The sequence below is a fragment of the Hyaena hyaena genome, unplaced genomic scaffold (genome assembly GCF_003009895.1).
Source record: "Hyaena hyaena isolate Hyena2069 unplaced genomic scaffold, ASM300989v1 scaffold_431, whole genome shotgun sequence".
NCBI classification, from domain to species: domain Eukaryota; kingdom Metazoa; phylum Chordata; class Mammalia; order Carnivora; family Hyaenidae; genus Hyaena; species Hyaena hyaena.
Window position 1 is genome coordinate 699,619 of NW_024081055.1, and position 69,015 is coordinate 768,633.

Here is a 69,015-nt window from a genome sequence, read left to right on the forward strand (position 1 = left end):
TTATCCTGCCAAAGGGTACAGAAGCTCAAAGGACAGAGTAGGCAGAAGGAAGCGGTGGCAGGAAAACTTTTACCCCCATACCATCAGGAAGAACCCATTTACCTCAGAGAGAGAAGCCATTTTTCTCCCCATCCCAAGGCTCCTCCTCAAAGAACCTTCCCTCACCTCCTTCTCAGAAATCTGGCTCCCATGTTGGCCCGCTCTGAAGTAAATGCATTAGACGCAGGGTGGAGACCTGATTTCCACTGATGAATCTCTTCCCTTTCCTGCAAATATGGAGGATTTGACATAGAGAGAATCTAAATCTTCACTGGATGAATGCATTGGAAGGGATGTACAACTTGGACTGGTGAGGTGGCAATGTTCTCCCATGTGCTGGAAGAAGAAGAAGAAAAAGCAATCCCGGAAGAGAGACAAGGAAGCACGTGCCTGCAGAGAAGCAGCAATAAGCAATTACATAAACAAGGACAGAAAAAGCTTGGTTGGTAACTTTCCATTTCCTGGTTCCAGTCCAGCTCAAGAACCCCCGTTGTATTTCCTGTACTTCGAGATCATACACTGCCCCTGCTTCTTTCTACTAAATTGCCTCTTTTCCTTCCCCGAAGCTCATTTCAGTAGGCTTCTGTGCCTTGCCTGAAGCTCCTCCTGGGGCAAAAGTATTTGGTGCCCGGCATCTTCCTGAGCCTATTGAAAACAAACATTGGCAACTCTATGGTAACGACTCTGTTGTTTAAAATCTGAACGTTAAGCAATTGCAGATAGAGGTAGTTTGCTGATTAAGGACCCTGACACAGAAACATTACATTCCAGTAATGGGAACAGCCTGAGTATCATAAAAAAAAAAAAAAAAAAAAAAAAAAGAAAAGCAGACTTTGGACAACATATTACAGAAGAGACATTTAGACTAGAACTGAAGAGAAGCTATTCTGTCAGCAATTCTCAAAGGCATTTTTGTTTATTTTTAACTTTTTTTTAAATGTTCATTTACTTCTAAGAGAGAGAAACAGAGCATGAGCAGAGGAGGGGCAGAGAGAGAGGGAGACACAGAATGGGAAGCAGGCTCTGGGCTCTGAGCCATCAGCACAGAGCCCAACGAGGGACTCAAACTCATCAACCATGAGATCATGACTTGAGCCAAAGTCAGACGCTTAACCAACTGAGCCACCCAGGCTCCCCTATTTAATTTATTTTCTTAAAGTTTTATTTATTCATTTTGAGAGAGACAGATGCAGTGCAAGTGGGGAAGGGGCAGAGAGAGAGAGAGTATCCCAAGCAGGCTGGGCCCTGTCAGTGCAGAGTCTGATGCAGGGCTCAAACCCATGAAACCATGGGATCATGACCTGAGCTGAAGCCAAGAGTCAGACACTTAACTGACTGAGCCACCCAGGCACCCCACCAAAGGCATTTTTAAAATACTTCTTTATTGATAAAGGAATTAGAAATTAATATCAGAAGCATTGTGTAGTATTGTGTATTGTACATAATTATGGTTAAATTAGTTCTTATTCCACAGTGTGGATTTGGTAGTTTCTCACAAACCCTACTGGTATTTTAATGAAACCTTGAGTTAGAGAATCTTCCCACCCTTTTAACCCCCTCCCCCCAGAGAACTATGGAATATGGACATAGTCACGAGGCCTACTGCCTAATATGGTCAAGACTCAGGAGCCCAGAGTGGGCAATCAGGTGAACAGCCCCTCTCGCTGAATACTCCTTTTATTTTTTTCCAGTTTATTCGTTGAGAGAGAGAGACAGAAACAGAGACAGAGACAGAGAGACACAGAATGCACAAGCAGGGGGCAGGCAGAGAGAGAGGTAGAGAAGAATCCCAAGCAGATTCCACACCGTCAGCAGAGCCCCAACTCTGGGCTCAATCTCATGAACCTTAAAATCATGACCTGAGCTGAAAACAAGTCGGAGGCTGAACCGACTGAGCCACCCAGGCGCCCCCTTGCTGAAAAGCTCTTAACAAGACTTATTTCTCTCTGGGAGTGTGACACACTCTTGAAACCACCCTAAATGTAGCAAAGGTTTCCTCCTATGCCCCTTTCCTTGTGTTCCCTCCTAACCTCGTTAAGAAGAGAAGACAGATGATGAAGCCATGCCTGAAGGGCCCAAAGGAAGAGGTTAAACTACAGTTCAGAAGAAAACAGTACAGAGATTACTCTGGGCATCTCTGCCGATGGGCTGGATGTGGCTTTGGGAAGAAGGCGAGAAGGATGCTGGGGGAAAGAAGGATCCTCAGATACAGATAAATGGGTGCACGGCCTGGCCGGCAGGGGGAAGAGGGAGGCTCTCTTCTCTTACCCCCACCACCATCACGGGGCGGGGGCGGGGGGGCTTTGTCTTTAGGAAAGGAGAGGGGTGAGAATGGGGTTCAGATGAAAGGTGTGTGAATAGCTGGGCTGAGGCAGAATCTGATGGAAGGGAAGTAAAGGGAAACACACACTAAACACACATAAAGCTATGATTCACTCATAGAGGGAGGTGGTGGGTGTGTGTACAAGTCAGTAAAAGCCAGGTGTGTGTGTGTGTGCGCACACGTGCACGCTTACACTAAGGAAGAGATTTTTAGTGTAATGGTTTCACTGGAAACAGAGCACATCCATTTCACCTTCTTGTTTGCTTTTTAAGAAAACATTTCAAAAAAATTAAATTAAAAAAAAGAAAGCATGTTAACATTTTAAAAAGATGTAACAGCTGTGTAAGATCTGGTGTTAGACGCGGTTTCAAAAAGGGGCTTTGCCACTGATGAGCTGTGTGACCTCAGTTCACTTGGTTAATTTACTTAACCTCTCGAAACCTCCCTTTATTAATAGTAAATCACAGTAATACCTTGATGCAGTTACAGCTACCATTACTTACCGTGTTGACGCCAAGATTTATATTTCATCCCTGTATTCTGCTTCCTTATGATTTTTAATCGTCTTCAGAGTTCACATGAATACCATGGATGTATTCTGTATGAATCAAGCACATAAAATCCATAGTCCAAATTGAAACTAGTTACATTTCCTGTTTGAAGAACAACTTTGTTATGTTACATAAATATAAAGGTTTGAGTTGATGTGTATGCCACATAGGAACTAACATAGATGAGTTGTATAATGTAATTATTTAAAAAAAATTTTTGTTAACATTTATTTATTTTTGAGAAACAGAGACAGAGCATGAGCAAGGGGCAGAGAAAGGGGGGAGACACAGAATCTGAAACAGGCTCCAGGCTCCGAGGCTGTCAGCACAGAGCCCCAGACGAGGCTCAAACCCACTAGCGGTGAGATCATGATCTGAGCCGAAGTCAGACGCTCAAGCTCAACCAACGGAGCCTCCCAGGTGCCCCTAATGTAGTTATTTTTTACGTTCACCGCAAATGTAGCTACCACCTGTCAGCATACCATACTGTTACAATACCCTTGACTGCATTCCCTATGCTATATACAATGTCATCGTATTAAAAGAAATTTGTCAGGGGCACCTGCGTGGCTCAGTCGGTTAAGCTCCCAACTCTTGATTTTGGCTCCAGTCATGATCTCACAGTTTCATGAGTTCAAGCCCCGCTTCCAGCTCTGCGCTGACAGTGCGGAGTCGGCCTGGGATTCTGTCTCCCTTTCTCTCTGCCTTTCTCCTGCTCACTCTCTATCTCGCTCTCTCTCTCTAAATAAATAAATAAATAAACATTAAAAAAGAAAAAAGAACATTTCCAAAGCCTGCAAGAAAATAAGTTTCATGATTTTATAATCTCCTTTCATCTTCTCCTTCTTCCAAAAAAAAAAAAAAACCCAATACCTCACTAAATTATTCACATTCCATTCCAGTGATATTTGGTTAATTCTTAAGATCGTCTCCTTCCTTACATCTAAAAGTTTTCCCTGCCAGTATAGTCAAAAGGAAATGTTATGGGCAATAACAGAGGTATAAATGGGGAGCCCAAAAGAATCTTTTATACCCTGGAGTGCTGGCTGTTTTGGCCACAATGTAGAGGGTGGAGGGGACCACATTTAGCTCTGGCACAGGAGTTAAATCTGGTGAGGCCGCTTCAAGATCGTATGTATTATTTGGTTTGCCTTCCATACCCAAACTTAATGCTCCAGCCCACCTTCCCCAAAGACTTACAGTTCTCTATGATCCTCATAGTTCTTTGTCCTTCTGTGGCAGAACCTCACGTTTTGGCGGAAATTCCTCAGAAAGAGTTCCTGCTTTGGTTCCTATAACCCAGCTCATCTACCTACTGTCATATTTATCCTTGCATTTCGACCTTGGAAACTGGTTCCTTTGTAGAAATAAGTATAAAGTATCATTATGGGTGGGCTCAGGGGGCACAGTATCGCACGGTACTACCATAGAGACCAGAGTACATTGTCTAGACCAGAACTATATAAAAATAATATATGGTCTTATATTCTTGTGTAGTAAGAAAGCTCATGTGAGATTACTATCTGGACCCTAGCCTTTTCTCTAGCATCTTTACCTTTGACACATTATCTTGCTACTATTTTTTTTCTCCCTTGCCCTATTTCTGAAGTAAATTTTCAAACAAAATATATGCATATGTATGGTAGAGCCTAATTCAGAAACTGCATCCTACTCTATTTTAAGAGTCACTTGAGTGCTTGGCTGGCTCAGTTGGTAGTGCGTGCGACTCTCGATCTTGGGGTTGTGAGTTTGAGTCCCAGGTTGGGTGTAGAGATTATTTATCAAATAAAATCTTTAGGAGCACCTGGGTGGTTCGGTCGGTTAAGCATTCAACTTCCGGCTCAGGTCATGATCTCGCTGCTCGTGGGTTGGAGCCCCCATCAGGCTCTGTGCTGACAGCTCAGAGCCTGGAGCCTGCTTCAGATTCTGTGTCTCCCTCTCTCTGCCTCTCCTGCTTGCTCTCTCTCTCTCTCTCTCTCAAATAAATAAATAAATAAATAAATAAATAAACATCAAAAAATAAAATCTTAAAAAATCAAAATAAAAGCCATTTAAAAATTTATTATGGGTTAGCATTAGCAAGGCTCCATAGATTCACCCACTCTCAGTGAGGAACAAGGATTGAGGTAATTTTCATGGCAGATAATATAACTTCAAAATAAAAGTTTACCCTATCTTCCATCTGAGTTAAGTAAAAATATAAAATATGCAACATGAATCAATGTTATGCATAACAGTTGTTAAATTACTGGTTGATATTTTTCTTCTTCTTACTTAGTCAACTGTCAGGTAAGAAATTTATATATCGGACAGAGAGCCATTGCTTGCCATCTGGGCATAACCAAAAAGCAGAATTGTTTTGTTTTGTTTTGTTTCGTTTCGTTTTATCTCTGCAGAAAGGTCAGTGCGCAATTTGTTTAATCATATTTACTTTCTGAAGGTGATTATCTTACATACGTCACATAACCCTTCTCTGCCTTTTCAGGATGGGGATCAGACTCTACATCACACAAGTCACAGAAATTGAATAGCTATCATCAGTAGAAAGCTAAAAGTAACCAAAGTCTGAGTCATGAGTTATCAGAGTTCTTTTTAAGTCACGCGAGTCATATTTTAAAGTGAAATGAATCTGGGCAATTAGCACATGACTTCCCAGTACATGTTATCACACGGTCTAATGAGTAGTATTCTCAGACGGGTGGCCTGTTATCATTTTGTCAGGACCTTTGGAGACAAGTCCAAGAGCTCATATATAATCAGCATGAACATGAAAATGCCCAATAACATGTTATTTTATTCATTTGTGTGGTTTGTCTTTTTTTTTTAAAGAAGGCTTCACACCTAGCCCAACATGGGGCCCGAGCTCACAACGCTGGGATCAAGACCTGAGCTGAGATTAAGAGTCAGATGCTTAACCAGCTGAGCCACCTGGCTGCTCCTCGTTCATTTGTTTTTAATCACAAGCTATCGCCAACCCAAATGATTGCTAAAGTATATTTCATACATGTTTCCTAAAAATTCCAACTGAAGAAATGACAAAAGGTCAGATTCAGGCGTGTGAGGCCAATCGCCCACAGAACACAGTGGCGAGATGACTTATCTCTGGGGCAAATCTCTGGGGTAACAAAGTTGAGAGTCGCATTCAAATCTTGAAATATTTTCCTCAAAGCACCATATGAAACTCTAAACCTTTCTAGTGATTGATGAAACCTGAAGTCTCTGAAAATCAAACCCAGAGATTAATTCTTGTGTTGCCTTATTATAATGTTAGTGGAAACTAGAAAAGCGATTATCAGGATGCATTTAAGACTTGGAGAACCCAGGACCCCAAAAAGTTTCTGAAATATTGACCCCTGCTTGCCTTTGCTGGGGAAGTTCACCTTGGTTGCAGGAGAAAGTTAACAATCCTGCTGGAAGTGGCTTGACTGGTGACCAGAAAGCAAATTCAAATACAGTGAAATATAGAACCAGAGTAGGGAAAACAAGGATGATGTTACAAAGAATTGCAGAAGTTGCTAACTCACATCATCAAAAGTTTGGAGAATATTAATGGAAATGGCTTTTGAAGGTGCTTAGTTGAGGAGGTTATGTCTTCCAATAGCTTATATATATATATTTTTAATTTTTAATGTTTATTTATTTTTCAGAAACACAGAGGGTGAGTGGGGGTGGGGCAGAGAGAGAGGGAGACACAATCGGAAGCAGGCTCCAGGCTCTGAGCTGTCAGCACAGAGCCCGATGCAGGGCTCGAACTCAAGAACCCTGAGATCATGACCTAAGTGGAAGTCGGACACTTAACTGACTGAGCCGCCCAGGCACCTCCCCCTCCCCCATAGCTTATATTTCAACGTAGGTGTTACCCTTCTTCTCACTGGCTCAGGAAGTCAACTGTGACTGTGAAATTGTGCGGGCTGGACCCACACCTACCAGCCTGCCACGAGTGAACGTGTTAAACTCCATCAAAGGCCACACATTCCTTTATATGTGACTGTGGAAATGAATTCAAAGATTTCAGAGGACATCCATGTTGGATTCGGTATGACAGCTTCCCTCCACAGTACCCTCTGACCACCGCAGGCTTGAAGACTTTCACCTCTGCTATGATGGATCGGTCACGGAGGAGCATCAACACCATCAAAGTGTGTTTTAGTGGCTGTCCTTAGCTGGGTAGGCTGGTAGGAAACGCTGAATGAAAATGGGCTCCTTAAGCTCTGTGAGGTCAGGAGGACCCCTGAAGACAGTGCCCTACCGACTATGGTTCTGCTCATTGTAACAGCCACCACACAGCCCAGTCGGTTGAGCTTCCAACTCTTGATTTTGGCTCAGGTCATAATCTCACAGTTTGTGGGTTTGAGGCCCACATCCAGCTCCGGGCTGAGAGCACAGAGCCCGCTTCAGATTCTCTCTCTCCCTCTCTCTCTCTCTCTCTCTGCCCCTCCTCTGGTTGTGCATGCTCTCTCTCAAAATAAATAAATTGGGGGAAATTGTTAAAAAAATAATACCCACCAGAGTGGATTTGTTGATTCCACCTAGTGTGTAACGTGCACAGACTTCTGGTTGTGGTTAATTCATGGGGTCCAGGGGGGACCTGAGTCTGTTCCCACCCCTAGAATGTTTTGAGTAAGGTGCTGGATATCCTTAAGAAGGTTCCCTTCCGTGATCATATTCCTAGCCTCTCTCGGAGACCTTGGCCATTAACTCTGGAAAAACACACACTTGGAGAAATCGTTTTCATTTTGAGGATTATTAGATGCTAGTGTGCTAATACTAATTCTGGGGACTCCAGACATCACTATGGTTCATCATTCACAGCAGAGGGTTATGGGGCCAAGTAATATAGGATTTTGATTCAAGTCTGCCTCACCTTAAGCCCAGTTGGGTCCAAGATACACTCCACAGTCATTTTCTCAGTTCCTGATTATAGGGTGGGTGAAGCAGTAACAGCTGATAACATTTCCGGGGTGGCTCATGATGCTGAGTAAGGAGTATTGGTAATCAGCAAGAAGCGTCAGATGGAAGATATCAGAGCGCCTTTCCAATATCAAAACACTAAATCAAAGCAATACCGAGGAAAACAGGGAAACCCAGGGTCATTGCTAGAGTTCTGCATAAACACACATGACAACAATAGAATGAGACTATTGCTCAGAGACAGACCAGCATTCTTTTTTCTGTTTAATGTATTTTATATGGCAGTATAATACAGAATAATTTGTAGTTTAGAGGCTCATAGAAGGTGACCTTATCAAAGGATATTCTCACAAGGCTCTTCTCATTTAATACTGTGTTGTCTGCCTCGTTCAACAAGGCTATGGCCAATGCTCTTCTCCAAGTGCCAATGTTAAGCTAAATGACATTGGGGGTTTTTTTGGTTGTTTTTTTTTTTTTTTTTTTTGGTTCTTGCTACCCAATTATACAACACGATATAAAGGACATTGCGTGTTGTAAGCCTTGCCAGTTAAGCACGAGGCAAATGAACAGATTCTCTCAGATTGCTTCCTGCCCAAAACACCCCTCTGGAGCAGTACCTTTGCATTTGTCAATGTCATTTAGGTTTCCAACCATGATATCCCTATGAATAAAAAAGATGCCCAGATCTGATGAAGGATAACCCAGTGAATACAGTTGTTTGAAAATGTCATGCTCTAGAATTCTCGCGTTTTCCAGTAGTTTAAACAAGGTTGCCTTAAGTAACCATAAAAAAGGATAGAACTGGGTTCTGAATGGTGGGTGCTGTATATCCAAACACTTACCATTCTTTTTTTTTTAAATATTTTTTTATTTATTTCTAGGAGAGAGAGAGACAGGGTGAGCAGGGGAGGGTCAGAGAGAGAGGGAGACACAGAATCCGAAGCAGGCTCCAGGCTCTGAGCTGGCAGTCAGCACAGAGCCTGATGCGGGGCTCGAACCCACGAACCGTGAGATCATGACCTAAGTGAAAGTCGGACGCTTAACCGACTAAGCCATCCAGGTGCCCCAACACTTACCATTCTTATTCTTAAATTTTTTTTAAAGTTTAATTTATTTCTGAGAGAGAGAGAGAGAGAGTGCAAGAAAGGGAGGGGCAGAGAGCGAGGGAGACACAAAATCCGAAGCAGGCTCCAGGCTCCGAGCTGTCAGAGCCCCATGCGGGACTCCAACCCACAAACCGAACCGTGAGATCATGACCTAAGAGGAAATTGGACGCTTAACCGACTGAGCCACCCAGGTGCCCCCGCCCAAATCCATTAAGACAACTTTCCAGAAGCTTTGTGATCCATTCACTAACCATTTTTTACCCTAATCTCCATTTTGTTATCCTGGTATCTTTACCAAAGTTTAGCTTAAATATTTCAGCTGTGCTGCCACTGCAAATCCCCAATGAAAAAGGAACAATGTTGGCGGGTTTTTTGGGGTTTTTTTGGTGCCCGGGCAGAAATCTTAGAAAGCCAGCAGCACCCCCTAGTGGCCAGTATATAGTGTTGGTGGAGCCGAAAAAATATAAAGGAACACCTGAAACCGAGAGCCTAGTGTGTTCACAGCGCCCCCTAGCCACTTAACAGGTAGGGCCTCTGCCTCCACCCTGCATTTTGGAGAAAGCAAAATTGTTCTCAGGGAAAGTGGTGTGTTTGTTAGAGTCTCCAACTTCATTTTTTAAAAACACAGTAACATTTTTCATGTGAATTTAAAATAATGGGGTGCCTGGGGACTCAGTCGGTTAAGTGTCCAACATCAGCTCAGGTCATGATCTCAGGGTTCGTAAGTTCGAGCCCCACATCAAGCTCTGTGCTGACAGCTCAGAGCCTGGAGCCTGCTTCAAATTCTGTGTCTCCCTCTCTCTGTGCCCCTCCCCAACACACACTCTGTCTCTCTCTCTCTCTCTCTCTCTCTCTCAAAAGTAAACAAAACATAAAAAATTTTTTTAATACTGTACCATAATATTATGCTCAAAAACTCAACTAGTAACTCCCGCATGTGGAGAAATTTCTTTGGAGGGGGGAGACAGTGCCTTCTGAACACTGACAGTGCGATGGAGTGGATCCCTGGCTTCCACACAGCCCCAGCTTCCACTTCCACCGGTGAGAGTCTAGTGGCTTCTGACTGTCTGTTCTTTCCCTTGACACACACATGTGACTTGCATGATTGGCCAATGTCAGGGTTTGTTTCCCTGTGTTTTTGTCCTTTCCTCACTAGCAAGTAGGCAGTCGCTTCCAGCAACTTTCTGAAGGGGTCACATCAATTTTCAACTTCAAATTTAGTGCCCCCTTGGAAAAATGATACGCTGTCCTGACGGTCCTGAATCCTGGCAGATTCGGGGACTCACAAGGATCTGACTATGTGCCCTTTGTGCCCATCTGTGGATACCTCTTCAAATAGATTAAGGAGCAGCGAAGTATAACGAGGCAGTGTGCCCATTTGACTTTTTCTTAAATTGCACAGATATGAGATAAGCCTTTACCAGGGAGCTGTCTGTGGGGGCTGGGCAAAAATGCGGGATAAGTGTCTGACTTCAGCTCAGGTCATGATCTCACGGTTTGTGAGTTTGAGCCCCGCATCGGGCTCTGTCCTGACAGGTCAGAGCCTGGAGCCTGCTTTGGATTCTGTGTCTCCTTCTCTCTCTGCCTCTCGCCCACTTGTTCTCTGTCTCTCTCTGTCTCTCAAAAATAAATAAGTGTAGACAAAAATTAAAAAATAAATGTCTTCTAGGAAATTGATCCTGCCTTTTAGTTGCTGACTTCCAATGTTTGGGGGAAGGGATCATCTCAAAGCAAAATGTCACAGATGTTGCTAAGGTTATAGTCATATAAATTCAAATGTAAATATAAATATGGTTATAATTACACAGGGAAAACATTGAAGAACCTAAAGAGAAACCTGTTCACCTCAACACTCACTGTGGCTCAGAAGAAGAGGAAGAAGATTAAATCTGAATACTCAATGCCAACTGTTTAAAAGATATTTTCGGTCATGCACAGGAAGTGATCGTTGGTGTAAATGACAGCGATTGTGACATGAGCAGAAGTATCACATTCAAAACTGCATTTCCAGGCACAATTTTATTACCAGGAGCTATAGAGCAGCAAGGTAAGGGAATGTTCTCTGTTTTGCAGAGCTGGGTTTTTTTTGTTCGCTGTTTTAGGCTTTGTCCTATTGTTTCAGGTGAGGCTTTTCAATCACTGCCTGAGCCCTAATTGCCAAGTTGAGAAAAATGTCTATCCGTTCCTTGAACTAAGACCTGGACAGGTCTCCAGCATGTCCTGCGTCACCTCACATTTCACCAGTTGATTCTCCCTCAAACCCCAAGACCTCTACCAAGACCACAGTCCTTCTCCCTGCCCCCCCCAAATCTCCTGGGTGCAATTAGAAAGTAACCATTATGTAAAAGCCTCCCTTTATCAAATTTTAGTTTCCTAAGTGTTATTATCTTCAGCAGGGTATTCCTTTCTTTACACTGCACAGTGGGTTCATTGCAGTGGAAAAAGAAACCTTAATTCCTTTCTGGTGCAGTATAGTCAGTCTCCTTGAGGCTGCACCAGAACCTACTGTTGGTGAGCTCAGGAAGTGTCAAATAATTGAATGATAAGTATTTTAAATGCTTAAATCAGGCACTTAATAAATTGTTACAGGAACTGAAGAGCAACGTTCATGATATTTGGGAAAATTGGCTGGGTTTTTTGTATGGGTATAGAATGCATGATCATTTTTCCCATTTAAAATACCAGCCTGTAGGGCACTTGGATGGCTTAATCAGTTAAGCACCCCACTTCGGCTCAGGTCATGATCTCACAGTTTGTGAGTTCGAGTCCTGCATTAGGCTCTGTGAACCCTGGAGCCTGCTTCAGATTCTGTGTCTCCCTCTCTCTTCCCCTCCCCAGCTTGCACTCTGTCTCTATCTCTCTCAAATATAAGTAAACACTAAAAAAACTTAAAAAATAATAAAATAAAGTAACATAAAATGAAATAAAATAAAATAAAATGAAATAAAATAAAATAAAATAAAATAAAATAAAATAAAATAAAATACTAGCATGTAGATGACCTCTGAAAATACTAGAACAGTCTAGCTGTAGCGCCTAAATTGTTACCCACGTGTTTTCGGGAATACCTTAGACTTAGATAGAGGCACTGCAGTGAAAATGCTGACATTTCTGGTACCCACCCCCATGTGTCAGGGGCTGCCCAAACCATCGTGACCTCTGCATGGGCAAATGCTTCGTTCCAGAGCTTCCCTGATCCGCACATGATGCTGACTCCAAGGAGGTCACAGCAGTGTTCCCCTCCCACACCCCCATTCCTGAGCCCTGCAGTGTGAAACTGCTTTGATTCTATATTTATGTTAGTTTTAATCTGAGTACTTAATCTGAACCTCCTATTGTAACATGCAGACATTAAGAGGAGACCCTCTATCAATAATAAGGGCTCATCAGGGGCACCTGGGTGGCTCAGTAAATTAAGCTTCTGCCTCTTGATCTCAGCTCAGGTCTTTTCAAGCTCAGCACTGGGGTCTGTGCTGAGCATGAAGCCTGCTTAAAAAAAGACTCATAAGAAATGTAACTTTAAACAAAATAGTAGTCTTTGTTGTTGTTTTTTAAAAATATTTATTTCTTGATTTTGAGAGAGGGAGAGAGTGTGTCTGTGAACAGGAGAGGGGGAGAAAAAGAGGGAGACAGAGAATCCCAAACCGGCTCTGAGCTCGGGACTTGATCCCACGAATCGTGAGATCATGACCTGAGTTGAAATCAAGAGTCAGAGGCTTAACCAACTGAGCCAACCAGGCACCATCCCCACCCCACCCCCCACCCCCACCAAATAGTAGTCTTTTGAAGGGGAATTACAGAGTTTCTACTTCATTCCAAGCAGTTTTAAGTGTGTTATTTGGATGTTATGTCCTTCAACCCTCTCAGCCACCTTCAAAATAGGTGTTATTACTTCCCTTTTGTAGATGAAGAAACCGGGCATCAGAAAGGTTAAGTAACTTGGCCCACATTACACCACCCATCCGACATTAGGAAGGAATTTAAGACTATGTAGGCTCAAAGACAGTTTGGGTCAAAGTTTCCATTGCTGTGTTCACTACAACCTGAACAGAGCATAGTTTATTTTTTCCTCCTTATATTTTGCAGTCTCGAGGGAGAGTGTGTACCTGATATAGCGATCATATCAATTTGTGTATTTTATAAAGCTTTTTCACATATGCCTTTGCTGATTCTTAGAATAATTCTGAGAAATGAGGGCAAAACTCAAAATCTGGAACAAAATTGAGTGGATACTTTCTAGATTATGAACACTCCAAGGGCAAGAATCTAGTTATATTCATTTTCTGCCTTTATCTAGAAGGGTAGACTGATTGGCAAAAATAAACACAATTCTTCCTCACATACCCACTTCTCACTTTTGCATATTAATGTTTTCTTTTTTGATTGTGCAATATAACATACAGAAAAGTACATAAAACATATACAAGTTTAATAAGGAATTATAAAATGAAAATAGTAAAATAAAATGAAAATACAGGTCAGGGCTGCCTGGGTGGCTCAGGTGAAGCGTCTGACTTTTGATTTTGGCTCAGGTCATGGTCTCAAGGTTGGTGAGATCGAGCCCTGAGTCTCGCTCTGAGCTGATAGGACGGAGTCTGCTTGGGATTCTCTGTCTCCCTCTCTCTCTGCCTCTCCCCTGCTTGCTCTCTCTCCCTCTCTCTCTCTCTCTCTCAAAATAAAGAAATAAACAATAGAAAACAGCATCCCCTACATCAAGGAGAAGAGTATTGCCAGCGCAAAGGAAGCCTCCCACCTTCCCCATATCATGGTGCTTCTCACTTATTACCCCACCCTCCCCCACGATCCTGACTTTTGAAATAATCATTCCCTTGCTTCCTTGGATAGCTTTACCATATATTAGGGAAAACTGTATCCTTTAGTCTTGACTATTGTCAGTCTTTATATTACCTATGATTTTCTTTTACCCTAGTTTATTTTGCGTTATGCTTATAAGATCCCCCCCATATCCCCATAGTGTCTAGATAACTATAATCTGTTCACTTTTATTGTTATGTAATGTCCCACTTTATGAATATACCCCAAAGGATATTTGGAGTATTTCCCGCTTAGGACTATGACTACACTTTGACTTTAAGTATTTTTATATAAGTATCTTAGTATGCTTGTACAGCAATTTCTCTAAAGCAACTCTGGATCTCCAAATCTTACAATTTAAAAATTGAATAAATTATAATTAATTAAAAAGTTTTTTTATTTGAAAATTTTAAATTACTGACATCCAAGACACTTAAAAATTCATATTGAATACTTCATTTAAATATGAAGTACATTTAAATAAGAGGCACCTGGGTGGCTCAGCTGGTTAAGCATTGGACTTGGGCACAGGTCATGATCTCACAGTTTGTGAATTCAAGCCCCACATCAGTGCTGAAAGCACAAAGCCTGGAACCTGCTTCGGATTCTGGGTCTCCCCCTGTCTCAAAAATGAATAAACATGTAAAACAAAAATAAAGTAACAATAACAATAATAATAACAATAATAAACACATTACATGTTCTATTTGTTTCGTGGGGCCACCATGACAAATTGCCACAAATGTGGTGGACTAAGGCAACAGAAATTTGTTCTCTCAGAGTTGTGGAGGCCAGAAGTTCCTTCTGGAGGCTCTGAGGGAGAATGTTCCAGACCTTTCCCCTAGCTGCTGGTGGCTGTGGGCAATCCTTGGCATCCTTACCTTGTAGACATATCACTCCCATCTCTGCTTTTGACTTTGTGTCACATCTTTCCTAAATGTCTGCGTTTGTGTATTTCTGACGTCCCTCTCTTTTCTTTGATAAGGGCACCAATCACTGAATTTAGGGACCACCCTAGATCCAAGGTGATCTCAATTTAAGATCCTTAGTTACTTCTGCAAAAATACCCTATTTCCGAGTAAGGTCTCGTTCACTGGGATGTGAAGACTTAGACATGTGTTTTTTGGGGGGACACAATTCAACCTACTATACGCATCAACATAAATTACATTCTAAGTGTAAAAGAGCTTCCTATTTATAGTATACATTTTATTTATATATATTAAATATATGTACTTATATATACCTATATGTAGTAGAAAATATAAATTTTCCAAATAAGAATTTAGTGATGAGTGACATTGCTATACATTTTTGTAAATCTCTCTAATATCTAGATTCATAAAAGAAGCTGGGTGCTCATCTGCTTTTACATTCAATCCATTATTTGTTGTTTTAGTTGAAATACATGATGAATAAAAGCCTCATGCCCATAATCTAAGACCCCCTGGGAGGGTTTCAGAGGTCCCCAGGGGGTCTTTGGAGCACACTTTGAGAAGAACTGCTCCAAAGTATACACTTTTTTTAAACTTTTTTTTTAGTGTTTATTTATTTTTGAGACAGACAGGGACAGAGCATGATCGGGGAAGGGGCAGAGAAACAGGGAGCCACAGAATCCGAAGCAGGCTTCAGGCTCTGAGTTGTCAGCACAGAGACAGATGTGGGGCTCGAACCTACAAACCACCAGAACATGACCTGAGCAAGTCGGACACTTAACCCAATAAGCCACCCACGCTTTCCTAAAGTATACACTTTAAAGTAGAGGCAAAGTGGAATTTCTAGGTATATGTATGTTTCTTCTGCTTTAATAGGTAATGGCACACTATCTTTTAAAGTGATTTGTATCACTTCACGTATCCGCTAGCAGTGCATGAGGGATCTTGTTACTCTACATACAGCTCACCAACATCTCGCATTGTTACACTTTTGCCTAACCGGTGGTGTGTCCTTGTGCAAACTCACGAGTCAGAAAATAGAACCCTTCTTTGAAATTCATTCTTCCTTCCAATCACAGACACAAATGATGCTTCTGTTTCCGGTCCAGTTCTCAGGAAAGTTCAATCTCCCCCAGATCTTAGCTCCTTAGAGCTCCTTTCCCCAGTGCCGAGGGTTTGGGCCTCCAAAGGCCACTGGCTGGCCTGCATCTCCCCCGTCATCGATACCCTTCACCCCAACGGGACCTCCGCACCCACCTCCCTCACTTCCCCGGCTGGCTCCTCCCACCGGATCTGTATTTACTTTTCATAAAGCACTCTACCACCCTCTGCTGATCATCTTGAAGTGCACGAGCCTCACCATGGCCATTTATTTAAAAATGGGATGATACCTAATTTGGGTTTTTATGCACAAGAAAATGTATAATTTAATAAATCAACACCTATTATTTTTAATAAATATTACGTACTATTTTTTTAAGCACTCCAACACAAACCAGTGTGTGATCATACGTAAATTACTCAACTTTTTAGATCTTCATTTTCCTTATCAGTGAAACAGGTGTCATAATACCTTCCTTTACGAGAGAAGGATCAAAAGACCTGGGTAATAGGCTTAGCACGGTGCCTACTGATAAGGAGCCCTCAACTGATGTTTATTTTTATTTAACAAAAGCTTACTGAGTGTCTACTATATGATGACCTCTCCCCTGGGTACTCTTTCCAAAGATGAAGATCTTGTAATAATCGTCTGGGTTAGGTAGTATTATCCTCATTTTACAGTTGCGAAGACTGAAGTAGAGAGGTTATGCAACTGGTCCAAGGTCACACAGCCAGTAAGTAGCAGAACAGGGATTAAAAGCTCTGTAGTGTAGGGGTCCCAGAATTCAAGCTCCTGGCTAAACTGCTTCCCCCAAATATTTATTATTTATAAGAAAACTCTCAGCAAGTTGCAAAGTGCTCTACTCCCAGTTATTAGTCCCCTAGGGTAAAGTGCGGTCTTCATCACCCCCTCGGAGGTCCCCAGCGATCAGCTCTCAGGAGAGCAAGAAAGCCTGTAGTTCACGCTCACTGAGCTGTACCTACCCGGCCACAAGCCCTATCTAGACACCGCCTGGACACACCCTTTTTTTCTGGCCCCGCCCCGCCACGCTCACTACGCTGGCCCCGCCCCTCGCCTGTGGCGCCGACGGAGACCACGCTGTCGTCTCGCGAGCTTCCACGTACACACTCCAACGCCTCTCCGCACCGCCCGGGCCGAGTACATCCGGGTTGCTGGAGCAGGTGCCTCAAACCCCGCCCCCTTTTACCAGGCGCGAGCCCCACTTCCGGCCATCTCAGGCCTTTTCCGCCAGTGTTCTGCCGGCTTTCTCTCCGCTTTGTAGGTCGTTCCCGGCCCCAGGCCCCGGTCTCGCCGCACCCCTCGCCCGCTCCCGGCGGCTCGCCGCTCATCGCGAATCTCTCCGCGGCTCGGAGCGACGCTGCCGTGCGTCTTCGCGGGCGGCCCGGACTGAGGCCTGCAGCTCGTGGTGAGTCCGCGCAGACCTGACCCCGCGCCTCCCCGCAGCTCCGTTGAGGCCGCCGCCGTCGCCTCGGGATGCCGGGGCCGGGGTCCGCGCAGCGCAGGGCGGCCGCCGCGGGCCGTTGGAGCTGCACGCTGCTCGCGCTGCTGCTGCTGCTGGTGCCGGGGCCCGGCAGCGCCTCCGAGATCACCTTCGAGCTGCCGGACAATGCCAAGCAGTGTTTCTACGAGGACATCACGCAGGGCACCAAGTGCACCCTCGAGTTCCAGGTACTGCAAGCTCTGAAGGTCCAGGGGCCCCAGCCCCAGTTGCGGGGTCGGGGCTGCAGCCTGCTTGGTGACTCGCTCCTGTCTGGGTTTCTCCACTCTTGGGCTGAGTCAAGAATCGCCTCTAGGTAGCTGCCTTTCCTGTTACAAACCTTGGGCCAGAGCCATTTTAGACCAGATACTAGGATACGGGAGTTCCAGAAATGCTTCCTGTGGCTTTTCCTTCTAGGCTGCAAAACGTTCTTCGTTTTAAGGCCTATTGAACTTTCCCCCCTGAAAGACTGTCCTTTTAAAAAGAAGTTCTTTCTTCCTGTTCTGTAGTGCTCCGTGCCCGGCCCCCTGCTCTCTGATTCACGCCTCCACTTCAATCACTTTTGAAGTCCTGCCAATATCTAATTCTGTCGCTTTTCAGTTTTTTCATTGATGTTAGGATTTTTGCTAAATGCTGTCCCCGTCATAGGAAGAGCTCTCCAGATGAGGCTGGATGACCATCTGCCAAAGGTGTTGAGTGAATAGCTCTGATCAGTGAGAGGCTCCTTTTCTTCTTTGGGATTTTATAGAAAAGAAACTTTAACAGAATGTACTTTCTTAAGTTTGTTACAACAGCCTTTCTTTTTCTTTTTTTTTTTTTGAGAGAACAGGTGTCTCAGTCGGTTAAGTGCCTGACTTGATCTCAGCTCCGGTTGTGATCTTCAGGTTCGTGAGTTTGAGCCCCTTATCAGGCTCCTCGCCATCAGCTTTGGATTCTTTCACTCCCTCTTTCTGCTCCTCCCCTGCTCGCTGTCTCAGAATTAAAAAAAAATTTTTTTTAAGGCAGAAAATTGAAGATAAAAGGTTTGATCTTTGGGATCTACAAGGGCTTCCTGTAGGAAGTGATTTTAGGCTGAACTGTAAAGGATTAGTTTTACATACTTTGTTAAGGAAGGGGGAGTGAGGGAATAGCCTTTGCAAAAGTGATGAGTGACTGGGAATTTGAGGTCCAGTATAGTTGGGAATAAGGAGCCAGAGGAAAGGAGGTCAGGGGCCAGACCATGTGCCTTACTGGCCTAGTTAAGGATTTTAGTTTTTCCTGAGAGTATGGGAAAGCCATCAGAGGGTTGTAAGCAATGCAGTGATATGATCCACGTGTTTTTGGCAGCTGTAAGGATATTCACCTGTGCAGATAGAGAATAGGGTGTTGGAGAATGGCTGTAGGAGACTATTTGAGTGATCCAGGCTTCTAGGGTGGTAGCTTGAAGGAGAAAAGTGAAAGGATTGGAGAGAAGTCAGTAGGTGAAATCAACAGGACCTGTTGATGATTTGGCTTCTGCGAGTGAGGGAAGGTAGGCTCAGGATCACCCTTCGGTTTGTTTAACTTCATGGATTAGAACCAGGGGACAGAAAAGATGGCAGCAGGAATTGTAATATAAAAATGTTGGAGTATGTCAGGAGTTAGCCTCAGACCCTGTGCTTGGTGCCAAGAACACTACCATTACTGTTATGGGCTAAAAAGTTAGCATCCGTTAGGTAGCAGACAGCACACCAAGCATTTCAGGCTTGTTACTTAATTCTCAGGACACCTCAATAGGAAATGGAGCGAGTTCTTACTTCCTTACTAAGGAAGCCAAGGCTTTGGTAGCTTTATACCCAAGGTCATAAAACTAGCAAGTGGCATAATCAGTATGCAGTTGGAGGTTAAATTCTTAACTCCTTTCTTATGTACACTGCCTCCCAAAGGTCAGGAAGACTGACCTTGACCTCAGGGAGCTTACATGGATACATGTAGTCATACAGTGGAGGTATACAGTAGGTACAGTGCTGGGCACAGGGAGAGGGCCCATCCCAAGAAGCGTAGCCAAGTGGCTGTTTGAATTGTGTCTAGAAGAAAGAGGAGCCCCTCTACAAGACGGCAGAGGGGAAAGAACGTCCTAGGCAGGTAGATTGTGTTTGTGAGACTCAGCTTGAGCCCACGCTGGAGTGCAGTGAGTAATAGTGTGGCTTTGTAATTGCGGGTCCAAGGGCTTTCGGTGGGGGGTTGTGCCAGTTTGTCAGCACTGTGGATCGGTGACAGTGAGGTCAATGATTTGTACCTGGTCTTGGTGAGACATCCCCCCTGCTTTGCCCCCCAAAAGGCTGTGGTGTTGAGGCTGGTAATAGAGCAGGGGTATGCCTGAGTGACAGGCAACGTGTAGAACAGTCTGCCAGGCCTCTGTTTTGGGCTCACCGGTTCCAAGGTGTTCCCTGCACACTTGGGTGGTTCCTAGTCCGAGAGTCTGCGTTTGACTGCCATTCTCACAGAGGCAGGACAAAGGATCCCACGCCTCAGCTCCCTGACCCCTTTCTGTTGGACACCTTTAGACTGTGATATTTTATATTCCGTTCTGTTCCTGTCATAAGCTATAGATCTGTAAGCATCGTCGTTTTGGGTCCTGTGATTCTTGAGCAAACAGGAAGTGTTTAACTCGCCACTGTTCATGCAGATGGAAAACAAAAGACCTGTTCTGAGGACTTCTGGCAGTCTGCTGTTTTGGGAACACAGAATAAGAAAGGCGATAAAAGAGGTGTGGAGGCCACCTTGAGGAGATGCAGGGGAGTGGATGGCAGCGTTAACAGGTTGGGGTTTTACTGTAGGCCCCAGGAATTATCACCAGGTTTTTGGTTTTTTTAATGTTTTTAAAATTTATTTCTGAGAGAGAGAGACAGCGTGAGCAGGGGAGGGTCAGAGAGAGAGGGAGACACAGAATCTGAAACAGACTCCAGGCTCTGAGCTGGCTGTCAGCACAGAGGCCAATGCGGGGCTCGAACCCACGAACTGTGAGATCATGACCTGAGCCGAAGTCGGATGCTTAACCGACTGAGCCACCCAGGGCCCCAGTTATCACCAGGTTTTAAGCAAATGGGGGATGTGGAGGCTAGGTCTCCCCATCCCCCCCCCCAGAAGACATGTGGGGAGGGGCGGCTCTACTGGCCTCTGGTGAATGGAAACCTGAGAGGCCGCTAAATGTGCCATAGGGCCCAGGGCCACGCAGTCCCCCCCCCCCTGCAAAAAATTATCCAGCCCTAAATTCACTGAGGCCGAGGACCCTGGGTTTCGAGAGAAGGGAGACTGGGTTGTGGGAAGACCTTTTAGGAAGTTGTGGCCTCAATCCTGTCTAGACCTTGGATTAGAAATGGAAGAGATGGGATGAATTTGAGGGAGAGAGATCTCTGTGACTAACTGGACAAGTAGGGAGACTTCGTTTGAAACGATGCCCAGTTTCCACTTTACGGGGCCAGACAGATGGTAAAGGGGCACTTTTTACCTAAAATAAGATGATTTGCTTGGAGGTTTGCTGGAGGAAGCGCGGCATGGCCATCAGTTCTGGTCCTGTTCAGTTTTGTGCATATTGGACCCTTCACAGTACAGCGGCCATGTGTGAAGAATAAGGTACATAAAAACGGAGTCATGACTTCACCTCTAGGAAAGGGTGTTGAGATTTGGAGGAGCGGTGAATGCCCAGTTGATAAGACTTTTTAAGTCGACACATCATGTGTATGTTAATTTTACATATTTGTACAGTTGCCCAAGTACATAATTATATTTCATTTTATTATCAAAATGATCTTGTAACATAGTTCAGTTATTCATCGTATTTCCTAAGTGACAAAAGGTTGCATTAGCAGCTGATCCTTCTTTGAAGTGCGAGGTTTGATCTCTATTCTCCGGATCTGGAATGGCACTATTCTGCTCAGCAGGAGGATTGACGCTTGAAAGTACAGGCTTGTGCCACCCGCTCCCGTGGGGGTTGGGAACCCTCAAGCCCATGTCTCTTCCTCCCTCCTTTCCCAGTTTTTTAGTCTGCACCCTTTGTTTCTTATGTCTCCCTCCCTCTTTCTCCCACTTCTTTGTCCTCTGAGGAGGCCTTTCTCCTCTTTCATCTTTTTCTCCTTTTCTCTCTTATTATGCTTGTCTAGCTACCTCAGGAAGAATCCCCCCCCCCCCGCTTCATTTGTACAACCCAAATGGGCCTTTGGATTCTAACTGATTAAGCATAAGCCCTTGAAAATAACTCCAAAATCCTTTTCAGAATATTTCATTTACCCTCCCTGGCTTTCCTTTCAAATATGCCTGCCCTTAAACACAAGCTTCCAGATGAGCAAAAGATTTGTTTGCTTCTGCTTTCTTTTTGTTTCAATCACAAGTGTATAAAGAGTATAGTTTAATCATTGATATTTCTGTGGGAAACAAATGTGTAAAATGGGGGTACTCTTAGACTAAGTAGCCCACAGGCCTGTTCAGTTCATAATGCTGTTCACAACAAAAGGTGTATCAAATTCCATATAACTGACCTAGAGAAGAACTTAGGAAACAAACCTAAATTTGGTATTAAAATGAATTTAAGTTCTATGATAGAAATAGGCCTGTGGTGTCATGCTAAGGACCAGTCTGCACTGTGCCATCCATAAGTGTGCTTGTATGGTGCTGATAGGAAACGGGAGAAAATTTAGGGAAGGGAGATTCTTCATGGCAGTGAGTATAAGGGTCAGGAGTGTGACTTTGGAGTTCAGATTCTGTCTCTGCCTTTTACTAGATGAGCAGTCTTGGGTAGGTTACTTAACTCAGTTTCTCAGTTTGTCCAGTGGAGGGCACAAACCCTCTTGTAGGTTTGTTCGAAGATTCAAGTGATTTAATAAGAGACCTGCGTTAATTAGAACAGTTGTTTGGCTGGTTAGGTAGTTCCTCGCTCCCATTGTGAGGAAATTTGTTCAGTTCCTGTAAATCTTGCGTTGAACTGAAATCTGTCCCCCAGATTCCATCCACTGCTAGAAATAAAAGAAACGTGAAATTGCCTGTGACAGTAGAAGTCCATTGCTGATAGTATTACCATTTTAACAGGAAATCTGGTTACTCTCTCAGACTCATGAGCTGCAGTGATCTCTTCCTTTTTTCTCTGTCTTCATAGGTGATTACTGGTGGACACTATGATGTAGACTGTCGATTAGAAGACCCTGATGGTAACGTGTTGTACAAAGAGATGAAGAAACAGTATGATAGTTTTACCTTCACAGCCTCCAAAAACGGGACATACAAATTTTGTTTCAGCAATGAATTTTCCACTTTCACACACAAAACTGTCTACTTTGATTTTCAAGTTGGAGAAGACCCGCCTTTGTTTCCTAGTGAGAACCGAGTCAGTGCTCTTACCCAGGTAAATGAAAAGCGATATAATGGTGTGTTTAAAGGGAGGGAAAGCATAATTTCCTATGCATTCACCCACTGATGAACACAGAGCTTTGAGACTTTCACACAGTCTTTAAGATCTGTCTTAATTCTTAAAGTAGATGAGATCTTTCACAGAGAACTTGAGACGTTTTTGGTGGAGACCACTGTTAAAGGATTTGATGAACTTTTAAGTGTAGGGAGGAGGATCCATTCAGTGGGAAAGGAAATTTAGGAAGACTGAACAATGCTCCAGCGTTCTGAAGCGTTTTTTTGTAGTTTGTGAGGAATATGACTGCCATAACCCGGCAGGTTGGTATAACCAGAAACAATGGGATGTCTTAATTAATATATTAATTATATCAGTGGTAAGCCATCTAACAAAAATAGTTAAGGAAGGTAAGTTGGACTTTATGTTGAAGAAGAGCTAAACGAGAGAACGAGAAGGAAAGAAATTGAATGTCCGTGGACAGATGCTGCTCACGTGGCAAGAAGGGCCATTTTAGTTCCAGCTTAAGCATCGTATGAGCTTAGATCTTATCTAAGAGATACTCAGGTGTCTGAAGGAATGACTTCCTATCTATTTAAGCCCTGAAAGTGGTAATTCATTGTTCCCAGGTTCTAGTTAGGTTGTTGGCCAAAGTCATGTGGTTACAGAGGCCATTTTTATATTTTTTATTTGTTATTTAAAAATTTTTTTAATGTTTATTTTTAATATTTGTTTTATTTTTATTTTTTAATATGCTTTATTGTCAAATTGACTAACATACGGTGTGTAAAGTGCGCTCTGGATTTTTGGGGTAGGTTCCCGTGGTTCATCGCTTTCATGCAACACCCAGCACTCATCCCAACAAGTGTCCTCCTCAGTAATAACATGCGGGAGCCTTAATTCATAATCCTACTGGGAGCATTCACAGCATGTATTCAAACACACTTACTTTTGGAAATGTTCTCTTATTTTACCATGCTGTGTGAATGGAGCTTTGCCTTGTGAAAAGGTTTTCCTCTGGGGCCCTTTGTAACTGAAGCTTCGTGAATTTTAATTTGGATAAGAAGGTAGCTTGCTCTACAAACCAAGTAGGTAAATATAACACTTGAGTGGTAATAAAGCAGTTAGTAGCCGTCAATCTCCTTTATTCATATCACATTTTTTATCTTTTCTCAGTCTAATTTTCCTACTTTTGAAAAGCTCATGAGTCCCTCATACCTCCTGTGTACAACACAGTTGTACACATCTTAAAGTAGATAAACGTAGCTGGTGGTAAATGCAGAATAAGTTATAGAGTTTTAGTAAGTCACCATTTTTCACCTGTTAATGAAATGATGGATCTGGAGTGGACAGTGTTACCAGTCACTGCTGGCTAGTCACTGTGAAAAGCTGGGGGAGAGTTGTTCCGTGGCTGGGTCACACTGGTGGTGCCAAATCTAATGGCCATTTCCAGATGGAGAGAGAACTAGGCCTTGTGCGTGTTCTGGTAATACGCATTAATGAAGTGCACAACATTGCCGAGGAGGTGTTCCCACCCAGAACTTGACCTCTGAATTTCTTCAAATCTTGCCCCAACTACTGATTTATAGTAGTATAGTGGAGGAACACCATGGAGATATGGTCACGACGTCCAGGAAGTTGGAAATGAACCAGGACAGAGGACCCAGATTCCTCAGCAAGTGGGAAGGGAAGGCAGGAAGAGAACCAAAAGATTCAAGAACCCTTGAAAGACCCCTCAGCCAGACAGTTGGGGTCGAAGCTGTTTGGATTCTGACTTAGAAACAACTTTTGAGATACTTGGGGAAATTTGAATACTGAATTTATATTGAAAACGCTAAGGAACTTTTTTTCAATTGTGTTACATGTGCTAATGCTACCAGGGTTCTGGTTTTTAGTGTAGTGTTGTTGCCTTTTAGAAATGAATGTAAAGAATAAAAGTATATCTGAAATGATAACAGATAAGGCAGTTGCCTTAAATTAATTGGTGTGGGGAGAAAATAGTGAGGAATGTGTACCGGTGAAGCAAGGTTACCCACGTGTTAATTATTGACCTGGGGATTCACTGTACTATGCTCTTTGGAATATGAACTTTTTGAACGTGAACTTAAATAGAAACATTTCTCTTTAGAAGATGTAGGCAAAAAAGGGAAACATCTCAAAAATGATACGAATTCATGCAGCTAGTCCCTTTATTTCTGTGATGTTCTTTCCTCCAGCACTTCTTAATCCTTACTCCGTGTCGGGCTTTGAGGAATCCTTAAACATGCTGAATTTGTGTCAGATCCTTGCTTTTATGCACACTTCCCAGGGTTAGCCTCCGTCCCACATTGAGAATGCGTGAGAGGTAGATATAGCCTAGAACCATCTCCGTAGCCTCCTACCACAAATTAGAAATCATTCATTTTAGCACACTTTTCCTAATCTGAATCTTAGGGGCCTCAACAAAACAAGAACAGCAAAAACATTTGACTTTATATCTAATAGGTACATGCAATTTGAGGCCCACATAATTTCTCACACTTTTTAGAAGCAACTTTAAATGGAATATTTTTATAAATGATTTCTTTCCTGCTTACTTTGGCAGAAACTTTATTAAATGTGTGAATTCTTTTCTAGTATCTCTATTCCTTCACGGAAAAAAAAAGTCCAGAATATTTTGAGAGATTCTGTGGACTTATTAGTGAAAGGAGGAAAGAAGTTGTAAAAGTCATAACCACTTTGGAAGAGAGGAGTCCAGATAACTTTGTGACACGCAGGTATTGTAGTGACGGAGATGGCTTGACAGTTTTGGGGTCCAAAAGGAGAGAGAGGAGCAGAAACGGAAATTGGAAGGTAGCTAAGATAAGCCTGATTTATTGGAGAATTTTCCAGAATACAGGAAAGTAGTAATGTTCATCACCTTCCTCCCCCTGCTTCCCGTACTCTGTGGCCCTCATCACTGTCCTGTATCATATTTTTCCTTTGTCTGGCGTGCACAGTATAGGTCAGCAGTTCCTCCCTTAGTGAGAAGGGGGAAAACCCCTTAGGTTGTTTTTAGAATTTTTTTTTTTTAACATTTATTTATTTTTGAGAGACAGGAGGGGAGGGAAGAGAGAGAGGGAGACACAGAATCTGAAACAGGCTTCAGGCTCCGAGCTGTCAGCCCAGGGCTCGAACTCAAGAACCGCAAGATCTTGACCTGAGCTGAAGTTGGCCGCTTACCTGACTGAGCCACCTAGGCGCCCCTAAAATTCTTAATACGTGGTTTGTGATGTAGAAGAAGATAATATAATAACCGTGCATGTATTTCATCCCTAGGAGTAAGTTTTTTGTTTTTTTTTTTTAATTTCTTTTACCGTTTATTTATTTTTGAGACCGAGAGAGACAGAGCATGAGCTGGGAGGGGCAGAGAGAGAGGGAGACACAGAATCTGAAACAGGCTCCAGGCCCTGAGCTGTCAGCACAGAGCCCAATGCAGGGCTCGAACGCATGGACCACAAGATCATGACCTGAGCCGAAGTTGGACGCTTCACCAACTGAGCCACCCAGGCGCCCCTAACAATAGAAAAATATTAAACTCTGCTGTACAGACAAAAAAATTAGACTCTTAACCCTTCTCAAAGCAGAAAGTGTGATGAATATATAGAAAGGTAAGGTGTCCTGAGATGCAGGCTCGCAAGCGGATTACACAGTGAAACTGAACTTCCTCCCATTGAGAACATATGTATTGGTTGCCTGGCAGGAGGGAGGAGACATGTGTAGCAAATAGATAAATTAAAGAAAGACACTGATGCTCCGACCTATCACTTTCAGACTCGACTGCTTTTAAAATGGTTAACTTTGTGTCAACACTTGGTTTATTTTTGTGTATCTCTGGATTTTGGTTTGTACTCCTTACTGATCACATTTTCTGACCAGCCATTCTCTTCCCCCTAATTCATCCTCTTGGAGGGGCCTGACCTTGAAGTTCTGTAACCAGCTACCATAACCGATCAGTATTTCTGATCCTGTCAGCGTAGTGTTCCCTCTGTCATGTTACAGGTGCCCCCGCTGACTCCAGTGTGGGGCCCGCCGCTGCCTCGCCGGGTCTGCGGCCTCCCCACTTGTCTTGGCGGGAGTGGATACAAGGGCCGGTCGCATTGCCAGAGCTACTGACGTCCGTGAGCGAGTGCCAGTCTAGTGGCTGCTCATCAAATGAGTTGTTGAGATCTAATTGAAAGGTGAATGTGCTAGATAGTGCCAAAAGTGCCCCTCGGACTAACTGCACCTGTTTCTCTTTAGATGGAGTCTGCCTGTGTGTCAATTCACGAAGCTCTGAAGTCTGTCATCGACTATCAGACTCATTTCCGCTTGAGAGAAGCCCAAGGGCGAAGCCGAGCTGAAGACCTGAACACAAGAGTGGCCTATTGGTCAGTAGGAGAAGCCCTCATTCTCCTGGTGGTTAGCATAGGGCAGGTATTTCTTCTGAAGAGCTTTTTCTCAGATAAAAGAACCACCACAACTCGCGTTGGATCATAACCGTGTTCTGCGAGTCAATGCACCATTTGCCACCATAATATTGCTGTCCTCTGGTTAATTTTAGGTACTGAAGAACTTAATATTGGCAACATTTTTAAACCTTACTCATACACTTGTTGGGGGGGATGTACAGCGCATATCCCCAAACTGTGGAAAGGACACCTTTTTTAATTTGTAAAGGTAGAAAAACTTCGGAACTTATTTTGGGCTCTTCGTGTTAAATATTCAGCACCAATGATCTTTTCTTGGTTGTTTATATCTTCGCACACTAACCTTTGGTATTTTGATTCCTTTTAGTCGTTTAAAAAGTACTTTTCTTATAGGTAGTGGATATTTTAAAAACCTTCCATTTAATGTCTTTGTGTTGTGGAGGAAGAAAATTGCCTTTTAATTGTTTTGTTTTTCAGAAAACCAAATGTGATTAATTGGACCAGGCCCTCATCTGCAATGTTTAATTTGGGCGTGGGGTGAGGGGAGGAGCCACTGTGGAAATGTTAGTTAATACTGATATAATTTTAAATTGATGGATCATGGTATAATTTATTTCCTACTAGCTTGGAAACTGTCAGACTTACATTTTTTGTCTTCATTCTGTGATTTATAAGCCGATACGTTCTTTCTTCTGTGAAGACGTTCTTACCACAGAGAAAAAAGTAGGTTTCAAAGACGTCACAGAGTTTATACAGGCCTTAAGAATCAGACCGTTAAAACAGGTAGCATAATTACGGAATAACCTAAGATTCAACATAGGGAGGCAAATGAAATGAGAAAAGTTTGAGTGAGTCATCTGCACACATTACATTTTCAGTGCTTTTATAAAGAAAAAAGTTGATCTGTTTTGCTTTAACATTTTGATTGGCTGGTTCTTGCCCTAATGTGGCTTCAGCGTCTGAGCCATTCCCGACTTAAATTGACCGTTGTCACATTTGTATTGTAAAAGTGCCATTTATCTTATCCTGAGGGTGTGCTGCACTGAGAAGTTAATTTCTTTGGGTTTTATGCTTTCTTTTTTCTTGTGTATTTTGGGTTTGTTTTTTGTCTTGCACATGTAATTTGTACATTTCTGGTTAGCGACCCTAAGACGATTTAAAACTTCAGAATGCTGTGTGTTTCTTATTTGATAATCTTCATTGATTGATCTGCATTTAATGAACATTAAACAGTGCATATCCTATATGCTATAGGGTTTAGACTGTGTTTGTATTTTATAACTCGTATAGACTGAGCTGATTGAAATAAGATTTTGTTGAGGTGTTCCGGAATAGAATACAAGACACATGCAAAACTGTGTAGGTGTTTCAAGCTTTTCTGCTGTTTAAAAAAAAAACTTTTCACAGCTGCTTTTTGCCACGCCTCCCCCCCCCCAGAGTGAGGAGTGCTGAACAAGACTGTCCCCTAAAACGCTAATTGGATGGCAGTTCTAGTCACTTAACCACTGTGGTCTAGACGTTAACTCTTAATGTGAAGCTGTCTTTAAACGTTTTCAAAAAGTAGACCCTCTTCTGCACCGTAAGAGCAAAACAAATTCAGAGGTGTCATGCTTGCTAATTTCAGATGCTACAGCGCAGTGAGGGATGAACACGTTTCTACCCCTTTCATTCTCAAATCCTTGAAGACCAAATAGCTACTCTTGAAGTTATTCAGCAGTGGACTTAGGAACTGAAGTTGACGATTTTGCGCATGTATCTCTGGGTTCCTGTATTGGGACTGTCCCACGGCTTTCCTACGTGTCCCTGCGTATGAAACACTAGTGATAACGTGATTGATACGCGTGGGCGTGCGTTATATGTCCTTCTCCGCTTGCCTGTCTGCTCCGTCCTGTTCCGATACCGACACCATAATTAATCCCTGTCAGGCATCATCAGTGAGCCCCGTTTGGCTTTAGATAAGGCAGTTATTCAGTCTGCGCCTACCAGAACCGTGTGATACTAGACGATTACTACAAATAGCTTTTGGTGAAACTGTCCAGCTGTCTTGAAATTTTTGAAGTCACTGCTGTTTCCTGTTGTAGAAAATAGCACAGGTGTAGTTGAGTCTGTCTGGAAGCTTTTCAAGTTTGACGGCTGTCTGTACTCCACTGGCTGTGTATGTCAAAATTAGAAAATACCTATCTATCCAGACCCAAACATTTAGGGACTTCTTTTTTCTTCCTCCTGCCATATAATTTGTAGCGGATCTCGTTTCTTTAATCTTTTCATGACTTGTTGGAACAGTTTGAATTTCCCAAATATTTATGTTTAGACATATGACTCAGAGTATATATTTAACATCCCTAGCTGTATATATTTTTAAAGTAAAATAAGTAATAGGAAGGAACTTGATACACAAGTTTATTACTAAAATATCAACTGTGTGAAGATCCAATTTAAGATATTACTTTCCTTATTCATTGAAACATGGTTTTTTCTATTGAAGACAAACGGTTTGTGGTTCACAGCCCTCATCCTGGCTTGATGATAATCAACTTTGAAAATACAGTGACCCGAAGAGCGGTTTTATTCTCTGGAGGATCTCATTTAAATCTCTGTACATCCATTTTTGCTTCAGTTTGTGTAAAATTTGCAGTTCTATAGGACAAAGCAGAGCCTGTGACTATTGTTTTCAGAAGTTAAACAAGTTAATATATAAATAATTCAAAGGGGGTTTTCATTTACTATTGAAAAGAAAAATTTCTCTAAACACGTGTTGGTCCTGCAGGATTGCACCAATCAATTCTTGTAGAATAAAAACTCTTTCAACAAACCGACTTCACTTGTTTCTGTCAGGATTTGTGTTTTTAAAGCTCCTTGAAAACTTGCCGCTTGGAATAATACAGTTTGTAGCGAGAGAATGATTTTTATTGGGTATTTCGTCTAAACATATCAGGGACTAGCCAAGAAAGAATAATAAAGAAGAGGAATACCACCTCTAAAGTACCTCATTTTAAATCTTTGCATTTTCTCACCAAATGTTTCCGGTGAAAGGGAGTCAAGTCCTCAGGTCCCTAAAAAAGCTCGGTTTTTAAGTAAATTAACCTTAGGTTGTATACCAGCTGTGCTCAATTTTTTCTTTCCCCTCATAATGTAATCACAGGGGACATTTGGGTTCCTGGGCAAGATGCTACAAAAGTAGCAGAAACATAGCAGTAAACAGAGGTTGGTATTTACTGAACGCTTCCCCTGGGCCCAGGTGCTGCGCTAAGCATTTTACTTCCATGGACACATTTCATCTTAGCGATAGTCGTGTGCACCAAGGATTTTCTTCCCATTTCACAGACAAAATGGTGAAGGCATTGAAAGGTTAAGAAACTTCCCCGTATCTCAGTATTACTAGCACAGTCTGAGCGTGAAGCAGGGTGCTCTGGCCCCGGGGGGTCTTCTCCTGCACTACCGTGCATTACTGCCCGACATACACCAGCTAAGGAGAGACCTCGGATGGCTTAGCTCTCTTGGTTTTAGTATAGCTCAAAAGCAGTTCGGGGCTTTGGTTCTGGACTCACAGCCAAGTTCAAATTATAGTTGTGTGACCTCACACAAGTGATTTTAACTGTATTTGCATCTTCACCTGTCACTAAGGTAGTAGCTGCTATAAAGAGAATAAAATGAAATGTTTATGAAACAGAATCAGTGCCCACCATATACAAGCACACTTAATAAATGCTGTATTTTCCTCAGTGGTCCAGTTCTAGTCTCTTGATCTTCCTGTAGTTTCTGAAGTTCTTGCTGCAGCCTCTGTTCTTATGGCTCTTAAGTAATAGGTAAGAGGAACGTGAAAGGGTTTATCATTAGCGTAACAGTCTGCTAGAATCCTAGTTTCAAGAATGAGCAAGGTACTGTGACCACCAGGAACGTACCTTAGTTGGGGGAGACAGGGTAGCTCTTTAAGCAGCTCATGTTATGTAAATAGTGAAGTGGAATGGACTCCGAGAATCAAGGCATTTCAAGGTAAAAAGAATATAAATAGAAGAAAAATAATCTATAGATCAAAACATTTACTTCCCACGGAGTTTAACTCTGTCTCCCCACTGGGGAAGCTCACGGTTGTCTAGGTAGGCCAGTGATTATGTGGAATAATCTCCAATTCAGAAATACATGGACTATTGGCCAGTCCCCATTGCTACATACTGAAAAGAAAAACCACGTTTTTTAACTTTGTTAGTAATAGAAGTGATGTTTGGTCTAACTTCTCATGGTTATTTCCGAATTCTGGAATAAAGTACCAGGATGTTATCCTAAACCACCAAATGTGCCGTTTTTCCGTCCACATTTCTCCCCAATATATTATTAGAAATCCTATTACTCGCTTAAGTCAAGATCTACTGGAAGTAACACTGGTCTGTCACAATCTGTTTTTAATTAATAATGATTATTACTCCTTTAAAGAGAAAAGACCGCAAAAGAATTTGAGAAATAATGGCTCAAAGAATAAAATCCACTCCTCCCACCATCCACTTAAGACTATTTCAGTTATTTTAAACATATAAAAATATATATATATATACACACACTTACATGTTTATTTTTGAGCGAGCTCAAGTTGGGAAGGCACAGAGAGGGGGACAGAGGATCCAAAGAAGGATCTGCACTGACAGGAGCAATCCCAACATGGGGCTCAAACTCCCAAACCGCAAGATCATGACCTGAGCCAAAGTTGGACGCTCAACCAACGGAGCCACCCAGGTGTCTCTATATTTTAAGAATTGGTATTCTGTTGTCTGTAACAAAATTTTAAACTTAAAATGGTAAAATCGGACATAATATAGGAGTTATTAGGGGTGCGTGGGTAGCACAGTAGGTTAAGTGACTCTTGATTTTGGCTCAGGCCGTGATCTCATATTCATAGAGTCGAGCCCCTCGTCTGGCTCAGTGCTGACAGTGCAGAGCCTGCTTCGGATTCTCTCTCTCTGCCTCTCTCTCAAAATAAATGACCTTAAAAAAATAGAAAGAAGCCTGCTCTTAAAAAAAAGTTACGGGGCGCTTGGGTGGCTCAGTCGGTTAAGCGTCCGACTTCGGCTCAGCTCATGATCTCATGGTTTATGGGTTCGAGCCCCGCGTCGGGCTCTGTGCTGACAGCTCAGAGCCTGGAGCCTGCTTTGGATTCTGCCTCCCTCTCTCTCTGCCTCTCCCCTGCTCATGCTGTCTCTCTCTCTCTCTCAGAAATAAAGCCTAAAAAAAAAAGTTACTAGATGTATATAAAGAGAAATAATGTACTGCACACAATCATAACACCAATGCTCAGGTTAAATGCCATATTGCCAACACCCTCGAGGCTTTCGGGTATCCTTCCCTGATCACATCCCTAAATTCCCCCACTAGAGATAAGCAAGATTATGGTAATGAAAATAATTTTCAGGGCATGTGGGTGGCTCTGTTGAGTGTCCCGACTCAATTTCGGCTCAGCTCATGATCCCAAGGTCATGGGATCAAGCCCTACATCAGGCTCCATGCTGAGCACGCACTCTCAAAAAACTAAAAATAAAACAGCATACTTTTATTATCTCACTGTATCTGTCCACAGCTTAGCATGGCCCTTAGGTTCACAAGACTGCATCAAGTACTCACCTGGACTGTGTTCTCAGCTGGAGCCTGGGGTCCTCTTCCAAAACTCAGATGGTTGACAAAATTCAGCTCCTAGCAGCCCTCCACCACTAGAGGCTGCCTCTCCAGATCCTGTCTCCACTGTGTGCTTCCTCTAGGCCAGTAAGAGAAACTCTACAACTTTGAGTCTCTTTCAGAAAAGGCGAGACAGGACGCACCTGATTAGGTCACAACCACCCAGAATAAGCTCCCCTTTGACTAACTCAAAGCCAGCAGTATAGAGATATTAACTGTATCTTCAAAATCATTTTACCTTTGCCCTATTCTGTTAGGAAGAAGCAAGTTCTATATTTTGCCCTCAGAAAAGTATGGATCTGGGGGTGGGGAGGGAGTGCACAGGCTGTCCCAGAGTTGTGCGTACCACAAGCTCCATACTCGAGTGCAGATATCTAGTTGACTTACTCATTAATTTCAAAGAATACTCTGATCTCATTAATACTTGTAATTTGACCCACCGATATTATGTGGGGCTTTTAGTTCTTCATGTTCAAACATAGCTTTTTAAGTTATAATTGCATTGGGGCGCCTGGGTGGCTTAGTCGGTTAAGCGTCCGACTTTCGCTTGGGTCATGATCTTGCGGTTCGTGGGTTCGAGCCCCGCGTCGGGCTCTGTGCTGACTGCCAGCTCAGAGCCTGGAGCCTATTTCGGAGTCTGTGTCTCCCTCTCTCTCTGACCCTCCCCTGCTCATGCTGTCTCTATCTCTCTCCTAGAAATAAATAAAACATTAAAAAAAAATTAAGTTATAATTGCATTATTATTAGGGAATATGTTCTCTGTGATTTAAATTCTTTGACATTGGTTAACAATCGTCTTATGACTCCATTTACCTCCCACTCAACTTATATGTTGTCATGTATTTTGTATCTCTTTATTTTGTTTTATTTTTTTAATGTTTTTTTTTTTTTTTGAGAGAGCGAGCGAGCAAGGGAGGGGCAGAGAGAGAGAGAGGGAGACACAGAATCTGAAGCAGGCTCCAGGCTCTGAGCTGTCAGCCCAGAGCCTGATGTGGCGTTTGAACGCACGAATCGTGAAATTGTGACCTGAGCGGAAGTCAGATGCTTAACCGACTGAGCCAGCCAGGCACCCAATGTCTTTAAATATGTCATTATTATTGTTTTGTATGGTCACCATTCATTTAGATTTACCCATATATTTGCTATCATTTTTGCTGTCTGTCCCTTGCTGTGTCTTTGAACTCCCATCTGGAATAATGTAGTGCAGTTCAGCTGTGGCAGATTCACATCTTTTTTCTTTTTAATATCTTTTTGGGGCACCTGGGTAGATCAGTCGGCTGAGCATCTGACTTCAGCTCAGGTCATGATCTTGCAGTTAGTTCATGAATTCAAGCCCCATATTGGGCTCTCTGCTGTCAGCACGGAGCCTGCTTTGGAACTTGTTTCCCCCTCTCTCTGCCCTTCCCCTGCTTGTGCTCTCTCAAAAATAAATAAAACATTAAAATATATTTATATATTATATATATATAAGTAGAAATTACAAACTCCGTGAATGAGTCTCCTGGCAAATTAAAGACAGCTGAAAAATGACTTCATGATTTACAGGCCATACAAGAAGAAACTATTTAGGATGATGCAGAGAAAATAAACACAGAGCATACAGAACAATGACAATAGAAGAACACACCAAGAAGGTCTAACATGTGTTTACTTGGAGCTTCAGAACTCAAGAGAGAATATTGGGCTGAGGCAATACCTCAAGAATATAATTGGGAATTTCCCAGAACTGATGTATGAGTCCACATCTCCAAGAGGCCAAACAAAACCAAAGTGGAAAAACAAAATGAGATCCTCACTTAGACACAGCATAATAAAACTGTAGAAAAGCAAATGCAAAGGAAAAAAACCTTGAAAACAGCCAGAGGAAAAGGTCTCCACCAGTTTCAAGGCAGCAAGAGACTAACAGTTGATTTCTTCACGGCAATGATAGGGAAGCCAGAAGACAATGGGAAGATTGTCTTCAAGATCATCGCCCAAAGAGAATTCTATGCCCCCCAAAAATTGATTGTCTTTAAGAATGAAGGCAAAATAAATATATATTTAAGGCAATTTTTTTCAATGTTTATCTAATTTTGAGAGCTACGCAGAAGGGCAGAGAGAGAGAGGGAGACACAGAATCCTAAGCAGGCTCCAGGGTCTGAGCTGTCGGCACAGAGCCCGATGCAGGGCTGGACTCCAGGACAGTGAGATCATGAAAGTGAGCCAAAGTCGGATGCTTAACCCACTGAGCCACCCAGGTGCCCCACCAATGAATATTCTCAAGGTGTCTTGTTTGTTTACATATCTATTGTCCATCTCTTGGACAATAGAGCAAAATCCCCATGAGGACTGGGACCATGTGTCTTCTTGACACTATATCCCTCCTGCCTTGTACATAAACAATACTAAATATTTGTAGCATAAACGGTGCACTTTCTTGAAAGTAACGAGATAATTTGGGGAGAAAATTCAAGTAATTAAACTCAACCAATTTATACTGTTTTCTTACTACGCCACGTGAATATGTATGAAGAACAGTGCAAAATTGGGAGCAATTTAAAATATAAAATGGAACAAGTGATGTAAATTTGCCTTTGACACTGGTGACTCCGGGTTGATTTATGCATGCCACGTAGGTGGTGAATGGGGAACTTGATGTTTTATCTCACTTGTCATTAGTGGTATTTCAATGAAAACACTGAAAAGCAGATTGGAAGGGTTGTCAGATGAAGAAGTACAGACAGGAAACTTTTGGCCGGGAATAGGAATTTGACAGAAGTAAAAGAAATGGAAGTGGAGACGATTTCTGACCTGGGTTGATAGGGAAGGACTAGGATTGGGAGTTTGCGGCGGACAGGGTAGGATTGGGTATTTGGCTGTAGAAGGCTTTTTATGCTTCTTGTTTCCTTTTTTGGCTTTCTCTTCAATATTCAGTGGAGTTTCAGTCTGTTTCGGTTGTGGCCAAGGGACCCTAGAGAGGAGACTGTCAGGGTGGCTTTTTCGGGGAGGGGGTGATGCGCCGCGCATCCATGCCCAGGGATATAGCTGAGGACAGCACTAGTCAGTGAAGGGGCCCCAAAGGGAAAGGAGAAGCCAAGGGGCAGCCGGGGGGACCGCGAGAGGGGCTGGGTTTCGGGACTGGTCTGGGGTTTGGGTAAGCCCACGGTTTCCTTCCTTCAGAGTTTAGGGGCACCTCCTGTCTGGGAGGCGTGGAGGCAGCGGCGGCACCCCTCACCCCAGCAGCCAGGTCTGTTCGGAGCAAACACGCCGGCGTCAACCGCACCCACGCCCTCCAGGCCCGGGCGTCCGGGGGACATTACAAAGCAGCGCAGAGAACGTGCCCATTTGCCTCGGTGACATTCCCCCGCGCCACTGCGGGTCCTCTGCTCCGCTCTTACTTCTGCGCAGAGACCCAGGAAGGTTCGCGGGACTGGTTCCCGCGGGGCCGATCTCCGGAGGCTCGCGTCCTAGCGCCGCTCGGGAAAGAAGTGGGCGAGCGGGACCCGGACACCTCCTCTTCCCGGCGGCAAGCGGGGACAGTGGGCGTGGGCTCGCGAGGGGCGGGGCCTGCGCTCGGGGCCGCGCGAGGGCGGTGGGCGTGGACTCGAGATGAGAGGGGCCTGCGCGCGGGGCCGCACGAGGGCGGTGGGCTTGGGCCCGCGAGGGGCGGGGCCTGCGTGCTGGGTCTGCACGCTCCCTACCGGCGGCGCGCGGGGACGGTGGGTGGGGACCCGCGAGGGGCGGGGCCTGCGCGCCTGGCCTGACACCCTCCTTCCAGTGGCCTGTGGGGAAGTCGCCGCCCGCGGGGTCGCCCAGTGGGAGACGAAGACGAGGGAGCCGCGGGGCCCGCGTGGGTCGCCGCTGTCCAGGCGAGTAGCGGGCGTCCGGGCGGGAGCGGCATCGGGGCGCGGGGCGAGTTTGGGGCTGGCCGGCGCGGCGCCGTCCCTTCGGTGGGGGCATGCCTCCCCTTGCAGGGAGAATCCGCTCAGCCCCGTGCTTATAGGTTTCCTTTTGACCGGAAAACCTGTTTCTGGGAAAAACTTCAGAACATAAGCAAGTGGCGGAGAGGTTCTCCGTGAGCCTTAGCTGGACACGCACGGAACTAATGCCCAAACTTTCGGTTTTGGTTTCCGTATTTGGTGTCTTGGCTAAAAGCTTATTTGGGCTGGCTGGTTTGTGCGCTAGTTTTTAGGCAGTAAACTACACTAAATATATATATATTTTTTTTTTTTTACTTATATGCTTAAAGATATATATTAATCTTTATTTATAGATATGAATATATATATTTAAAGATCCGATACATTTTGACACTTGCAATAGTGTGTTGATTCTAAAGCTCTCCAACTCCATTTGAGATCTCATTTAAATCGGAAAGCAGATGAGCAGGTATAGAAAACTACCTTATCTCCTTTTGAAGCACAGTAAACGTCACTCATGTGTCCAGCTATATGGAACTTGAAGCATAAACTACGTTTAGACTGTTAAATCATTGGCACCTCCTCTCTTGTCATTTGCTCCTCCTGGTGTTTATTTATTTAACAAACATCTGATAAATTTCGTCCTTAACACCCCCTAGACGAAACATCTCCATTCTAGGTCCCACCCATTTCTCTGCTCCCTTTGATTTAAGAACAAAAAAACTCCCCAGCTCTTTGAATGAAATGCTTGCTTCCCAAGTTTCTAGTTCTGCTGTTTCCTCCACCCCCTCTCATCCCAGTCAAGCTGCCCCGCTCCCCCGCCCCTTGGGAAATCGAGGGTCTGTGCCAGTTTTCACCTTCCACGGCACAGTTGATTGCTCCCTTCTCCTCCATGTTTTTCCTTCCGCTGGCTTCCTGGCCACACATTCTCCTGCGTTTCCTTTCATTTCACCGGCCTCTCCTGTATCTCTAGGTTTCTCTTGTTTTCCCAGCCACTGAATGTTCAGAGTGCCACAGTGCTCAGTACTTGGCCATATTCTCTTTCTAGGCATACTTTCTTCCAAGGCAATTTCTTTCTTTCTTTTTAAAAAATTTTTAATGTTTGTTTTTGAGTGAGAGAGAGAGAGAGCAGGAGCTGGGGAGGGGCAGAGAGAGAGGGAGACGCAGAATCTGAAGCAGGCTCCAGGCTCTGAGTTGTTATGAGAGTACAGAGGCGGATGCCAGCCTTGAACCCACCTACCTTGAGATCATGACCTGAGCCGAAGTTGGATGCTTAACCAACTGAGCCACCCAGGCGCCCCTCCCAAGGCAATACCTAACGGAAGGGGCAGGCCATGGCTATAAATAAGGTCTCTAAGCTGGCAGCTTACAAATGTTTCCCTTTAACTTTTCTGTCTTGAGTTCCAGACGCATATCCCCAACTGTTGACTCAACATCTCCACTTGGAAGTCTGATGGGCATTTAAATGTAGTGTGGCCATGGGTGCCTGGGTGGCTCATTCGGTTGAGCGTCCGACTTCCGCTCAGGTCGTGATCCTCCATTTCTTGAGTTCGAGCCCTGAGAACGGCTCTGTGCTGAGAGTTCAGAGCCTGGAGCCTGCTTCAGATTTTGTGTCTTCCTCTCTCTCTGCCCCTCTCCCATTTGTTTTCTCTCTCTCTTTCAAAAATAAATAAAACGTTAAAAAAAATAAATGTAATGTGTCCAAACAGAATTAGTAATCCCTCAGCCACCCAGCCCTCCCTTGTGTTTTTCCCTCATTTACCTTCCTCATCACAGTAAATGTTACTGTCGTTCATCTAGGCTGAAACAGTAGGAATCGCCCCGGACTCGTCCTTTTAGCTCAGACCCAGCATCCAATCATCCAGCAAATTCTGTCAACTCTGCCTTGAAAAGATGTCTCAAGTCTGACCACGTATCACCCCCTCTCTAACAAAAACCACTATGCCTTCTTACTTAGATGACTGTACGTCTCTGATTGGATATCCCTGCTTCTGCTCTTGCTCCCAACAGCTGTGATTTAAAAAAAAAACAAACAAACATAGAATCAGAACTTTCACTTCTCTTCAAACCCAGGAGCTTCTCGTCAAAGTCAGAAAAACACAAAGCCCTATGTGATCTAACCTCCGACTCTGATCTCATCCCTCACCTTCCCCCCCCCCCCCCCCCCCCCCCCCCCGCCCTTACCCTACCAGTGACACTGATGGCGCTGCTGTTCTTTTTGCCTCTAGTGGGCGTTGGCTCGACCCCTGCAGGCTGTCCACCTTCACCTTCTCTTGCCCCCCTGTTGAAATACTATCCCTTTTGGGGCGCCTGGGTGGCTTAGTCGGTTAAGCGTCCGACTTTCACTTGGGTCATGATCTCGCGGTTCGTGGGTTTGAGCCCCGCGTCGGGCTCTGTGCTGACTGCCAGCTCAGAGCCTGGAGCCTGTTTCAGTCTGTGACTCCCTCTCTCTCTGACCCTCCCTGTTCACGCTGTCTCTCTCTCTCCTAGAAATAAATTTAAGAAAAAAAAAAAAAAGAAATACTATCCCTTTTGCCATTTTAACAGCCCTTTGCCAGTGACCTTTGGTGTGGGTTGCTGTTAGATGCTGCATGTTAGTCTCCAGTACGCCCCAAAGCCTGTGGCGTCTTTTAAATCACCGCTGGTTTCAAGGGTTCTATCATATCAAAAATGTGCCACCATCTTTGTCTTGAGCCTCATTTTCTTTCTTTTTTAATTCTTTTTAACATTTTTTTATTTATTTCTGAGAGAGAGGGATAGTGTGAGCTGGGGAGGGTCAGAGAGAGAGGGAAAGAAAGAGTCCAAAACAGGCTCCCGTCTATGAACTGTCAGCACGGAGCCCGATGCGGGGCTCGAACCCACAAACCATGAGATCATGACCTGAGCCAAAGTCGGCCTTCCAACCAACTGAGCCACTCAGGCGCCCCTTGAGCCTCGTTTTCATAAGATGTGCAGCTTTGCTGTTTTTACATTCAGCATTTTTAGAAAATGTTCTTCCTGGTTTGGAGAATATTTACCCATTAAAGCCAGTTCTCATTTCTAAATAGAGAAAATGAAAGAAAAATTGTCCATTTATCAAAAAGAATGTGCAGTAATTTTTTTTTTCTGTCACTTCCCTGGTATCATTAGGAAACAATAGTCTGTCATTTGGAGATTTTTCTGAATGGTACCAGGAATAAGTAGGTTTTTAAAAAATATTTATTTTATTACTTATTTTTAAAAGAAAGAGTGTGAGCAGGGAAGGAACAGAGAGAGAGGGAGACACAGAATCCAAAACAGGCTTCAGGCTCTGAGATGTTAACATACAGCCTGATGCAGAGCTTGAACCCATGAGCCACGAGAACATGACCTGAGCCAAAGCCAGATGCTTAACCAACTGAGCCACCCAGGTGCCCCAGGGAATAGGTAGTTTTAATAGGAAGAAGAAACAGGTAGGAGCATGTTCAGAGAATATTACACAAGTTTTTAAGTTGTGTGGTAAGTAAACCACTATCAGAATATAAAGATTTTATAGCAAAATTCAGTTCTCTTTTTTTTTTTTTTAAATATTTTTATTTATTTCTAGGAGAGAGAGAGAGAGACAGCGTGAACAGGGGAGGGTCAGAGAGAGAGGGAGACACAGACTCTGAAATAGGCTCCAGGCTCTGAGCCGGCAGTCAGCACAGAGCCCGACGCAGGGCACGAACCCACAAACCGCGAGATCATGACCTAAGCGAAAGTCGGACGCTTAACCGACTAAGCCACCCAGGCGCCCCAGTTCTCTTTTTAAAATAGATGTGGATAGAAGTGAAAAATAATATTTTTATCTTTATGAAAAGCTGTTGGATGATAAAAAGTCGTTGATAATGCTTATTTCTCATTTTTATCCTAAGGAACTAGTTGTGTGATGTTATCAGTAAGTAGCATGTGTACTTCCTTCCCCTCTTTTAAAAGAGAGGGGAAAAAAATGTTCCCATTTCAGAATTGGGATTTCAGATGCATAAATATGTAGAATAGAAGATGAAATAACATTTTTAAATGAAGGCATTTGGAATAAGGAACAAAGAGAAGATGAGAGTAGGTGAGTTAAGGAGAAGTCAGGAGTTAAGTTAAAACCAGAACGTCTAGGGCACCTGGGTAGCTCAGTCTGTTAGGTGTCTGAGTCGGCTCAGGTCATGATCTCCTGGTTTGTGATTTTGAACCTGTGTCGGGCTCTCTGCTGACAGTACAGAGCCTGCTTGAGATTCTGTCTCCTTCTCTTCCCTGCCCCTCCCCACCTTGTTCCCTTATCTCTTTTAAAAATGAAAATAAACTTAAAAAAAATCAGAGGCGCACCTGGGTAGCTCATTTGGTGAGACGTTCAGCTTCAGCCTAAGTCACGATATTGCCGGTCCCGAGTTCGAGCCCTGTGTCAGGCTCTGTGCTGACATCTCAGAGCCTGCAGCCTGCTTCAGATTCTGTGTCTCCCTCTCTCTGCTCCTCCCCCACTCACACTCTGTCTCTCTCTCTTAAAAATAAGTAAACACTTAAAAAAATAATCAGAACCCCAGCCACAAGCTGCTGTCTGTCAAGCACACTCATTAACCTAGTGCTTCCTAGCAGTGACTCAAGAGGCTCCACAGAGGACAGAGCAGGTGGCCAGGAAGATGCGTTTGTGTATTTTTGTTTTTATATTGCATAGAAGCAAAAATGCCTTGTTTGTTTCTGTTGTTTTATGAGTGACTAAACATTGACTTGCTTTAAGGACCTGTTATAGGTCCTAGAGAGGTATACATTCTGCCTTCTGGTGCTTTGCAATAAAATAGAAAACTGGAGGAGCCCTATTTTGGTGTAGAGTTAGCGTTCCCAGACTCCTGGGAAGTATATAAACTGAAAAACAGGCAAGCATACAGTTAACCATGGAGATGGGCTACACCCATGTGGAATGTGCACATAGGGCACATGAGGAATATCCTGTCTGGGCGTCAAGTTAACATGACTTCTTCTTAAAAATACAAAACCCAGGGCGCCTGGGTGGCTCAGTCAGTTAAGCGTCCATCTTTGGCTCAAGTCATGATCTCACAGTTCACAAGTTTGAGCCCGGCATTGGACTCTGTGCCTGGAGCCTGCTTCAGATTCTGTGTCTCCCTCTCTCTCTCTCTCCCTCTCCCCTGCTCTCTCTCTCTCTCTGTCTCTCTCATAAATAGACATTTAAAAAAATTAAAAATACAAAACCTGGAAAACTGCGTAGTTACCAAAAACCTATTTTTTCCAGATTGCTTTATCATTGTAGAAAAAGGAAATACATAGATATAGATATGCACATAGATATATGTATACTCACATATCTGCCAAACACAGATAACCAGTGATATCTCTTTGTCATACTTCTTTCCAATCTGTTGTCTCTCTAGTTTGTTTTTCAAAGCTGATAGCATACTGCCCACGCTATTTTACAGTCTACTTTTGTTCACGTATTATGGAAACATTTTCTCAGGCCTTTGAAATTATTTCTAACTAACATTTTTAATGATTTAATAGCATTCAGTCACGTGGCATTGTTCCTGTTGCCCTTTGCCAGTATTTGGACATTTTGACTGTCTACCTTCCATAGAATTTTGGCTAGCCTACGATACAACGTACGCATTCTCTAATAATAAAATAGAGCCTGATAACTCAGGTTTCAAAATTGCAGTAATACGTTTCCATAGATCCTGTGACAGGAAAAAGCTAAGCAAGCTTGAGGAACTGAAAAAAAGACCATGTATAAGGGAGCTGGAGGAACAAGGGAGAGAGGCATGAGATAAGATTAGAGGTCAAGGAGCCACATCATGCAGTGTCTCATTTGCCCTATTAAGAAATGTTGTAGGGAGGGGCGCCTGGGTGGCTCAGAAGGTTCAACGTTTGACTTCGGTCATGATCTCATGGTTAATGGGTTCAAGCCCTGCGTCAGATGCTGTGCTGACAGCTCAGAGCCTGGAGCCTGCTTTGGAATCTGTCTCTCCCTTTCTCTACCCCTCCCCTACTTGCTCTCTGTCTCTCTCAAAAATAAATAGAACATTTTAATATTTATTTAAAAAAACTTTTTAAATGCTTTGTTTTGTTTTGTTTTGTTTTTTAGAGAGAGAAAGAGCAGGGGAGGGGCAGAGAGAAGGAGACACAGAATCTGAAGCAGGCTCTAGACTCTGAGCTGTCAGCACAGAGCCCAATGCAGGGCTCGAACTCACAGACCATGAGATCATGACCGGAGCCAAAGTCGGGTGCTCAACCGACTCAGCCGTAGGCGCCCCACTAGAACATTTTAAAAAATTTTAAAAAAAAGAAGAAGAAGAAAAAATGTTGTAGGTGGAAACTAGACTTTTGGGGGTGATCACTTTGTAGTGTATATAGATGTTGAATTCTAATGCTGTACACCTGTCCCTTACATAATTTAAAAAAATTGTTTTGATTCTAAGAGCAGTAAGAAGCCCCTGCACAGTTGTCCATGGGAGTAACATGATCAGATAGATATGTTTGTAAAGATAAGCGGAGAAAGGATCCAGACTGACCAGGAAGGCATGTACCAGATAAACTGGGAAGCAGTGTGGTAGAGAAGAGAGAGAGAGAGAGAGATGTGGATCCAGAGCGAAAGTGTGGTGGAGAGAGACAGTCGAACAATGTGAGATGTATTTTGGAGGTCGAATAGGCAGGACTTGGTGACAGCTTAGAAGTAAAAAGTGCAGGAGAGGAAGGGGACCATGTCAGGGATGCCTCCAGTGTCCGGCTGTGCTCACTGGGCAGGCAAAGCTGCCATTGACCGTAGCAAAGCCTGGGAGGCTGAGGTAGAAGGCCCCTCAGGCCAGTGAGGACATCAGAGTGCTGTGTGATATACACCGTGAGAGATACGAACAGGGTATTAGGGGCATCCACCGGAGCAGTAAGTAGCTCAGCCTGGAGGAAAAAGGAAGTGCTTTCTGCCAACTCTGGTGCTGGAGACGTGTTTTTAAATGAATGCACCGTATTCATATTCACATCAGTTTTACATATGTAACATAATTGCTCGTTTAAAATTTTTTTTAATGTTTTATTTATTTCTGAGAGAAAGACAGCGTGAGCAGGGGAGAGTCAGAGAGAGAGGGAGACACAGAATCTGAAACAGGCTCCAGGCTCTGAGCTGGCTGTCAGCACAGAGCCCAATGCAGGGCTCGAACCCACGAACCTTGAGATCATGACCTGAGCCGAAGTCGGATGCTTAACTGACTGAGACACCCAGGCGCCCTGTGCTCATGTAAAAAATCTAACAAGGTCAGGCACCTGGGTGGCACAGTCAGTTGGGTGCCCGACTTCAGCTCAGGTCACAATCTCATAGCTCGTGGGTTCGAGTCCTGTGTCGGGCTGTGTGCTGACAGCTCAGAGCCTGGAGCCTGCTTCAGATTCTGTGTCTCCCTCTCTCTCTCTGTCCCTCCCCTTTGTGTTCTCTCTCTCTTTCTCAAAAATAAATAAACTTAAAAAAGTAAAATAAAATAAAACATCCAACAAGGTGTGTTTGGACTGATTAGTTCCTATTCCGTTTGAGTCAGTAATTTCTGTGATAGGGTAAAGCACTCTCTGTTTGGCGGTCTCTCTAAATCTAAAAGACTGTGTTAGTCTTATATTTGGAACTGTCTCATTCAGTCCTTTAGAGGGTATTCTGGAACGCTGGCTATGGTCGACACCCTGGATACAGTGAACAAGACAGGTTTGGTCATCGTCCAGCAAGAATTCACATTCTAGTGGGAAAAATGAGAGTCCAAGCCAATAATGGCACACATCACTAATTGTAGCTATAGTTAGTGCTCTGAAACAAAGGTACAGGGTGCTAGACCCCTGTAACCTTAACGTTGCTAATACAAGCGCAGCTACCTAAAATGAAAAATGCAGGCACTAGTTTACTTTGACTGTAAATAAATAGGAGTGGGAAAGATTTGACAGTTAATCCTTTTATTTGTATAGCCCTTTGCCATCCTTATGGATTCTGTGCAGCCCTCAAAAGAAGAAAATAAACATGTGACAGCCAATTCTCAGTTGTTATTTCAGGGCACCTGGGTGGCTCAGTTGGTTAAGCACCAACTTCTTCTCACCCCATGATCTCACAGTTCATGAGTTCAAGTCCCATGTCGCATTCTGAGCTGACAGCTCAGAGCCTGAAGCCTGCTTCGGATTGTGTGTCCCCCTTTTCTCTACCCCTCCCCTGCTCACACTCTGTGTCTGTCTCTCTCTCTCAAAAATTAATGGTTTTTAAAAAAGTAATAATGTTATTTCAGTAGAAGATCAAGTGACTTCCAATTCTACTCATTGTATTCTTGAAATTATTGAATACCTTAGTGGGATTTAAAAATATTTCCAATGTAGGGGCTCCTGGGTGGCTCAGTTGGTTAAACATCCGACTTTGGCTCACGTCATCATCTCCCAGGTCCTGAGTTCGAGCCCCGCATCGGACTCAGTGCTGACAGCTCAAAGCCTGGAGCCTGTTTCAGATTCTGTGTCTCCCTCTTTCTTTGCTCTTCCTCAGCTCATTCTCTCTCTCAGAAATAAATATTTAAAAAAATATTCCCAAAGTAAAGAAATCAAAGAAAAGTCCACATGTTCCTCACCTGGCTGGCATAGGTCTGTTCTTTTGGGGGACAGAGCCTGATAGAGCTTGGCACTCCCAAGCTGTAGTTCAGGGGATTGCTGTGGTTCAACCGACTTTTCTGGAAAAGGCCAGACAGTAAATATCATAGGCTCTACGGGCCATACAGTTTCTGTTGCAACGACTCAACTCTGCCTCTCTAGCATGCAATTAGCCGTAGACAGCACATCAGTGAATGTGTATGCCTTTCTTCCAGTAAAACTTTATTTACAAAAGCAGGTGGCAGGCCATGTGTTGCTGCCCACCTCTGCAGTCGTGCTTGGTCGTGAATGTGGATGTTGTGTCCGTCACAGTTTAGTTGCACAGGCCAGAACTTACTCCGGCTGGTTGAAGCAGAAAGGTACGCATTGGAGGCTGTTACAGGATTTACAGTATCGTTGGGAAAGTTGGAGACCTAGACTCGGTTGAGTGTCTAAGAGCCTCTGGTAACACCGCCGAGCAGAGCTGGTCTGATGGAGCTGGGCTCTCGCCCCAGGCTAGCCGCCTGCTCCCGAACCCTAAAGCAGCAAAACAGCTGCCCTGTGCTCTGCCTCGCCATCCTTCCCTCCGACCCGTGAGTACATCTGATGGGCAGAACTTAAGTAACGCCTGGAATCTTACCTTCACGGGAGTCTAGGGAATATGGCTTTTAGTCCTTGTGGTGCAGGAAGTACAGGAAGGTTCACCAAAAGGAGGGTGGAGTAAATGTTGGCTGCGCTAACCTTACTAACCCTAACCCTAACCCTAACCCTAAGAGAACGTCCCTTTGGCTGCTGAACACCCATACTGTCCGCTGACTTTCCACGCTTGCACTTCCAGACAGCACGAGCACTAGCAGTCTGCTGTCTCCCATGTAATGCAGCCACCCCTTCCTAGAAACCGAAGGGCGCTCACTTTGTCCCCCCAAGTCCTGTAGGTCACAGAGTCATCTGCAGTGTTCGTCACAGGCATCATCCTCGCTCAGGCATCAGGTGGCCTCTCTCCTCTTCTAGAGCGGGACGGGGTGAGTAGGAGAGGTCACGCTGCTCAGGACTAACAGGAGCCCACACCCCTGTTTTTCGTCTTCTCTCTCTCTCCTAGCACATTCCATTTCTCAGCATTCCAGGTTTTTTCTTCTCTTAATGAAATCCCCTCCGGACCCCGTGTTCCCTTGTAACTCCTGGCCCCCTTCTCCTTCTTGGCCATGCTTGCCCTCACACCCTGTGGGCCCTTGTCTCGTTTGGTGACGCCACCATTCCTCTGTAATTGCCCCAATGGACCTTGAGGTGCTGGATGCTGTGGACGCCAGCCGCTGCCTGAGGCGCTCTCCTCCTTTGGCTCCTGGTAGCATCGTGGGTCTGATTTTCCTGCTCCTCCATTGCCACTCCTCCCCTTCCTTTTTCTTTTCTTTTCTTTTTAAATTTATTTATTTTGAAAGTGAGAGAGCCAACGTGCGAATGAGGGAGGGGGCAGAGAGAGAGAATCCCAAGCAGCCTCCACGCGGTCAGCACGGAGCCCAGTGCTGGACTCAGTCCCATGAAGCCAGACATCGTGAGCTAAGCCAGAATCGGGAGTCGGAGGCTTAACCAACTGAGCCACCAGGCGCCCCTCCTCCCCTCCTTTATGGTCCTCCTCCTCCAGATGCCCCTCTGGCAGTAGTTCTGCCTTCAGCTCTCTGCTCTCCTCTTTCTGTGTATTCTCGGATGCTCAGGATTTGATCTTCTGGGCCTCCGACCTACACGTGTGAGTGCCTGATGGCCCCTCCTCTTCCGGGTCCCGGGACAAGCTCCCTGTGTCCCAGACTAGATGAATAGGGCTCCCCTCCCCCCACCCTGTTCACAACAGCAAATGGCCACATGACCCACCCAGTTCCACAGGGCTGCTTGGGACGCATACCTGGTTCTTTCTCTGTGAGCCCTCCCCACCAACCATGACCCCACACATATCATCACGTCCCCTGTCACTTCCTTAGTACAGGGCTCTGCTCCATCACCTAGATTATGGCAACAGCCTCTCAGCTCCTTGTTCTCCCCCATTTAGAGCCTTACACACCCCAGCCTGGTCTCCTTGCCTGCAGCCATTTTAACCTGTCCTGAACAAGTCAGATCATGCCCCTCCTACTTACCACCTTCCAGGCGCTCTCTGCCAATGTAATCACGTTCAAAGTCCGGAACAGAATATATTAGGCAGCTCCCTCACTAATCCTGTTTATCTTCAGCCTTACTTCTTGCTGGTACTGCCCCTCCCCCCCCCACCATGTATACTTGAGCCATATAAACACCTAGTGGGAAAGGATCCTAATGTACTTTGTTCTGTGGTGCCTCTGTGTTTTTGCAAATGCTGTTCCCCCTGCCGGGAAAGCGTCCATGTCCCTCAGCCTTACTCATGCAAGTGTCCTTCGCTGCAGGTACCCCTCCTGAGCGCTTTCGTAGCACCTGTTGTCCTGGACGAAGCAATAGCGCAGTGAGTGTCTACTTATCCTGGCTTCCCATCCCAGAAACCCAGCAGGTCGTGGTACAGAGTAAGTTTTCCACATCACTTATTTATTAATAAGGATGAAATGTAATTGAACAAGGGAGGACACTGTTGACTTTACGCATATTCGCCACAAGATGGTGCTGTTCAGATAGAGAAAAAACCTTAAGAGGCTCTTCAAGGCTGAAGGATTCAAGCACTAGGTGCCTTAATTTTAGGTGTGTTACATTTCCGGGACAGTTATCTCAGTAATAAGCTTTTTCTGGGGTAAACGCATGGACACACTGAAAGTTGTATATGTTCTTGTATTTTATTATCAAATCATGGCAGAGCATTATTTCACTTATTGCTGTTTTGGGGCCCTCTCTTCCCAGGTGGTCAAAATGTTTTAAAAATGCAAATATGAACTCATAACTCTAGTGCAACCCTTAAGGAAGGTTGTAGAAGGGCTCTCTATAGAGGGAGGACCAGTAGGTTGGATAGAGTGGGGGCAGGGTGCATTTATTTTAGGGAACTGGCTTGCGTGGTTGTGGGGCTCCAGGTCTGAAATCTGTAGGGCTGGAAACCCAGGCACAACTTTTGCGTCGCCACCAGGAGGCAGAACTCCTTTGCAGAACCTGAGTCCATATCTTCCTGGACTTACCATGGCGTTGCATCCTGATGAACCCATCGTAAATTGAACATATCCTAAGGAGAGAGAGGGAGAGCCAGAGCATGAGTGGGGGAGGGGCACTCTCCTAGGGGAAGAATGCAAAAGAAGTGGGGGAGGGGCAAAGAAAGAGGGAGCCAAAGCAGGCTCCAGGCTCTGAGCCGTCAACACAGAGCCGAAGGCAGGGCTCGAACCCACAGACTGCGAGATCATGACCTGAGCAGAAGTCGGACGCCTAACTTCTGAGCCACCCACGCGCCCTAAGAGCGCATTTAATACACCCCACCTACTCCAGCTTAGCCCAGCCTACCTTCAGCGTGCTCAGAGCACTTACATCAGCCTACAGTTGCGAAAAATCATCTCACATAAAGCCTGTTTCTTTTTTTAAATTTCTTTTGTAAGTTTATCTATTTATTTTGAGAAAGCGCATGCACCTACAAGCGGGGAAGGGGCAGGGAGAGAGAGAATCCCAAGCAGGCTGGGCACTGTCAGCGCAGAGCCTGATGCGGGGCTCGAACCCATGAACCACGAGATCATAACCTGAGTCAAGATCAAGAGTCTTCACCGACATTGGATCCCACCCCCGCCTCGCCTACACAGGGCTTCCCTCCACCAGTTCTCATTTTTCCCCTCCTTCCCACCAGCATCACCAAACTGTACCTCCACCAGATAGCTGTCGGAAACCAACAGGCATCTTTGTAGCAAATCTTCTTAGGGCTCCATGCCCCCTCCCACCCCCAGCTCTTATGGCAGAACCCTTCCAAGTTACTCTCTATACTCAGTCTTGAACCTCTTTTCTTTCCTTTGGAGCCCTGTCCCATGAGGGTCCCCCGCCCCCACCTCACGTTTGACACAAGCCCGCAGAAGCCACTCTCACTGAGTCCATCTGTCATGCATTCATGGCTCCTTCAGCAGCCTGTCCTGTGTTGCCTTTGGAGGCACTGGAAGACACCTGCACGCTCTCTTTCCTTGAACCGTTTCCCTTCTCTTCTTTCTGAGTCAGCGCCACACTCTCCTAGGACCCTTCTGGCTTTCCTAACCGCTCACTTTCTGTCGTCTTTGCTGGTCCTTTCTGTTCTTGACCTTACATGGTTGGAGTGCCCTAGGGCTCGGCCCTTGGACCGTCTCCTTTTTCTATCTATACTCATTTCCTTAATGATCTCCTATGGTCTTCAGGTTTTAAATACGGTCTATATACATTGGGGTGCCTGGGGGGCTCAGTCGGGTAAGCATCCAACTCTTGATTTCGGCTCAGGTCATGATCCCACAGCTCGTGAGTTCGAGCTGCGCATCGGGCTCTGTGCTGACAGTACGGAGCCTGCTTGGGATTCTCTTCTCTTTCCCTGCCTCTGCCCCTCCCCAGCTTCTGCTCTCTCTGTCTCTCTCAAAATAAATAAATGTATAAACTTAACAATCTGTACACCGATGAAAGTCAGATACACATCTCCGGGCTAGACCGCTCCCACAAACTCCTGACTGTAATCTCTGCCTACTCAGCCTCATGACCAGACCCCATGGTTCTGCCTCCACAGTATACCGCAGATCCAGCCCCTACTCACCCCGTCCGCCGGGCCCTGGTCCAGGCCACCATCATTTGCCCCTGGGTCCTGCACCAGCTTCCTAACAAGTGTTCCTGCCTGTCTTCATTCTGCCAGTCCTATAGATACCAAAGTCTGGTTGGGGTGTTCCTCTGCTCACAACCCTCCTCCCCATTGTCTCCTCCTTTTTTCTTTTTTAATTTTTTTAATGTTTATTTTTGAGAGACACAGCATGAGCAGGGGCTGGGCAGAGAGAGAGGGAGACACAGAATCTGAAGCAGGCTCCAGGCTCTAAGCTGTCAGCACAGGGCTTGACACGGGGCTCGAACCCACAAACCACGAGATCATGACCTGAGCCGAAGTCGGATGCTCAACTGACTGAGCCACCCAGGTGCCCTAATATTTCCTCCTTCTCTGCGCCTTGCACTCGAGCCCCACTGTACCCCATCTCCTGTTGTTCCTCTGGCATTAGGTGCTCTTGGCCCCAGGACCAGGATGTTCTTCCCCCAGATACTCGCATGGCTTATGTCCGTCACCAATGTCTTTATTTTTAAAATGTTTTTTAAATGTTTATTTATTTTGAGAAAGAGAGAGAGCACACACATAAGAGGTAGAGGGACAGAGAGAAAGACACACACAGAATTGAAACAGGCTCCAGGCTCTGAGCTGTCAGCACAGAGCCCAACGTGGGGCTCGAACTCATAAGCCCTGAGATCATGACCTGAGCCAAGGTTGGATGCTTAACTGACTGAGACAGCCAGGGCACCCCTGTTTGCATTTTTAGATTCTGCCCCAGCATATCATCAAATTATAAATCCTCACTCAGGGGTCCCGAGAGGATGGACCCAAGTCTAGTGAGAGGGCAGCCTGAATTGTAATTCATCACCATCTAGAACAGAGCTCTGTAAGTACTGTGGATTTTTAAAAATAGAGGGCAAAACATTTCTCAAGAATGCCGTGTAGGACAAGGAATAAATACTACAGGGAAGAGAGGTGTCAAAGCTCCGTCCTTCCTAAGCAAGTCTGAAGGAATGTTCTCGTCTCTGTAGATCAATTTGCATTCTTTCGATTTTGATATAAGTGGAATCAAAATCTGTACTTTTTTTCGGTCTGGCTTCCTTCATACAACACAGTTAGTTTGGGATTCATCTATGTCCATGCGTGTATCAGTAGTTCATTCCTACATATTGCCAAGTGCTATTCCGTGATAATGGGCATAAAACAGTTGTTTTCTCCATTCCCCTCTTGGTGGACATTTTTCATGTCCTCCCTATTTCTGTAAACTGGTAATTATATCAAAAGACTTGGTTAGACTCAGGCTAAACGTTTTTGGCAAGACTGCTTCATGCGTTATGCTGTGTACACGTATCGAATTACATCAGAAGGCACATAATGTCTGATTGGGATCAGTAAGGCTGAGCATTTGATTGTGGGGGAGTGGGGGTTGAATCTGTTACATCTTCGAATTTCATGCTACATTCATCCAATTTTCTATTTCAGATGCATTGGTTTTTATTCTGTTGGCTGCTTTTTTTTTTTTAATCTCCGTAGCTATGACTTTTTTCAAATTGCTTTGTCGTCATTGTCCATTCTATATTCTCTGATTTTTTTTTTCTCAAGCCTTTCCACCGTGTTTAACTGATTTGCTTTCAATCCTGTTTCTTCTACTCTCTGCCTTTTCTATTTTTTTCATAATGGTATCGGACCCTTGATTTGTCTGCAGTCTCTCTTTTCAGGGAATTCTGTTCTCTCAGCTTTGATACTTTTATTTCATTGGCTACTAGTTCTCTTTAGCGTCTCCTAGGGCATTACTACTCAGAGCGTTGGTCTCATAATAGAAGAAGCAGGCGCCGAAGGTAAACCCTGCTGCTTTCTGCATTGAAAATGTCTTGCTATGAAAAAAAGTCAGCTGAACTGGAAAGCATACCTCTCTGATGTGGCTGATTAACATCCTGGCACAGTGTCCCCATCTTGTCGGGGACTGGCACCAGACATTTCAGAGACGGCTGGCTTGTCCGGGGACCTCATTTGGAGTAGCCCCGCCCCAGAGTGTAAGCCCTGCCTGTGTAAATGCTTCTTTACCTCCTTTGTTACGTATGTAATAACCAGAATGGCTGCTAACGCGTATGGAGCCCTGTTCTCAGCCATTCTGATCTTCATAAAAACCCTGAAAGTGTCTGCTGTGATTATCACCGCTCTGCACATGTTGAAATTAAAACACAAACTTATCAAGTAACTTGTACTAAAGTCACATGGCTCTTTTTTTTAAAATGTTTTGTTTATTTCTGAGAGAGAGACAGACAGCATGATCAGGGGAGGGTCAGAAAGAGGGGAGACACAGAATCCGAAACAGGCTCCGGGCTCTAAGCTGGCTGTCAGCACAAAGCCCGATGCAGGGCTCGAACCCATGAAATGTGAGATCATGACCTGAGCCGAAGTCGGACGCTTATCCAACTGAGACATCCAGGCGCCCTATCACACGGCCTTTTTTTTTTTTTATAGCAGAGTGCTGGGACTTACATTCAGGCAGATTCCAGAGCACATAGTCTTTCTTTTTTTTTTTTTTTTTGTTTTTTTAGTTGATTTATTTTGAGAATGAGAGAGAGGAGGGGAGAGAGAGAATCCCAAGCAGGCTCCACATTGTCAGTGCAGAGCCCGATGCAGAGCTTGAACCCATGAACCATGAGATCATGACCTGAGCCGAAGTTGTATGCTTAAGTGAGCCATCCAGGTGCCCTTCCAGAGCACACAGTCTTCAAAAAAATTGGAATTTTTTTGGTCTTTTGCCTGCTATTCTTTATATTCTTTTCACTTCCTGTAATCTGTATGCCTGCTTGCCAAGTACACGTATTTGTCATATTATCCTTTTCACTTTACTCCTATTTAATGTGGGGGACCCTATGGAGACCCTCTTTTGCTAGGTAGGAAGTGGGTATATTTGGGACCCTCCTTCCTTCTTATCTAGGATCCCCTGATCTTCCCTTCAGAGCTCCATTCTGAGGAGTTGAGTTTGTCCACCTCATTGTTGCCCTGAGAGGATATAATTAGCTTGGTTGGGCTGTTGTCAATGGTAACTATTGCTTTGGTCTTAGATCTTTACTGTGACAAGTGGTAGGAGTCGGGATATCATTCTGTCAGGTTAAAAGCAGACACACAAAAGTTTCCATCTTAGAGTAATTTGGCCAAACCTGTCCTTGACACACGCATTTGCCCTTTGATAGAGAAATCCCATTTGGGGGGAATGATTCTGCAGATGAACTTGCGCACATTATGAAATGACTTATTCCGAGCTGTTCTCTACAGCCTTGTCCATAATAGGAACCGATTGGGAACAGCTCACATGTCCAGGAACACAGAACGATCTGGTTTTACCCACATGGTTGAGGATTTCATTGTAAACAAGAGTGAGGAAATTATGTGCTCGGTGTGTGCACTGCTGTTTTTCAGTATGTGTGTGTGTGTGTTTTATATACATGCATACACATGAATGGTTATACATTTTTGTGAATGGCAAAAAGAATATATATTCATAAAGAAACAGTGGAGGGTACAGGAGAAACTAATGACCTGAGTTGCTAGTGATGATGATAATGGCATTTACCTCCGTGAATATAAGCAGAGCGCTTTCTAATTGACACCATAAGTAGATTCTTCTGAATGGTTAATAGTTTTTTGGAATTGCGGTGTAATGGGGGCCCCTGGGTGGTGATTAAGCATGTGACTCTTGGTTTCGGTCAGGTCATGAGCTCACAGTTCTTGAGTTCAAGCCCTGCGTCTGGCTCTGTGCTGACAGTGTGGAGCCTGCTTGGGATTCTCTCTCTCCCTCTCCCTCTGCACCCACTGTGAGCTCTCTCTCTCTCTCTCTCTCTCAAAATGAAATCGCAGTGTAGTTAACATACAGTCTTGTGTCAGTTTCAGACTGTATTATAGAGTGCATATAGCAAGTCAGCAATTCGGTTAAGTCACTCAACAATTTTTTTTTTAATTTTTTTAAGGCTTTTTTATTTATTTCTAGGAGAGAGAGAGAGAGACAGCGTGAGCAGTGGAGGGTCAGAGAGAAAGGGAGTCACAGACTGAAACAGGCTCCAGGCTCTGAGCCGGCAGTCAGCACAGAGCCCGACGCGGGGCCCGAACCCACGAACTGCGAGATCACGACCTAAGCGAAAGTCGGACGCTTAACTGACTAAGCCACCCAGGCACCCCAACAATTATTTTTTATACAGGAGAAGCTTCTTGCTGCAGCTTTGCAAAGAACACCTTTTTTTCCCTCACACAACAACAAAGTCAGCAGTTAATTCTAACCAGTGAAGAGATTCCAAATTCACGCAGTTTTGCTCTTTGGGATGGATGTGTGTGGCATTTTGGAGTTAACGCCATAGAGTACCTCTTGGTAGCTGTCGAGTAGAAGCTAAAGTACAGACATAATAAAGGAGACACAGTAGGGAGCAACTCCCTCACTGTTCAGAGGCAGTAGCAAACCCTTTCTCTGCTTAAGTACATTAAAAAATGTTCTGTGTTTTTCCTTAACTTTTCTTCCCATAACAGTTTTCCACCATTTTTGCTAAATGCTTTTTTTCTAAACCTAAATTATTTTGGTATATGTTATTCATATACAATCATTATGATTGTAAACCTAATTGTGTTCTTGATTTAAACTCTGGCCTTTGTCCATGAACAATAAATATTAAAACTCTGGAATAGAGGGGCACCTGGGTGGTTCACTCTGTAAAGCAGTCAACTCTTGATTTCATCTCAGGTCATGATCTCACAGTTCCTGAGATCAAGCCCCACATCGGCTCTGTGCTGACAGCGTGGAGCCTGCTTGGGACTCTGTCTCTCTCAAAATAAATAAACTTAAAAATATATATTTTAAAAAAGCTCCAGAATAGAGCCTTTGGGCCCCTCTTTGAAAATATGGAGCCCCTATTTTTCTGTTGTAAATTTTCTATCTTTTGATGAAAGAATCCCCCTTGAAACTGCCTAGTTAGGGGTCCTGTTAACAACATTACCTGAAAATTTGTTTAAACTAGATTCACGTGAAGTACTTTATTTTCATAGCTGATCTCATTCTTCCACTATGAACTTAGAATTTTTATTTTTTTAATGTTAATTTTTTTTAATGTTTTTATTTATTTTTGAGAGGCAGAGTGCAAGCAAGGGAGGGGCAGAGAGAGAGAGAGCGAGACACCAGAATCAGAAGCAGCCTCCAGGCTCTGAGTTGTCAACACAGAGCTGGACGTGGGGCTCAAATTCATGAACCACGAGATCATGACCTGAGCTAAAGTCAGACGCTTAACTGACTGAGCCACCCAGGTGCCCCTGAACTTAGAATTTTTAAAACAACAGAATGAGGATAGACTATAATGATTCTTTGTTGATTTCACTGGAGAAAATCAGCAGCCTTTGTTTCCATATTCCATGCCCAAAATGAAGTGTCAATTTCTCTGTCGATGAACCCTAAGTTTTCTGAAGTATTCCCAAGATTAGCCAGAAAAAGACATTCTGTACTTTTCACAACCCTTCCTGCAATTTCGCCACCAGCCCCAACACCAGTGCCTGAGCCCAGAGCAGCCAGAAAGCTCTGAGCTGGTAAACCCTGGATGTCACTTCATTAGCCATTTCAGGTCTTCTCTTTGTGCTGAGTTAGTAGAGCTGGAGGCTAATGCTCTTTAGGAAATGTGTGTTCTGTTTTGTGTTTGTGTTTGATACAAAAATACTTTTTATATTTGAGTATTCTGTTGTTTTCAACTTCACTGTTTCCCATTTACACAATAATTGGATAATGAAGAAGTTTGGATTTAGACTCCATATGGAGAGAGTGGTATGGTACCATCCCAGTGAAATACCAAGGCAACTGACTTTATTCTGGAGGTCTACAGTGCGAACATAATACCGTTTAAGATTTCCAAATGTCTCCTGTTACATTGACGCTCTGTTCGGCCTTCCCTGTGGTGGCCCTTGTGATGCTCATAAAAGACAAAGGGTCACCTGGCCCCAAGATCTGATTGGCCTTTCTTTCTCAGGACCTATATATTATGATCTTTTCGGGGATTTCCGGTCGAATGAAGAACACATTTTCCATGTTTAATGTGTTGATCGCTTTTACAAGCTTTCGTCTGCTTTGTTGTTTCTTCCCTTTTTAGAATGAAAAGAGACGTTGAGGAAGAAGTGAAGGTCTCCTCTCCCGACTTGGATATTGATAATGGGTGTCGGGAAGTCTAAAATAGACCCCTGCCCTCTCTCTCTGCCCTGGGGAAAAAGCCCTGGTGTAGATATGAGTCAGAGACCTCACGAGGCAGAGTCCAAGAAATCCGAGGACATCTCCCTACGCGCTATTGCTGAGCGCAGCCCTGGCGCCCCGCTGCCCCCTGGAGAGCGGGAGGGCCCTGAGGCCACAGAAGAGGCGTCTGAAGGGGAAGAGGAGGAGGTATTCCTCAAGTTTGTGATACTGCACGCAGAAGACGACACGGATGAAGCCCTCAGAGTCCAGAATCTGCTGCAGAATGATTTCGGCATCAGACCCGGAATAATCTTCGCCGAGATGCCGTGCGGCAGGCAGCACCTACAGAACCTGGATGACGCCGTCAACGGGTCCGCCTGGACCATCTTACTGTTGACCGAGAACTTTTTAAGAGACACTTGGTGTAAGTTCCAGTTCTACACGTCCCTCATGAACTCGGTGAACAGGAGGCACAAGTATAACTCTGTCATACCCCTGCGACCCCTGAATAACCCCCTGCCCCGAGAAAGGACTCCCTTTGCTCTGCGCACCATCAATGCCCTGGAGGAGGAGAGCCGTGGCTTTCCTACCCAAGTGGAGAGGATCTTCCAGGAGTCTGTGTATAAGATACAGCAATCTATATGGAAAGAGACCAGAACTACCCTGTGAAGGCAATCGATCGCCTGAGATGGACCCCCCTCCCCCTGCCCCCCAAGGCTGACTCTTGTTTTCTGCAACAGATGATTCGCCTTCCCTTGAGAAATAAAAGAGAATGTGGCTCTTCCAGAAACCTAGGGGCACCAAGAAAGCCAAGTTCGTACGGGACACTGCGCAGACTTGAGGTCTTCTGCAACGATGTGTTGATAAACCGGAGATCATCAGAGTTTGAAGAACGTTCCCATCACGGTTCTCCTCATTCGCGAATATCCCAGAAGATTAGCCTTAATTCACATTCCTTGCAGCAGCCCTTCAACCCAGACTTACAGGGTAGACCTTATCAAAATACGGTAACACTAGTATTTTGTTCTCCAAGGACACATGGAAGAAGACATCCCCGGGAGATGTGAGTATCCTCGCTCTTGAGGCACCTCCCAGAACTGTTGCAGCTGAGCGGTACTGGTATGGCCACCCAGAAGGATGGAGAGCCCCAGAGAACATTCAGAATGTTAAGTCATGATAAATAGGAAATTAAAAGCAGATACGAGAATGGTGGGGCTTTTTAAAAGAATCCAATCAGATGTGTTTTTTCTCTCTGCTGGAATATGGGTATTTGGAGACAGTGCCTGCTACTGAGTAGTAATGCCATTTGATGGCATCCTGGTTAGGGACTCCAGGGAACCTTGCCACCATGTCCCCTGGAGTGTCCTTGACCAGATGTTCTCCTTAATCTCTCTTAAGGCAGCCTTTAAAACTTCCTGCCGGGGCGCCTGGGTGGCTTAGTCAGTTGAGCTCCCGACTTCAGCTCAGGTCATGATCTCACGGTTTGTGGGTTTGAGCCCCGCGTCAGGCTCTCTGCTGTCAGCACAGAGCCTACTTCGGATCCTCTCTCTCTCTCTCTCTCTCTCTCTCTCTCTTTGCCCCTCCCCTGCTCATGCTGGCTCTCACTCTCAAAAATAAATAAATATCAAAAAAGAACTAAAAAAGAAATTCCTGTCACAGTGCTCTGCCCAGGAAGTATTTCTCAGCTGGGTGATCAGAGCGGCCTGACTGTGCGTGCGTGCATGCGTGTTGTAGATTATGTGTGGACTTGGGGTGGAAGTAGGAGGCGCTCACAGCGAGGCAGAGAGGCCCACATGGCCCCGTTCCTTCCCCTCAGGCCCCGCCTCCCCAGCCGAGCCGGAACAAGAGCCCTCAGGTACAGACTGGGGACGGGGTGGAGTGCGAATCACATCCCGTCGTGACAGGGAAAGCACCCCACGGGGGGATCAGCAGACCTGGTTCCAGTCCAGTCTCTGCCACTGAGGCTGAATGTGACCTTACCCTCCTTTATCTGTGAAATGAAAGGGTTGAATTGATGCCTCTCTAAAGGCCTTTGTCCTCTCCCAGAATGTGAACAACTAGGGACCAGAAAAGCAAACGAGCAAAAAAAAAAAAAAAAAAAATACAAAACCAATTTTGTAATGTGATGTGTCATAATTTGCAGGAGGCGTTAGCTACGCTTACAGTGAAAGGCTACTGTGATGTCTGACAGCATAATTGATTTCTAACGCTGTCTGTTAACACTTTTATAGTCAGCAAAGAAGGACGATCTGTGCTTCCTCAGATTCTTTCAAAATACATTTTTATGGGGACCGTTGAGCAAAGTCCTTCTGCCCCATTTTTCTTTCTCCTCACTTTTCTGCATCTCTTATGAGTACAGGGGGTCGGCTCGCATCTTTCTGCATCTGCCTCTCCATAGCCATGACGGAATGTTGATGAGGAGCTTCTGCCTAATCCCACAAGGAAGTCAGACCTCCAGCTTTGCCAGTACTTACTGAAGAAGAGATTGTTTTCATGGGACGGCGGCGGCGTCTTTACTTGAAGTCCCTTTCTATTATAGTAGCTTCCTTACTCACTCTTCCAGTTTTAATAATAAATATATAGATGGATTTTTAACCAGACAGCTTTGCATATCTCCCAATTTCATACACTCAAAAACATCAGCCACCCCGCCCTTCACGCTTCCTACCGAAGTTGGATCTCCTGATGCTGGACGGTGTTTTTTAAATAAATGCTTTTATTCTTTACCCTTGACTGCACTTGATTATTTCCAACTCCAGGGAAGGTTGTTGAGAAGTGTTTTTGAAATGAGGCATCCATCTGTGCTACTCAGAGCACCAGGCGCCATGTCTCAGTTTGGAGTTATGTATATTTTGTATGATGAAGAAGAATGTTAAGTCCTGAATAACTGTTGAAATTAACAGCTGTGAAAAGAATTCCTGGGGCACCTGGCCGGCTCCATCAGTTGAGCACTCAACTCTTGATTTTGATCCAGGTCATGCATGATCTTGCACCTGTGGGATCAAGCCCCGAGCACACAGCTTGCTTGGGATTCTCTCTCTGCCTTGCTCTCTGACCCCTCCCCCACTGGCATGCGCACGCACACTCTCCAAATAACCTTTATTTTATTTATTATTTTTAAAATTTTTATTATAGTTTATTGTCAAGTTGGTTTCCATATAACACTCAGTGCTCATCCCCACAAGTGCCCTCCTCCATGTCCATCACCCCCCTTCCCCTCCCACCCCCAACCAAGCTTCCATTTGTTCTCAGTATTTAAGGGTCTCTTATGGTTTGCCTCCCTCCCTCTTCTTAACTATTTTTTCCCCTTCCCCTTCTCCATGGTCCTCTGTTAAGTTTCTCCTATTCCACATTGAGTGAAAACATATGCTATCTGTCTTTCTCTGCCTGACTTATTTTGCTCAGCATAACACCCTCGAGTTCCATCCATGTTGCTACATACACATGGCCAGATTTCATTCTTTCTCATTGCCATGTAGTATTCCATTGTATAGATAAACCACATCTTTTTTTAATTTTTTAATGTTTTTTTTTTAAATTTCTTAGAGAGAGTGAGAGAGAGTGTGAGCAGGGGAGGATCAGAGAGAGAGGGAGATACAGAATCTGAAACAGGCTCCAGGCTCTGAGCTGTCAGCACAGAGCCAAACGTGGGGCTTGAACCCATGAACCATGAGATCATGACCTGAGCTGAAGTCAGACACTTAACCTACTGAGCCACCCAGGTGCCCCAAACCACGTCTTCTTGATCCATTCATCAGTTGATGGACACTTAGACTCTTTCCATGATTTGGCTGTTGTTGAAGGTGCTGCTATGAACATTGGGTACATGTGCCCCTATGCATTAGCATTCCTATATCCCTTGGGTAAATTCCTAGCAGTGCTATTACTAGGTCATAGGGGAGTTCTAATATTAATTTTTTGAGGAACCTCCACACTGTTTTTCTGGAGTGGTTGCACCTGTTTACATTCCCACCAAAAGTGTAAGAGGGTGGCTGTTTCTCCACATCTTGAAGTTGTGGGATCAAGCCCCACTCACTCAGCTTGCTTGAGATTGTCTCTCTCCCTCTCTCTCTGCCCCACCTCCACTGGCATGTGAGTGCACACTTTCAAAATAAACTTTTTAAAAAAGTTATCAAAGCAGCTAAAGGGAGGAGGAAAATAATGAAAGGTGTGGCCTTAGTTGCACATTTGTGCCTGTGTGTATGTAAATATAGATGAGATTTACACACACGCATGCAAAAATTTTGTGTAAATTTTACCATGTGCTGGAGACCTTCCATCTGAGTACTCTCTGGGCCTCATCGCTCACCTTGGAGCTTCACACAAGAGCCTGAGGTGTACCTTGTAGGCCAGTTGGAGTTCTTTCAGCTGTAAGACACAGAAAACCCAGTGCCCCATAACCTACACTAAAAGATAAACTTCTCGAACTTAAGGAGCTCCCTTAAGGTATGGTGTCTCCAAAGTGTCAATAAAACCCAAGTTGTAAGCAATAATGGAATATTATTCTACCTTAAAAAAATTCTTAGGTGCCTGGGTGTCTCAGTTGGTTGAATGTCCAGCTCTTGATTTAAGCTCAGGTCACGATCCGAAGGTCATTGGACCTAGCCCTGCATCGGGCTCTGTGCTGAATGTGGAGCCTTCTTAGGATTCTCATTCTCTCTCTCTCTCTCCCTCCCCCTCCCTCCCTCCCTCTCCCTTCCCCCCTCTCTCTCTCTCTGTCTCTTCCCTGCTCACACACACTCTTTCTCTCAAATAAAATAAAAAATTCTGATACAATACTACAACATCAGATGAATTTAAAAACATGGTAAATGAAAGAAAAAACTGGACTGAAAAGCCAAACATGAATGTTACTTGATTCTCCCCCATGAGGTGCCTAGAACGTGCAAATTCATAACAACAGGAAGAACCCCTCCCAGGGGTTGGAGGGAGGAAAGAATAGGGAGTCCTGTTTAATGGATACAGAGCTTTTGTTTGGGATGACGAAGGTTCCGGAAATGGGTAGTGATGATGGTTGTACAGCATTGCGAATGTACATTACTGCCACTGAATTATGTGGTTAAAATGGCGAGTTTTATGTGTAATTTACCACAGTTATAAACAGAACAACCCAGATTCTTTCCATCTTTTTGTTCTGCCATCCTCAGTGCCCCAGTTGAGTCCTGCCCCCACCCCCGAGTTGTACCTTGGCTATTCCAGTGTCAGGCGCCACGTATACAAACGTGGGAGTATTGGTCTGGTTCACCAAGTGAGGAAAAATATTTCCTCACTGCGTTACTGACCACTGCTTATACATGGTGATGATAAAGAGCCATCTGGGGCCGCCTGGGTGGCTCAGTCAGTTGGGCGTCCAACTCTTGATTTTGGCTCAGGTCACGATCTCAGGGTTTGTGGATGGAGCCTGCGTCGGGCTCTGCGCTGACAGTGCCAAGCCTGCTTCAGATTCTCTCTCTCCCGCTCTCTCTGCCCCTCCCCTGCTTGTGCTCTTTCTCTCTAAATAAATAAATAAACATTTAAAAAAAAAAAACTTGCTTAAAAAGGCCATCTGATTTCTAGTTGGTTTTATTATATTTTAAAATCTCTTCTCACCTGCACCCAGGTAGACCCACCTCACTTCCCCTCCCCTACACCCTCAAGCTTAGAGTCAGACCATTTGGGTGTGCACCCCACCCTTGCCCTGTATATATTATGATTTTAAGCAAGAGCCCTAACCTTCCTGGGTCTCTGTGTCCTCATCCAAAAATAAAGATAATAACACCTCCCTGGTAGGATCATTTTGAGGATTCAATGGAATAATGCACTTGAAGCCCACAGGAAGTACCTCCATTACCCACAACCTGACTTTGGGGACCGTGGCAGCTTGTAGGGAAGAGATTTTAAAGAGAAAGAAAGAAAGTCCCCCTGTTCAGTACAGTTCCCATCCAGGCACTGGCAGCTGAGGGCAGCCGCCAATGGGCGAGGTGTGTGAGTTGTTAATGGTCAGGGTGGTGGTGGACCAGCTGGTGTGGGAGGAGGCGAGAGCCTATCCCAGGGCTCTGGCAAGTTGGGGGAACAGGACCATTGGTGAGGAGAGCAGGAAAGTGGAGTCTGGGAGTGGCAGCCCCAAAGCCAGTTCAGGGGAATGGCCCAGGGGGTGCCTGTCTCCAAAAGAAGAGGGGGTTCAATTACCTAAGCTCCTCTGCCTTGCTTCCTGTCCTGACACAATTTCTACCCTGAGTTCAAGGCTGCTGGCTGGGCTTACTCTCTTCCAGTGCCCATCAGAGCTGTTGCCCACTTCAGTCCATTTTCACATCCTAAAGCACTGGCTAAGCCTGGGAAGTCACTCCAACTTCTCATCAAGCCCCCCCTCCATGTGTAGGGAACGGATCCGTACAACTAGTTAACAGGAGTTAGGGAAACCTTCCTTGCCTCTCCTCATGAACTGAAGCCGGCTCCGAACCCCCGAGGCGAGTTGCTGATGGTGGGCATGGTTCCAAAGCCTGAAAAAGCCCAATCACTTCATCTCCAAGGAGTAAACACTGAATTCACAGTCAGAGGCTATTTTGCCAAGCCATCTCCCCCAGCAGAGGACCCCACAAGAGAAGGGTCAAAGTGCTTTTCACACACTCGTGGAGAAATCGGAGTTGGGAGAATGGTTGCCAGGGATGTAGGGTGGGTTGGTATAAAGATCCAGTTCAGGGGCATCATGGTGCAGATGAAGAAACCACAGGTCACACTTCACTGTTGTGTCTGGCTGTTTCTGACTTTAGGCAAAGTCTGTTGACCCACAACTGGGGTGGGGCTGGCCCAGGGCGTGTGACCAGGGTGTGCACTGTGGGCAAGGTGGGGTTTAGTGTTGTTTGCCCTGGGCGGCCGGTCCTGCGTCTGAGTCCTTCCTCCTCAGCAGTCTTGCGTAGCTTAGCCTGGTTACTCCACCTGCTGCTGGGCTGTCCCAGGACGTGACTGTCCCTCTGAACTCGTGGGAAGGTTGGAAGGGCATGGAGGAAGTTTCCGAAAACTGCCACGCACTTGACGACATGAAACCATCGCATCTGAAAACCGACATCCGTAAGCCAACGACTAACAGGAATGAACTAACACAAGAGAATCATACACGTTGCCTATGAGCCTGAATCTTGAACCTTGACTTTTCTTGCAAGATTCCAAGGAGGAAAAAAAAGCTTTCGAGTTTGAACTTTAGGTGGCCAGATAAGAACCACATTCTTCTATAAATTTGTATTCCAAGCCATTGTTAATACATGAAGTTGGAGTTGGAGTAAATAGTACTCGAAAGTGCCATTAATTAATAACTCAGAGCACAGAGAAGTATTTGATCCAAAGCTCAAGTGAAGCTGTAGGGGGAAATAAAAGACGGTTGCTCCCTTCTCTGCCAGTGCACCGGCTTTCACAACTGTTTACTCCAAATTCCATACTCGATTCACACCTCCTTCCCTTTCTGGCAGGAGCCAGAATTGTTCTAGCAGGAGGGTGGGAAATAACGCCTTCATTCGATACTTCATTCCTCCCCTTGTCTTCAAATAGTTAGTTCTGAGTCACTTTACTCGAGGTGAATAAATAGGAATGCTTTTTTCAGCAAATAACAGGAACCTGCATTGAAAGAGCTTTTTTTTTTCTTTTTTCATAATCTAATTAGGAATGTTCCTTCCAGCTACCTCCTCAAACAGGTTTAAAACAAGGAAATCTGAACCGACTAGTCCCTCCCGAGGGACGCTTGTGGCTACATTGGCCAGGACACATAACCAGCTTTACAGATTTCTTAACTCTATTTATAAATAAATACACTGCCCCATGAATCTAAAATTATATTGTCGTGATGATTGCACAATTGTGCAAATATACTAAAGCTGTTTGCTGGGCTGTATGCTTTAAATGGGTAGGTTTTAGGGTGGGTAAGGTCTAGCTTAATGAAGAAGGAAAAGCAAACCAAAAAAAACCCACAAAGCTGCAACAATAAAACGCTATAGCCATTTGGAACACAACTTGGTAATAGCTAGTGATGATGAAAATGGAGCTCTCTTATGAACCTAGCAATTTTTCCTGTGGGGCTGTAGAGTTGTACCCTAGAGAAACTGTCCCACAGGTGTGCAAAAAAGCGCGTGTAAGGAGGATGTCTATTGCAATAGTCTCTGCAATCGTGAAAGACTGGAAACAATCTAAATGTCCAACAGAGGGAGAATCCAGAAATCTGTTATGGTAGGTTCTTACAATTGAATACTACAGAGCATTTGAAACAGCTAACAAAGCTATGTATATCAGCATGTGTAAATCCCCAAAACACCATGCTGGGGAGGGTACAGTAATCTATAAAATAATATGGGCAACGGGCATCTGGGTGGCTCATTCGGTTAAGCATCTGACTCTTGATTTTGGCTCAGGTCATGATCTCATGGTTGACATAGAGCCGTGCATTGGGCTCTGCGCTGTGTGTGGAGGCTCCGTAAGGTTCTCTCTCTCTCCCCCTGCCCCTCTCCCCCACTCGCACAGTTTCTAAAACAAATAAATAAACATTAAAAAAGAATAGTATAGACAATTTGATACAATTTATGTAAAATTTTAAAACACACAAGATGGCACTCTTTCTGAATGGATACATACATAGGTGATATGTTATTTTCCATGCCTTTCTGTATTTTTTTAAGTATTTATTTTAAGAGAGAGTGTATGTGTGTGCAGAGGAGGGGCAGAAAGAGAGGGAGACAGAATCCCAAGAAGGTTCCGCACTGCTACTGCAGAGCCCGATGCGGGACTCAAAATCAGGAATCATGAGATTGTGAGTTAAGCCTAAACCAAGAGTCTGGTGCTTAACCTACTGAGCCACCCAGGCACTCCAATGCATTCCTGTATGTTCGAAATAATAATCATTTCTTTGAGATAGCATGCCCTTGTAATTGTGTTAAGCACTGTGGAATTTCCTTATGCATACAATAATTTGAGGAATGAAAAAAAAAAGAAGAAGAGGAAGACTCAACAGATAAACTAGAAAAAAATATGCTGGTAGTAATAGGTTTCGTTTTTTATCACCTGTGTCAGGCACTTAACTTATATTATGTGCGATATTCCCTACATTCTATTTGGTTAGTCTGATCATGTCCAATATGAATCCCAGGAAACCAAAGCTGGAGACCTAAGTCATGAGCCCCAGAATCACAGGCTGGAAGATGGTGGCATTAGAATGTCACATGGCCTGGCTTCAAAGCCTAGTGGTTCTTAGGCTCCATAATGCTGTTTTCTCAGTGGATCTTCCTGCTTTTCATAGTAGAGAATCTTAGGAGAGGTCAATAGTGCAAAGAAAAAAACCATGGTAATTTCTAAGTTGACACCCTGTGTCTGTGCCCAGTGAGGTTGCCCTATTTTTAGTCATCTTTGCCTACTGTGAATAACTCATGACTGAGAGTCAGGAAATACATGTCCTGACTCCACAAATCTGTTGTCTCATGAACTTTTTTCAGTCTTCCGTCTTCATCAGACTGAAGTTTTGTCCTACGTTTTTCTTAGGACTCCTGCTTTGTTTTGCTTTGTTTTATTTGCTTTCTTGGTGAGGGCTAGATGTTATCGATGGTAAGTGAAGCAGAATTAGAGAGAGGAAGGCAAATGAAAGGGACAGGATGAGTGGAAATCGTGTTTATTTCAGGAAGATGTGTGTCGCAATGCTCCTAGATCCAGAGAACTGCGTGGATGGTTTCTGTGCATCTTTAGAAGAAAAAGGTGGTTTCTTAGTGTTACCAAACATTGACTAAGGGAACGAACACAGAGAGTTCACATGCACCATGATCTGTGAGTTTCAGGAGGGTCTGGTTCTAATACAAATGATTATTTTTTGTGCGTAGCTCATACTACAGATCCAATTCCTCTGACAGATAATGCCATACATTTTGATGACCGTACAGGTGCGGTCACATTACGTAGGTTCGCTTGTGGCTCCACCACTTACTCCTTTGGTGACTTTGGGCAAATGAGTTAAACTTTCCATTCTTCAGACGCCTCATCTCTAAGATGGGTACCATCATCACGAATACCTCTTAGAGTTGCTGTGTAAAGCAAATGAGTTAACATGGGTAAAGCGCTTACGACAGGATGGGTAAGGCAACTTTCATCTTGACCTAGCCCATTAGTCACGGCTGACTGCCAAGTGATTAGCTAAGCAGTTAGACCCAGATCTTGGTAGTTGCCCTATTTTTTTCCCCTTCCAGACCATATGGGTTCACTTTGCAAAGTTTGCCAGAAGCCAAGGAATGATCCATCTGCTGCTTAAACAAGAACAGATTTAATGCTTTTAACTTAAAAAAAAAAAAAAGATGTCTGTCAAGATGTGCTCCCCCTTATGATGGGGGCCTCATCCGTGCTGCCGTGTCTGCGTGGCTGGTGCAGTTGGACATCCAGTCACTGGGGCAGAGCCAGGGAACTTCAGTACTTTCTTCGTTTCACTGAATTTTGTATTTGCTAAAGTCCTGGAAGGCTGCCGGCCATTCATCCATGGGGAAGGCTAATGTGTGCTGTAGTAGTTTCTCCAGTGCTAGCAAGCAAGGAGAGGAATGCCAAGGGACCTTGTCCAGCTGTCCAGGGACTTTCAGGCATTGGTGAGTGCTGGGCTCTGTGGTTGGCATAGGGAGTAGAGAACTCACACTACCTGACAGTTGGGGACTTAGGAGCACAATAGCTCCCTGTCATTTTCCTTCTGCTGAGATACTTCTTTTATTCTTTCCCGGACTGTGTTGTTAGGACCCAAGCTAGTTTCTGTGGTTGCAAAGGCCTACTCAACTCAAAACGTTTGCTTTAGCTCTATTTAGTTTTAAAAAGAGGTAATACCTTCAAAGGCTTCAAAATTCAACACGTGCAATGAAACAATCGAGTTTGCATTCCCAAAGCCTGTTACTCTTACCGGCTCTGGCTCCGTGTGAGCTCTATGCACACACCATCAGCACATGTACATTTTGGAGTGCCTGGCTGGCTCAAAGGTTGACCATCCCACTTCTGCCTAGGTTATTATGATCTCGCAGTTCTTGAGTTCAAGCCCCGCATCAGACTGGACCCCACTTCGGGTCCTCCGTCTCTTTCTCTCTCTGTACCCACCCCCACTCATGCTCTCTCTCTCTCTCAAAAATAAATAAGCATTCTTTTTTTAAAAAGGCACAGGTGCATATCTACACATATTGTGCAGGTATCTAACCATACCTATTAATCAATCTATCTTAGAGGTTATCTCCTATCAATACATGAAGAGCTTTCTCATTCTCTTCTTTTTTATTGACTGTCTAATATCTCATTGTTTCAATGTATCAGCATTTATTTTATTTTTTTAATTTGTAATGTTTTTTATTTATTTCTGAGAGAGAGAGAGAGAGAGACAGCATAAGCAGGGGAGGGTCAGAGAGAGAGGGAGATACAGAATCTGAAACAGGCTCCAGGCCCTGAGCTGGCTGTCAGCACATAGCCTGACATGGGGTGAACCCACAAACCGTGAGATCATGACCTGAGCCGAAGTCGGACGCTTAACCGACTGAGCCACCCAGGCGCCCCTATCAGCATTTATTTTAGACAGGCCTTATTTATGGGCCTTTATTTTTTTTAAGTTTATTTATTTATTTAGAGAGAGAGAGGGAGAGAGAGAGCATGAGTGGAGGAGGGGCAGAGAGAGAGAGTGGGAGAGAGGATCCCAAGCGCTGTGTGTGTGGCTGAACATCTTTTCATGTTTAAGAGTCTTTGGTATTCCCTTTTCTGTGAACTACCTGTGTAGTTCTGTTGGAATCTAGGTCTTTCATACAGATTTGTAGAAGGTCTTTATGTGTCTGTTAAATTAGCACTTGCCTGTGATTTAATTTGAAAATATTTTCCCCATGTTGGGGTGCCTGGGTGGCTCAGTTGGTTAAGCGTCTGACCTTGGCTCTGGTCATGATCTCACAGTTCGTGGGTTAGAACCCCCCCATCAGGCTCTGTGCTGACAGCTCAGATTCTGCTTTGAATTCTCTCTCTCTCTGCCTCTCCCCGGCTTACACACACACACACACACACACACACACACACACACACACACACTCTCTCTCTCTCTCTCTCTCTCTCTCTCTCAAATAAACATTAAAAAGAACTTTTAAAAAGAAAATATTTTCCCCCATGTACACATTTTTTATTTGTAACTAATAGAATTTATCTATTTTTTTCTTTTATCTGAGTTTTTTTCTCCCTAGGTTTTTTAATTTTTTATTTTTTTCATTCTTAGGAAAAACTTCCTCATGTGAAGATTATTAAAATTATCCTTTGTGGGTATCTGCTAGGCTGGCTCACTCAGTAAAACGCATGACTCTTAATCTCAGGGTTGTAAGATTGAGCCCCCACAATGGGTGTAAAAATTACTTAAAAATAAAATCTTTAAAAAATAAATAAAATAGAATAATCCTTCCTCTGGTTTCTTCTAGTCTCTGTACGGTTTTATCATTCACACTGAAGGCTTTCACCCTTGTGGAATTTATTTTGGTGTAAGGTGTGAAATGTTGGGTAATAACTTTTATTCCCATTGCTCTAATACCCTTTTGTGGTCATCTGTCTTTCCGCAATAGTTTTATTTGTTTTTTTTTTTCCAGTTTTATTTTTTAGTAATCTCTACACCCAACGGGGTCCCCAACCAACAACCCCAAGATCAAGAGACCCACGCACCACTGACTGAGCCAGCCGGGTGGCCTACTTTCTCCAATAGTTCTAAATGCCACCTCTTTACCTCTTAAGTGTTCATAGGTGTGTTGTGGGACTATTCCTAGGCTCCATAGTATATCCTGTTAGTCTGTCAATTTACTCATGTGTACTTTTCACACTGTTTTTATTATTGTCACCTGATAATATACTTTTTTTTTTTTACAAATAGTTTATTGTCAAATTAGTTTCCACATAACACTCAGTGCTCATCCCCACAAGTGTCCTCCTCCATGCCCATTCCCCCCTCCCCCCCACATCCA

The 69,015-nt window shown here is 44.4% G+C and overlaps 2 protein-coding genes across 3 annotated transcripts; both read left to right on the plus strand.

Moving 5' to 3' along the window:
* Nucleotides 1–16,986: 16,986 nt before the first annotated feature.
* On the plus strand, nt 16,987–29,876 carry TMED7 (transmembrane p24 trafficking protein 7). The gene is made up of 3 exons (XM_039252597.1): nt 16,987–17,471; nt 22,391–22,636; nt 26,897–29,876. Exons 1-3 carry the CDS (start codon nt 17,277–17,279, stop codon nt 27,131–27,133), a joined length of 678 nt encoding a protein of 225 aa, XP_039108528.1. The 5' UTR covers nt 16,987–17,276; the 3' UTR covers nt 27,134–29,876.
* Nucleotides 29,877–37,063: 7,187 nt separating this feature from the next.
* On the plus strand, nt 37,064–57,547 carry TICAM2 (toll like receptor adaptor molecule 2). 2 transcript variants are annotated; one of them, XM_039252596.1, is made up of 3 exons: nt 37,064–37,092; nt 47,597–47,652; nt 55,995–57,547. In XM_039252596.1, exon 3 carries the CDS (start codon nt 56,054–56,056, stop codon nt 56,738–56,740), a length of 687 nt encoding a protein of 228 aa, XP_039108527.1. In that variant the 5' UTR covers nt 37,064–37,092; nt 47,597–47,652; nt 55,995–56,053; the 3' UTR covers nt 56,741–57,547. The 2 variants fall into 2 exon arrangements, with proteins under 2 accessions (XP_039108527.1, XP_039108526.1); XM_039252595.1 differs by having other exon boundaries at nt 37,065–37,092; nt 47,597–47,710.
* The last annotated feature ends 11,468 nt before the right edge of the window (nt 57,548–69,015 follow it).

Coding starts and splice junctions, on each gene's coding strand:
- TMED7 (XM_039252597.1), top strand. CDS start 17,277: ATGCCGGGGCCGGGGTCCGCGCAGCGCAGGGCGGCCGCCGCGGGCCGT. Junction 17,472..22,390: donor AGTGCACCCTCGAGTTCCAG/GTACTGCAAGCT, acceptor CTGTCTTCATAG/GTGATTACTGGTGGACACTA. Junction 22,637..26,896: donor GAGTCAGTGCTCTTACCCAG/GTAAATGAAAAG, acceptor GTTTCTCTTTAG/ATGGAGTCTGCCTGTGTGTC.
- TICAM2 (XM_039252596.1), top strand. CDS start 56,054: ATGGGTGTCGGGAAGTCTAAAATAGACCCCTGCCCTCTCTCTCTGCCC.